The 72089-nt window shown below is 34.8% G+C and overlaps 4 protein-coding genes and 1 long non-coding RNA gene across 5 annotated transcripts; 4 read left to right on the plus strand and 1 right to left on the minus strand.

Annotated features, from left to right (window-relative positions):
* Positions 1–307: 307 nt before the first annotated feature.
* On the minus strand, positions 308–26806 carry Nup133 (nuclear pore complex protein Nup133). Its single transcript, XM_089706955.1, has 22 exons — positions 26611–26806; positions 26384–26502; positions 21014–21210; positions 20222–20435; positions 19870–19985; positions 19444–19624; positions 19070–19198; positions 18685–18849; positions 18072–18234; positions 17628–17715; positions 16575–16780; positions 16098–16255; positions 15334–15461; positions 15008–15202; positions 14602–14786; positions 6255–6412; positions 5467–5600; positions 4795–5031; positions 4140–4319; positions 3352–3462; positions 1810–1924; positions 308–1497 (listed from the first exon to the last, which is right to left on the minus strand). The coding sequence occupies exons 1-22, from the start codon at positions 26718–26720 to the stop codon at positions 1337–1339; spliced, it is 3450 nt and encodes a 1149-aa protein (XP_089563081.1). The 5' UTR covers positions 26721–26806; the 3' UTR covers positions 308–1336.
* LOC149480205 (uncharacterized) lies at positions 12374–13566 on the plus strand. The gene is made up of 2 exons (XR_016317087.1): positions 12374–12579; positions 13376–13566. It is a non-coding gene; the product is annotated as an uncharacterized LOC149480205 (long non-coding RNA).
* A 1467-nt stretch (positions 26807–28273) lies between the features above and the next one.
* Positions 28274–46388, plus strand: SMC2 (structural maintenance of chromosomes 2). The gene is made up of 22 exons (XM_089706954.1): positions 28274–28590; positions 28735–28884; positions 29077–29238; positions 29648–29758; positions 29902–30023; positions 31509–31665; positions 32396–32587; positions 33027–33162; positions 33662–33837; positions 36734–36917; positions 37852–37925; positions 38061–38207; positions 38584–38805; positions 40052–40194; positions 41048–41147; positions 41381–41493; positions 41706–41934; positions 42242–42436; positions 43059–43259; positions 43452–43667; positions 45331–45540; positions 45955–46388. The coding sequence occupies exons 1-22, from the start codon at positions 28423–28425 to the stop codon at positions 46066–46068; spliced, it is 3522 nt and encodes a 1173-aa protein (XP_089563080.1). The 5' UTR covers positions 28274–28422; the 3' UTR covers positions 46069–46388.
* Positions 46389–60136: 13748 nt separating this feature from the next.
* Positions 60137–62096, plus strand: LOC149480207 (uncharacterized). Its single transcript, XM_089706839.1, has 4 exons — positions 60137–60150; positions 60253–60435; positions 61342–61514; positions 61820–62096. Exons 1-4 carry the CDS (start codon positions 60137–60139, stop codon positions 62080–62082), a joined length of 633 nt encoding a protein of 210 aa, XP_089562965.1. The 3' UTR covers positions 62083–62096.
* A 3485-nt stretch (positions 62097–65581) lies between these two features.
* LOC149480208 (phytanoyl-CoA dioxygenase, peroxisomal-like) lies at positions 65582–71665 on the plus strand. The gene is made up of 5 exons (XM_089706593.1): positions 65582–65811; positions 67120–67172; positions 70469–70589; positions 70905–71075; positions 71386–71665. Exons 1-5 carry the CDS (start codon positions 65611–65613, stop codon positions 71635–71637), a joined length of 798 nt encoding a protein of 265 aa, XP_089562719.1. The 5' UTR covers positions 65582–65610; the 3' UTR covers positions 71638–71665.
* The last annotated feature ends 424 nt before the right edge of the window (positions 71666–72089 follow it).

The raw sequence follows: 72089 nt of genomic DNA on the forward strand, positions 1-72089 counted from the left end.
ATCTGCGATTAAAGACAGATTAATTAATCAAAGTGTTTTATTTATATCTTTTGGACATTATAAATTTTTAAAACTTAGTTAGAGCAAAAAAATGGCGCACAGATTTTGTTCGTGGTGTCTCCTCCATACGGTAGTATTATTATCTCAATCTCGAAATCAAAAGTTATTGATTTGATGTCTCTTTCATATCGTGATCCATACAAAATTAATTATTTTTTAATGAATTCAAAATTATTTAATGTTATTAGAAAATCGAAATAGGCAGTATAAAAAATGATAATGGAAATGGTATACTTAAATAAAACAATTTCTGGAAATCAATATTTTATTTTAACTTACAAATATTTCACAACATTACAACAATAAAATATCTCGATACAAAACTAAATTTTTCCTTTACCTTACACTTACATTAAATCAGTCTGACTGAAAATTATCGAATGGTGAGTTTTTTACCTTTCTAATACAAGTCTTATATTATTTTCTTAATAATAATTAGTGTATGTGTAGTAACAGTTCATCTTTCTTGATAAATTGGCAACAATTTTCTGAAGGTATACTGATTCAGTTTATCCATAATTGAAACAGTAAGGACTTTAATGTAGAGTGAGCAACTTATAAAGTATATATAAGTAAGTACTTAACAGAGTTTGACAGAGGACTGGTTTAAAACTGTATTTTATTTTAATAGGAGTTACTTGTAGGTAATTTTCTTATTCTCCATTTATTTACTTACGGCCTTACTAACAAAAAGTTAAGCAATGGATAAATTTCTACCATAGCTTTGTCCTGCTCTTGCTCACATGAAACGTCAATTAAAAACAAGACAGGTTATTGCAATTACTAATCCATTGCAAAGCGAATGGGTAACATTTTATTAGTTAGACCGTTAGTGACATAGCAAAACTTATTCATTCATATTTATAACATACAAATTATCACCTCATACACTGAATAGTGTGGATATAATGCGGTTTTCTGAAGCGTAAAAATTAGTTTAATTAAATTTTTGCCTGTTTTACTCATAATTTTTTCTGATATTTTTAAGTAATTTCGTTTAGGCGTGAAATATGAATTTAAAAAAAAATACATTCCGACGAACATAGAATCCCTTCATTTTGTTTTTGGAAATTGGTTAAACGTTAAAAGCTTTAAAGTTACGCACGAAAACTTAAAATTACACATTTAGATAATGAAACAACAAAATCACATTCACCATTCCACCCACTCAATCGTTCATTTAAAGTTAATAATTTCTTATTATTCTATGCTCTATGGTCTAACAGCTGGTGGCCAACAATTATCTGCATAGACCATGACACTTCACGTCCATGGTCTACATATCCTGGTCCTGGTCCTGGTCGTGCTGGTCGTCCGCGAGAGAGGCGTACGTGTATTTAAGCAGATAGTGCTTCCGGGGGTCGCGGGCGAAGTCCTGCAGCTCCGGGAGGGACAGCAGCTGCTCTAGCGGTGGGAGGAGGACTTCTATGTCCGAACCTGTTGACAAATTGTAGTTTTTTATTTGGATATCAGTTAAGTGTTAGTTTCGTCGAACTGTTCTGATGAAAATTAGTGCTTATCTGTAACGTATGTATAATTTAACAGTATTATATAAACTAAATATGTCAAAATTCTTCAAAATTGCATGATCTATATCTCTATCTATTTTGAATGACATGCATAATTCAATAAAGACTGGCTTTCATTTTAATGAACCATTTAGAAGTCCAGATGAAATTCTGTTTTTTGAACCAATAATAATAGTAAGAAGACGCATTTTGTGTTTTTTAATGACAAAATTATACGGACCCATAACGTTGAGCAGGTCGAGCAGGCGGTAGAACATCTTGCCCTGCACGCTGAGCTGCGGCTCCTCCCCGCCGCTGCCGCTCCACTCCTCGCACAGGATGGATGCGCTCCAGATCTACATATACATTTCAATTTATAACAAGAAATCAATATTTATCGCTCCAGATCTTTACATACATTACAAATGAAGAAATTTTTAGCGATAAATTTGATTGCGTAGTGGGATTTGCGTATTTACAATTAAAAAGATACGCATATATAAAATCACAAGTAATACTATACATCCATACTAATATTATAAATGCGAAAGTAACTCTGTCTGTCTGTCTGTTACTCAATCACGCCTAAACTACTGAACCAATTTGCATGAAATTTGGTATGGAGATATTTTGATACCCGAGAAAGGACATAGGCTACCTTTACCTACTGAGCCATGCGCACGCGCGGCCTGTGGATAGAGAGCAAGCAAAGGAGCAGGTGGGCCACCTGATGTTAAGTGGTCACCACCGCCCATAAACACTGTGCTTTGCCGGCCTTTTATGGACAAATAAGCTCTTTTCTTGAAGGCCCCAATGTCGTAGTTGTTCGGGAACACAGCAGGTGGCAGATCGTTCCACAGTTTCACCGTACGCGGAAAGAAGTTGCGGGTTTACTTTAATCAGTCGTAAAAATTTCCAATTTTAGGAAGATTAGAAAAATGATTTCAACAATATTGACAGAAAAATTACGATGTCAGGAAAAATTTCTATAAGTCAGGAAAATTTCCATGTCGGGAAAATTTATATATGCTGGAAAATTTCCATAAGGAGAATTTCTATATGCCAGGAAATTTTCTATAAACGGAAAATTTATATACGTCAGGCAAATTTCTATGTCAGGAAAATTTCTATACGTCGGGAAAATTTATATAGATAAGGAAAATTTGTATAAGTCAGAAAAATGTTTATAAGCCAGGAAAATTTCCATACGAAAGGAAAATTTAAACAGGAAATTTACGAAAGGAAAATTTAAACAGGAAATTTTCCTTAAGTCCAGAAAATTTCTATACGCCAGAAAAATGTTTATAAGCCAGAAAAAATTCTAATCGCCAGAAAAATTTCCATGTAAAAGGAAAATTTAAGACAGGAAATTTTCCATAAGTCCGGAAATTTCTATACGCCAGGAAAATTTCTATACGTGAGGAAAATTTGTATAGATTATGTAGCCGCAAAATTATATAGATAAGTAAAATTTCCAAAAGTCCGGAAAATTTGTATAAGCCAGAAAAATGTTTATAAGCCAGAAAAAAATCTAAACGTAAGGAAAATTTCCATGAGAAAGGAAAATTTAAGACAGGAAATATTCCATAAGTCCGTAAAATTTCTATACGCCAGAAAAATGTTTATAAGCCTGAAAAAATTCTATACGTCAGGAAAAATTCTATAAGCCAGGAAAATTTCTATACGTCAGGAAAATTTCTATACGCCAGGAAAATTTCTATAAACAAGGAAACCGATTAAAATCAAATAATATATTTCAATTATTTTTTTACAAAACTCGTACCTTGAGCCGCAAATGGTCTCTCACTTCCGGATCCTCCACAAAGTCGGTGAGATCGAGCGCCTTCTTATAGTCGTACTCTGTTAACGCCTTGATATCGCTGTCCAGGTACATCTGTGAATAGAGACGCGTATAAATACTAGTTTATCAAGTCCTCTTTACAAAATATGTATTTACTTTTTAGATTTTTTTTATGCTCCATTGAAAAGACTACGTTATGAAATCGTTCCTTAATAACATTAAATTGATTTGATCAAATTTAAGCGAACATAGTGTATGGATAGTACAAACAATACAGTTCGTAGCGTTCAACCTATTGTGCTTGCTGCAGTTTCGATCATCCTACTAATATTATAAATGCGAAAGTTTGTGAAGATAGGTGAATATTTGTTACTCTTTCACGCGAGTACTACAGCACCGATTAAAATATAATTTTCATGCACCTCAGAAGGCTCAGAATATGAAATAGGTTACTTTTATTCCGGAAATCTACAGGAACGGGAACTATGCGCATTATTGAAGTGAAAACTTCTTTAGCGGCGTTGAGCACTTTTTCTGTAATGGGTATAAAATCTTAAACTCGCGTCAGGACACGTGACCTGATCGAAAAAGCGTAAGACGGATACCATTCCAAAATATCAAACATGCTCAACGTTAATAATCAAGTTTTCACTTCTGCCGGCACTCCCGGAGTGCAACCCGTCTTTTTTCTTTAAAAACGCGTGCGAAGCCGCTTGTGTAAATATAATCATCTATACATGAGATAGTGTTCTTAGTGTAACGTGTGTCACCTGCACGAGGTCCTGCGGCGCATGCCTCCTGTCCCCCGCGTGCTGCAGCTGTGCGGGCAGCGCGCGGTGGTGTGCCGCTAGTGACAGCAGCTCTTCAGCGCGCTGCCAGGCGGGCTTGCTCTCCGCGGGCTCCACACAGTCGTCCGCGTAGAGGCATAGCTTGCTGAGTGACGCCATCGTCTGCACACAAAGTGTTGGCAATAAGTAATAACCATACACACAAAGTGTAAATCGAAAAATAATGTATAACTTAAAGTTAGATTTAATGTATGGATAATAGAATCTGCGTATTCTTTCAACAACAGCGAATATATTAACTAAATGGAAATTGCGTTTTATCATTTTTAAATTTTAGATAATTTAAAACAAGACCAACTAAAACATTGCAAGCGATTAATATGAATTAAATTATTTTATTACTAGCTGCACTCCGCGGTTTCAACTGCGTTGCTCCGCTTCTGTTGGTTTTAGCGTGATGATATATATAGCCTATAGCCTTCCTCGATGAATGGGCTATCCGACACCGAAATAATTTTTCAAATCAGACCAGTTCTTGAGATTAGCGCGTTCAAACAAACTCTTCAGCTTTATAATATCATTAGTATTGCTTTTTTTTGCGAAATACTATGCAATAATACATGAATGCCGCACTAACCGCCATCCTGTCGACGGACTCCACCTCGTCGTCCGCCATGTCACACAGCACGGCCGCTGCAACCCCGTGCGATGCGCGAGCCAGCGCGTGCAGCGCGTGCAGCTCTTGGCGCGCGGGCGCGGCTTGCAGCCAGCGGCCCAGCGAGCTGCCCCGCCGCGCGCCCAGCGAGCGCAGCAGCAGCGCCCGCCACTCGCCCGGCCCTGAGGCGAGCAGACCGAACGCGGTCTCTGATATACCCTGCGATAGTAAGCATAGATTGAGCTGAGATAACCTTTAATGTTAATAATTAGATAATTAGATAGAGTACTTATTTCACTCTTTGGTGCACAAAATAGTTTAGGAATGGAATATCAAAGAATAAACATTTTTAACGCTATGTTCTCCGTATTTTATTTCATGTACGATACAAAAATATTTTAAGAAAGATTTACTCTTTATTCATATTTTTGTTCACGTACAATCGAATCTTTATTTTGGAAGGCTCAAGGACATCGACATTACGATATCTCACGAATTGAATATACAATTCTTACACGATTGCTATAAATCGAATTAAAATTAATATCTAACGCAACACTATGTGACGACTCGAAGGACCAAAAATTATTATTTACACATTTATCAACTGCAACTAAGACTTTTCAACAAATAAACTAGATAAAGCACCCATACCTGCTGCTCGTATTTGTCGAGATAAGCGTGCAACTGATCGAGACGACGCGAGCGCACGCACATGTCCACCAGCAGCTCTAATTCTAGAAACTTCTCTGCTAGGGCTGCCGCGCGTTCTAACTGGCCTTCAGTTACTGAGGATAATAATATTTATATTTTTCATCTAGATCCACCCTCTTTACATGGAAAAACAATTGAATAATTGTATATTCTGCAAAATTTCAATTTACTAGGTAAAAAATTAATAAAATTAAATAAGAATCGAAAAAAACTGACCGTAAACCGAGATTTGAGTCAGTGTTTATGAATTAAGAAAAAAAAACAATAGATGCAGTAAACAAGTATTTATGACTATCGAATTATATTTATTAATTGGTGTCACAAATATGCATATACATATTATTTTTACGGACTAGCCGTACATCCTGAGTCAGCGATTTACACGATTCAATTACATTACCGTAAAAACAACATCTTTACGAATCAGTCTGCGCTCGCGGCTCGTGTAAAGCGCTCGGGGTGTATGCGCTATATGAACTATCAATTAATATCATCAACTATCAATATCATTTATATCATCATTAGTTTAAAGTATACAATATAATAAAGTGATCAAAAGCTACATCATCTATCAAACTATCAATCTATCAACTTATCAATAAAAGGAGTGTATGGGATATCATATCATATCATTCAGCAGCCCATACATTATTAACAGTAAAACATTGTTTTCATTCGTAAGTATAAAATTGCACACATCACAAAAATACATTTTTATAAATACACACTATAAGGCTGTATGAGATCGCGGCGCAGCGTCTGATATAAGCGCGGCGCGTGCGCAGCGAGCGGTTCTGCGGCCGCTAGCAGCAGGTCTGCGAATGACGCCGCACCTTCCAGCACTTGCGCGCGTAATGTTGCGTCGCCGCAGTTGTGCGCCACTTGCCTGTAAGAATAGATTTACTAAATTTTTTTTTATAAAAAATACTGAACTAAGTTAAAACAATTTTGTACGCGCTTATATAAATTTTCCCAACGCATAGAAATTTTCCTGACGTATAGAAATTTTCCTGGCTTATAGAATTTTTCCTGACGTATAGAAATTTTCCTGGCTTATAAAAAATTTCCTGACGTATAGAAATTTTCCTGGCTTATAGAATTTTTCCTCACGTATAGAAATTTTCCTGGCTTATATAATTTTTCCTGACGTGTAGAAATTTTCCTGGCTTATAAAAATTTTCCTGACGTATAGAAATTTTCCGGACTTATGGAAAATGTCCTGTCTTAAATTTTCCTTTCTCATGGAAATTTTCCTGGCGTATAGAATTTTTTCTGGCTTATAAACATTTTTCTGGCGTATAGAAATTTTCCAGACTTATGGAAAACTAGATTTCCGCCCGCGGCTTCGCCCGCGCTTTCAAAGGAAAACCCGCATAGTTCCCGTTCCCGTGGGATTTCCGGGATAAAACCTACCCTATGTGTTACGTGTGGCGCAGTGGTAAAGTAACTGCCTACTGAGCCGACGGTCCCGGGTTCGATCCCCGGTCAGGGCAAATATTTGTGTGATGGACTCAATTATTTGTTCTTGGGTCTGGGTGTTATTATCTATATATGTATTTATTAAATATTATATTTATCGTCGCCTAGTACCCACAACACAAGCCTTAATTGAGCTTACTGTGGGACTAGGTCGATTTGTGTAATAATGTCCTATAATATTTATTTATTTCCTGGCGTATAGAAATTTTCCTGACGTATAGAAATTTCCCTGCCTTATAGAAATTTTGCCAGCTTATAGAAATTTTCCCAACGCATAGAAATTTTCCTGACGTATAGAAATTTCCCTGGCTTACAGAATTTTTCCTGACGTATAGAAATTTTCCTGGCTTATAAAAAATTTCCTGACGTATAGAAATTTTCCGGACTTATGGAAAATTTCTTGGCGTATAGAATTTTTTCTGGCTTTTAAACATTTTTCTGGCTTATACAAATTTTCCATATAATTTTGAGGCAGAGAAATTTTCCTCGTTTATAGAAATTTTCCTGGTGTATAGAAATTTTCCTGGCTTATAGAATTTTTCCTGACGTATAGAAATTTTCCTGGCTTATAGAATTTTTCCTGACGTATAGAAATTTTTCTGGCTTATAAAAATTTTCCTGACGTATAGAAATTTTCCGGACTTATGGTAAATGCCCTGTCTTAAATTTTCCTTTGTCATGGAAATTTTTTTTTTTTTAGAATTTTTTCTGGCGTATAAACATTTTTCTGGCTTATACTAATTTTCCGGACTTATGGAAATTTTACTTATCCATATTTTGCGGCAGAGAAATTTTCCTCACGTATAGAAATTTTCCTGGCTTATAGGCATTTTTTTATTTATTTTATTTATTTATTTATTTATTTGATTTGCCAACAGATGTACATCTTATATTTATAATATATTTTGAGTATGTGACATAAATTAGCATGCATAGCAAGATGTAGATCCAATTACAGGCAAATACAACATGCATTTTTGAGTTGTATCAAATTATAGCTTCTAATCGTAGTATAAATTCTAATCAGAAAACATTATTCTCATCAGTATAATTTTTATGTAAAACGCTTTTATATGCAAACAAACTAAGAAAGTTGATGTCAACTTTTGTGCTATTAAATAATCTATTATGTTCCCGACAAACTCTAGCAATGACGCTGTTGAAGCCTAAATTGGTTCTATATCTTTTGACAAAAAATACATTGGTTTTCCTAGAGTATCTATCTCCTTGGAACAGCTATATTAATTTTTGATAGAAGATTAGGACAAATATACGAATTTGTAACAATTTTATATAACAACATTTGATCTGCCATCCATCTCCGATGTTTAAGACTTTCCATTTTAAAAAAGTTTAATCTGAGGTCGTATGATTTTAAAGATTTAAGTTTTTGCTGATGAAAAGTAAGTAGATAAAGAAATTTTTTCTGTACAGACTCAAGTCTTTTTATGTGACATCGATAAGATGGATTCCAGACTGGTGAGCAATATTCCAAGAGAGATCTTACTAATGAACAATATACAATTTTTATAGGTAGCACACTTTTGAACATTTTGCAATTTCTCCATACAAACCCAAGAAGTTTTAGAGATTTCGTTACTATATTATTAATATGATGAATAAAACCTAATTTTTTATCAAATGTTACTCCTAAGTCTCGCACTTGGGTTATCTCCTCAAGGATGATATTATTTATGGAATACGAAGATGGTTGAGGTCGTAACTTTTTGGAAAATTTTATAAATTTGCATTTATTTATATTTAACGGTAGCTTATTAGATACTGTCCATTCTGAGATTCGATTTAGATCGTCTTGAAGAAGTTTAGCATCCTCTGTATTATGTATATTTTTGAATATTTTAAGGTCATCCGCGAATAGTATAAATTTTGAGTGATTAATTTCATAGGACAAATCATTAATAAACATTAAAAACAGAATAGGCCCCAAGTGCGAGCCCTGGGGAACACCCGAAGTAGCTACAAATGGCTGCGATTCATAACCATTAACCGTAACTTTTGACGTTCTATTGCCTAAGTAAGTTGCAAACCACTTTAACATTAGACCATGAATACCAACCCTTGACAACTTTTTAAGCAGCAGTGAATGATCCACCTTATCGAATGCCTTACTAAAATCCATATATTATATTGCATCTATTTCTTGACCTCTATCAATAACATCACACAAATCATCAGTGTAAGTGACCACTGACCAGATTAGTTAAGGTAGACATCCCAATACGAAAACCATGTTGTTCAGGTATTAATTCGGCCTTTAAGTGGTATGTTAAATATGGGTATATCAGCGATTCAAAGCATTTTGCAAACACAGATAACAGTGAAATGGGTCTGTAGTTTTGAATATCTCTAGCTTCGCCGCTTTTAGGAATAGGAACTATATTAGATGTCCTCCACTGTGAGGGAAAATAACCGCTATTTAAAGATTTATTATATATTATGTTTAATGGCACTGAAAGGCAATCCAGCGCTCTTATTGATATTCAATTTTCTAAAGGATTTTATCACTGAGGCGTTATCCAATACAATTCTATCCAAAATATTATTTCGAGGAGAAGTTTCATCTATAAGCTGTACTAAATTAATCCAATTACTTTTGGTATAAACGGAAGAAAAGTGTTCAACAAAGGCACTACATATATCTGCAGGAGAGGAATAAACAACATTATTAAGAAGCATTTCCTCCGGTATTATACCTTTAGAATTTCTTTTGGCGGAAATATACGACCAAAAAGCTTTTATATTATTATTACTTAAAGAAACTTCGACGTTTTTAAGATATTTTTGGTAGCTTAGCTTAATCTCGTTATGACATCGAGTTCTCGCTAAGTTAAACTCCAGTTTATCTAAAGGATTTTTATATTTCATAAATTTTTTTCTTATTTTTTCTTTTTCTTTTAAAAGTTTTATTAAATTTTTACCATACCAAACAGGATACAAATAATTTTTGTGCATATGTTTTTTGGGAACATTGTCCTCAATAATATGATTAATAATGGAGTAAAACTTTTCTACCATATCGTCTACCTCATTTATGGTGGCTAATTCCGCATTCCAGTCAATTTCATAAAGTTTGCTTTTGATAACTTCATAATCAGCTTTCATGAAATTAAGTTTCACCACTCTATTCCTTTTTAAAAATTTGTGCACGGGAAAGTCTACTAAAATATTAATAGCCGGATGATAGCAATCGACCCTAGTCAGTGCTGATAAAGCTAGTTCTGTCTTAACATAATCAATATTACTGAGGACTAAATCCAAAATTTTATCATCAGAGTTTAAAACTGTATTGTACTGCCGCAAATTATGTAATGCCAAAAAATCGTTCAAGCAACTAGACATCAAATTAGAATCCACCATAAGTGAGGTCGTTGAGTGACGTTCAGGTTGGGTGGAGGGTATGTCCCATAGAAGTTTACTCGTATTAAAATCACCGACGATTAAGACATTACTGTCCCCTATGTTCGTGAAAGCTTTACTCATTGAAAACAATTCGGATTCCAGTTGAGGGAGTGTCAATGGTGGTGGTAAATAAACGGCGCATATAAAAAGAGTTTTAAAAAAACTATTGTGATTAGTAGATATCTTTATCCACAAATCTTCGCTCTCACTTTCAAAGGAACAGATGCGTGAAGCTTTAATTTGTTTAGAAACAGCAATAAGCACTCCACCACCGTCATTTTTGCGACTACTAGTAGTGGATCGGTCCCGTCTGAAGATTTGGTACCTATCATTAAGAATTTCAGCATCGAAAACACTATTGTTGAGCCATGTTTCCGTAAGTATTATCAAATCATATGTACAGGCGGAACTCGACAGTTTTAACTCGAGCAGTTTACCACGAATACTTCTAGAGTTCTGGTAATAAATATTCAACGAATTCATTGTGATTATTATAAGAGACATTTAAAAAAGGGATATACAATATACATAATATTTTAACCAAGCACTTTGAACTTACTTAAAACGTCCGCATTTTTAACCCACACAGCAGGCGAGGAATCGTTCCTTCTAACCATAACACGGCCATTGCGAACCCAGACGTATTTACACACTCCTTCTTTCTTGAGGATACGAGCTTGAGCGTGAAGTTCTCGGACGCAAGAAGACAGGTGCTCCATCACATAAACTGACTGCTTTTCTCCTCCAATTCCAAGATGTGCGCTATTCAGTTTGTCGCTTGAATTTGTCTTGTTGAATGTAAAATATGAAGCCAGAATAGAATCACGTAGACGTGTCGAGGAGAGCTTAACAATAACAGACTTCGGCCTGTTCGATTTGGGGTTTACTTTTTGCACGCGTGTACAGGAGATTATGTCCTTTTCTATTAAAGGACACGAAGTAATCTTCGCCAGCTGCATTACAGTATTAACCAAGTTTTCATTGGCGTGTTCTGGTAAGCACTGAATTTCGATATTGTTCTCCCGTGCTCGGAGTTCCACTTGATCAACTTTATAAGTTAAATGCTTCATGTTTTCACGAAGCTGAACAATCTCATGACGAAGTTCCGATAATTCAGATTTGGCTTCTTGTAGTTCTTTATAAACTTCGTCATATTTTGATGAAAAGAACTCGACCGATTTTGCTAGTTCTGGAATTAACTTGACATCATTGCGAATTGATTCAAATTCAGTCTTTAACCTTGTTTCAAAAGATTCTGTAAGCAATGACTCCATTCTAGTCAAAATTGTAGACTCGAACAATAAAATACGCTCATTAAAGGTATCCATAGAAATTACATCATCTTTATTCCCGAAATTTGTAATCGTATCACCCGAATCTTTGACCGGGGTGTCGCTGATATCTCCTTTCCTCTTAGTCACCTTGCACTCCGGACATTTCCAAGTCGCTTTATTTTTGCTAGACATTTTCGTAAAGTTTTCTTTCGTGAAATTCACACAAGCGAAATGGTAACATTGTGAGCAAAGTGAACATGATAATCTCTCGGTAATACTAATAACACGGTGACAAGCATTACAGGAACTCATTTTAAGCAAGAAGTATGAACTATCTTAATCTTGAGCGGTTTATAATAAATTATCGAAATAAATATATTTGTAAACAGCACAGCAGTAAATGCTCCTCTTTAATCTATGGTTTGTCAGTACATCAAAAATTTGCACATCAATAAATGCTCTCTTGGCAGTAGTGACAACTTGCAAGAAAAATATTCTTAAAATTTTCTAGGGTAGGTCGAAAAATAATGTTGACATCCAAATGTATGTTTTTTCGTCCAAGTGGTTATTATTTTAACCTCTTGATCACCGTAAGGCCCGATCGGGCCGCGATATGACGTAATACGCCATTCTGTTCAACACCGTTAGGCCCTATCGGGCCACGCTTCCTCATCGACTTTAACCCGAAATATAATATATTTAGAGTCTACTTTTGTTTGAACAAGTTTAGTCATAGACAAACATTGATAAATATGCCATCGAGTCAAACGAAAAAATACAGTGCACTATGGACGCTTCTATATTTTTTATCTACGTTTAGAGGCCTCTTTGTTTGAAGTGTCATTGTGCAACTCGTGCGTGTTTATTGGATTTTTGTAAGGTAAGTACTATAAAATATCGGATAACTGTTACTAAACTGTGTTATTGTGCATATATTGAAGCTCTGTAGATAATTGGTTGTAAAAAATACATTGTAATATGAGTGATTTTCAAGTTCAAAAGTGACTACCTATAGTCGCATATTTCCGGAGATTTCATTGCGATTTAGGTTCGTGAATACTATAAAATTACTAAAACACTCAATTGAAACTAGTTTCCATTCAGATTTGACCTTTTTTCTAATCATTTTTATTAGAAATTTTGTAATAAAAATACGAGAATTTCTGTATTCGATGTATCAAAATAACGGTTTTCTTGATAAATTCTCAGCACGCCATTTTGATCCCTATTTGTATGAATGTACGGAGGTGAATGGCTTGCAAGGCGTATTTTAATAGTTACGGAGGATTGTCGATAGCTTTATCGATAGGTCGACAGATGATTATGGTTGGATGTATAATATAATGATATGTATTTGTAAATATGAAAGTTTGTGTATTCGCCAGAATAAAGTAAATAAAATTTATTACATCTTGATTTTTAACTACTTCAAAAAAGGGAGTTTGTTGATTTATATTTATTTTTATATTTATATTTATTTGATTTGATTGGTATGTATGAGAAATTGTGAGAATTGCAGTTTTCGTGTATGTTTGTCTGTATCAGTTTGTAAATATGAGTGTATAGTTTCATAATTGTATGTATATTTGTAAAATTGTTTGTATGTTTGTCATACATACAAACTTTTCCTCTTTATAATATTTGTATAGATAAAAATGTTTATTTTTTTTTCACAGGATGGAGATAATAGCCTTCGGTATAATAACAAGAATTTTATGGGAATGCCGCCGATTAGGAAATACACATATCCAGCAATATATTTATTTCAAATTGAGTTGAACGCAATGATGATGATGATGATGATGATGATGATAAACATTATAACCACTGTTTATATTTTTCGTGCAAATAAAGCAATTGTAACATGTTGTATTTTTTTATTACCCTATACTTGTATTCCTTACACAAAACGTGACTATCGATAAACTAGAAAAAGAATAGGTACATCCCTAGTGATGTTATTGTTTCGTCGGGTCGTGTTTCAAGTGCCGTTTTTATAAACATCTCAATGTTATTTGTCAAATTGTTTACATAAGTGGATAGCATAGGTCCTTGTTATTTGTATTATAACTGAGAATGCATTTATTTTCTGCAATCTAGTCCATAGAACACGTTTGCAAACTTTGGACATGTAAAACAGCTATACTTTCTTGGTACCTAATAATCATATCAATTTTTATAAGATAGGAAATATATCAATGAGTAAATTGTCGTTTTCAGAATGATAAAATATGGCTTGAATGCGGAATAATTAATTTTTTTGTGAAAGGCAATTTCTGGTCGCCATTTTGGAAATTGCGCATGCGATGTCATCCAAATTTTGATAGTTTGATACCGGGATCGAGGGGTTAAGTGAACTTACTTGATATTTGTGGAAATATTGTTTTGTATTGCAAACGTAAGCTTCAACTAATCACTTGGTGCAGTTTCCAATTCTATTGACAAGTGCTTCTGAATAATAAGAAATTTTATTTACGGAGTGATCAAATACGTTAACATCGACGATGACCGAATGATTAATGATTAATATTTTCCTGACGTATAGACATTTTCCTGTCTTAAATTTTCCTTTCGTATGGAAATTTTCCTGGCTTATAAACATTTTCCTGACTTATAGAAATTTTCCTGACGTATAGAAATTTTCCTTGTTTATAGAAAATTTCCTGGCGTATAGAAATTTTCCTTATGGAAATTTTCCAGTTTCAAAATATCTCCATACCAAATTTCATGCAAATGGGTAGTTTAGGCGTGATTGAGTAACAGACAGACAGACAGAGTTACTTTCGCATTTATAATATTAGTATGGATTGAATGAAAGTTCACTCTATCATATAAAAGTGATTTTTTCGTATAGAAAATAAGGTTATATTTCTATTTTTTTAATATCCTCTACAGTACTCACGTGACGACGTGCGTGTGGTACTTGGCGAGCGCGGGCAGGTCTGAGCGCGCGCTGAGCAGCAGGCACGGCTCGCCCGACCCCGCACCCCCCGCCCCTTTGCCCGCGCCCCCCGCGCCCTCCGCCACCTCCGCCTCGCTCCACGACAGCCACTGTGACACGCTCTTCTGCATATCGCTGAGGATCGTCTGCGGAGTGTACGTTGTGTTAATTTGGTAATTATTTTTTTATTTTCAAAGTTTTAACTATACAGTTATATTTTTTCGTCAAAATCGACTTCATGACTTATTGAAGAGATATTCCATATTTTATAATATTGAGTTTTGTCTATCATGTTCAATAAAAATATCCGCTCTGTTTATGTGTAGCGCAGCACCAAGTGCGTGTGTGTGTGTGTGTGTGCACGTACGGTGAGCGCGTGCAGCGCGTGGTGCGCGTGGTGCGCGGCGGCGCGCGCGTCGTGCGGCGCGGGCAGCGCGGGCAGCGCGCGGCACACGCGCAGCACGCGCGTCACGCGGCGCAGCACCACATCGGCGGCGCTCAGCGAGCCCGCAGCTAGCGCCTCCGACACCTCCGGCTCCTCCTCCTCCGAACGTGTCACCACCTGCGCATACGCATTCTTGTCAATGTATTAAAAACATTATTTATCATAATTCAAATTTTAATTCATAAATTTTTGCACAAATATACTATTATTAGACAAAACCGTAGAATCACAAACGATTTCAAACTCACATGTTGCATGGCAGCGTCCACGAGCGGCGCGCCGGCCTGGTGCAGGCGCTGCAGCGCGCGCGCCGCCGCCAGCCGCGCCGCCAGCGAGCCCAGAGCTTGAGCGGTGCTCATACACCCCGACCCGCTCTCTACACACACATAAATATTTATTTTACATACTACTTACTATAAATAAATTCAAATTCATTTATTTGCCAAAAAACACGGTATACAATTTCTATACGTCAGGAAATTTTTTATAAGCCAGGAAAATTTCTATACGTCAGGAAAAAATCTATAAGCCAGGAAAATTTCTATACGTCAGGAACATTTCTATGCGTCGGGAAAATTTCTATAAGGCAGGGAAATTTCTATACTTACGTCAGGAAATTTTTTATAAGCCAGGAAAATTTCTATAAGTCAGGAAAAAATCTATAAGCCAGGAAAATTTCTATACGTCAGGAACATTTCTATGCGTCGGGAAAATTTCTATAAGGCAGGGAAATTTCTATACGTCAGGAAAATTTCTATACGCCAGGAAAATTTCGATAAGCCAGGAAAATTTCTATACGTCAAGAAAAATACTACTGCGGTTCAGTAGTATTTTTCTTTTATTACAATGAAATTTAGCACACATATAGAAGGTAACATGGATTAACACATAGGGTAGGTTTTATCCCGGAAATCTCACGGGAACGGGAACTATGCGGGTTTTCCTTTGAAAACGCGGGCGAAGCCGCGGGCGGAAATCTAGTCTTATCTATATAATCTGTCCACACACGCACCCTTGCTGACTTGTGCGAGGCGCCGGAACAGGCCGGCGGCGCGCAGGAAGTGCACGTAGAGCGTGAAGGCGCGCTGCTTGTCGCGCAGCTGCCCCGCCGCGTGCAGCGCGCCCGAGCTGCCCAGCGCCACGCGGCTGCTGCCCGACCGGATGCGCCATCTGCACGGACACACGCACAATTACATTATACAATTTATAAAATACATTATTACTCGAACAATTTTTCATCATTTTTATTTATTATTCATTTATGCAGGAAAAAACTTTTACACAATAAAAATGACGTTAACATAACAGAAAATGACATTAACATAAAAAAATAAGAATTTTTGAAGTGAAACTTCTATAGGTGTGTTGAGATTAAAATTCAAAGGTCATGTCATGGAGTAATGCGACGATTTTTGTATCTTTGAAACTTGTCAAAGAAGTTTCACTTCTGGCACACACACTTTATATTTAGGTACGTATAATGGCGCACCTGGGATCCCCCGCGGGCACGTCGTCCAGCATCTCGCCGGCCAGCGCCAGCACGGTGCGGTCGAGCGGCGCGTCCACGTCCCCGGCGGCTCGGGGCGGGAACAGCTCGGCCAGCACGCGCGCCGCACCGCCCGGGCCCTCGCGCCGCACGTGCAGGAGGAACGCCAGCTTCAGCTTGCCCACCGCGTCTGTTGTTATGTCGCTTAGCTGGAATAATACATACTAATATTATAAATGCGAAAGTAACTCTGTCTGTCTGTCTGTTACTCAATCACGCCTTAACTACTGAACCAATTTGCATGAAATTTGGTATAGAGATATTTTGATACCCGAGAAAGGACATAGGCTACTATTTACCCCGGGAAATAAAATAAAATAAATAAATAAAAAATAAAATAGCCTTTATTGCTGTTACCCCCCCCCCCCCCCGGGGAGGCCTTTGTCGACCCCGGGAAATAGGATAGGTTTTATCCCGAAAATCCTACGGGAAGGGGAACTATGCGGGTTTTTCTTTGACTGCGCGGGCGAAACTGCGAGTGGAAAGCTAGTAGTATATAGTATATTGTACTCTGTGCAAATATATTTCTCTGTGTTGGCCTTACTCTGTACACTCCTTCAGCTGCAGTTTCTATAATAAGCGGGTAAACTTTGATATAATAATGCATTTTTATTCCGCTTAAAAGACGGATACACCCTGTACAAGTTAACTTGATCTTTCTGACAAATTCAATTTTTATTCATCGACATAGCTTTGAAACGACATTTTTTTTTAAATTGTAACAATAAAAAAAAATATTGATATAACACAAAAGTCTCTAAAAATTCAAGCGCGGGTTGATAACTGGGTTGAAATTCTTTTAGAATACGACCTTTTCGAATGGTATACGTCTACAAATACACCTCTTTTCGATAATCATTTTAAAAATCGTTTATTATAAAAAAAATTGTACTAAAGTCACCGTCACTCGTTACGACAAAGTAAAATCAAAAGATTTTAGAGACAAACCTATATATTTATTCTTATTAAAAATTCAAAATAAATATAAACACCTACCTCGTTTGGATCGATCTCGTAGAAAGTGAGATTCCCTTCGTACATGTCCGAGGGACATGGTGACCCCATCGGACTGCCGCTGAATGATCTGTTGGAATATAATTAACATTTATTACTACATAATGTTTGATGAAATTTAGTATTTTACATAACTAAAGTGTATTAGTTTTTAAAATAGTATCATAAATAATCTGACAGGTGCGATCTTGAGTACGGGCGGACAACAACACAACCTCAATTTTTTTTTTAACAATCCCCTTTATATGGTCCTACTCATGATATAAATGCATGATATAAATGATAATGTTTGTCATAATTTTTAAACCGATTTTTTTTTACAATTGCAAGAATTGTTATTTCTCAACAGGATTTTTTTTATATTCTTTAAAAATCCGTATCTAGTGTGTAGATGTACATGTGTTGAAATAGTAAAATGTCCCTCACTGCGGCGGGTGGGTGTGGTGCGGCGCGCGCAGACGCAGCAGGCCGTGCTTGCGGGTGAACAGCGCGGCGCCGCTCGCGCCCAGCGCGGCCCCGCACGCGCCCAGCACGCGGTCGCCCTCCGCGCCCACCTCCACGTGCTCCACCGCCTCCGCAGACAGGGACGCTAACCAAATTATTGGTAATCAGAACACAATTTAAAATTATTTGTGAAACAGGACAAACATAAATAAACTTTAATTTGGTTTCAAAAAATAGGGATGAATGTAATTTTGATTCATAACTTGACAATTTAGAATTTTCACTTTACATATATCTAAATATATTATGTTTCCACATTTTTTATTGACTGACCAGTTGGCTTGGTTGGTAGTGGTCCTGCCTTCCGAGCCATAGGTCGTAGGTTCGATTCACACCCGAGGCAAATATTTGTATGATGAACATTTGCTCTGTCTGAGTGTTAATTATCTATAAAAGTGTTTATATAACATTATATATGTATGTTCATCAGGCATCTGGTTTCCATAACACAAGCGAAAGCTTAATCTGGATCAGATCGTGCCATGTGTGAAAATTGTCCTGAAATATATATTTTATTTCAGCAGGCCCCACTCACGGTCGGCGGGCACGATGGCGAGCGCGCTGGGCCAGTACAGCAGCGCGCGGGCGGGCGGCAGCGGCGCCAGCGGCACGCAGCGCGGCGGCTCGTCCGGCCCGCGCACCGCCACGCCGCACAGCGCCACCACGCGGGGGCTCTCCGGCTGCTCCACGCTGACGTGCGCTGCGGGGGATGGACTTTATTGTGTAAGACATAAGGTTGCATATTGCGTGATAATCATTAAAACAAAGTCTCATTTAAAATTGTAATGAATTTTTGACAAGTTATTAATATAAGTGAATGTATGAGGGGCAAATTTTTAACAAGTAAAATTTTGAAAATTGAAGAAGTTGAAAAAAATTACACTTCTTAAAATATTTAATACAAAATTAAAATATCACACCTAATGCATATCGCATGTCACTGGGTCGACTCTGGTTGAAGGCGGCGACCAGCACCACCAACAGCAGCAACATCCGATCACCGATCGGATGCACATCCAACGCCATTATCTCCATTGTACTTGGCTCTCCTAGAATTGACAAATACAATGTTAACTAATATTATGAAAATTAAAGAAATGGACAATATACAACTTATTTTTTTTTCAAGGTAGTTATTAGGTGACACTTTTCAAAATTTATTTATTTACCTGTTGAACATATTAAGATTAAATATTTTTTCACACAGATAGCACAACACAAAACTTCATCTAAAGCAACGGTTACCATGGTTACCTCGGTCGCCATGATTGCCGCGGTTGCCATGGCTACCCACCGTGCGGCGCGAGGTGCGCGCGCGCGAACGCGTCCACGAGCGGCCTGCGCAGGTGGTGCTCGTGCAGGCCGGCGCCGCCCCACAGCTGCAGCAGCGGCCCGCCGGCCACCATGCACACCAGCTCCGAGTTGTCCTCCGAGCTGCTGCCGAGCGGCGGCAGGATCACCACGCCTACTAGCTTCTGTCAAGTATATCACAGATTCACATCTAGTAATCTAGATAACCATTAAAAGTTCTTATGCAAGAAACATTAATGAGCATAATATTGACAAAGTATTTTTTTAATTTATTTATTTGTAATAATCATATGCACACAAGTTATTTGTCCAATGCAACAGTGACTTAAAATTATTTACTAAAATTAAAAGTAAAATGAACGTTTCAACAAATTTTACGTCAGTCAATAAACAACTTTTGCAAACTTACAGTATCAGCATGAGCAGGCATGGATCCAAAAAAAAGCAGTGATACTCGTCGGCCGATACCACCGAGCCAGCCACTTGGTGGTCGTAACATTTGGCACGTCACTGTGGGTCTGCCTTCTGTTTAAATTATAATATCATTTAATGCACATGACAATCGAAAATAAGCAACATTTATCAATGGCAATAATACACTGCTTAGTTTATTGTGATGTAGAAAGAAAATCAATAAGTACCTTAATATGAATAAACATTAATATTCTTTTATTATTATAGTTTGCATTATTTGATCAAAAGTACTTATTTTTGTTCAACATTCTCAAATAAGACAAAAAAACGAATAAAAACAAACATACCTCGGCTCGTATGAATCCTCACAAGCGTACATGTAGTTGTTGCCAACAACAGTGACCCCACAGTAGCCCCACTCTCATCTGTCCTCGCGACCAGTCGATCACACTCCTGGCCCGCTAACTCACAGGTGATCTCACTGTACGCACCCTCCTGGCCCACAGAGGCCCAGTATCGTACCACACCCTCTGGTGATACTCCCACACATGATGGCATTGCCTGGAAGAAATTATTTTTTAAAGACATTGAATTTTTTTAATATTTTGAAGTGAAACTTCTTTATCGGGGTTGTAAAAAAATTTAGTGCAAGATTTTTTCGTGACGCGTGACATTTTTCCCTTACGCGCCATCTTTTTCTAATCCCTACCACGCGTGATTCGACGTATTTCTGTAAAGTTGCATATTATAGTAAATTATTTTTTGAAAAATAAGGTCATAAGGAAGTTTCACTTCTTACGTCTGTAATTTACTAGTACGCACACATTTTTTTTTGTATAATGTCATAAGATGGTGCATTGTAATCAATAAAAATCTAAGTGTATGATGTTCATCAAACTATTATTCATGTATATTCAAGATCAGAAAAAAATTAACACAGTTCAGTTCTTTTATTACTGTTACATACTGTTAAGAAAATATAAAACACACAGCAAAGCGCAAATAAAAAAAATAGTTCAAATATAATACAAACATGCACTCAGTTTTATCATAAAACAATAATTTTAATTGAATAAATATACAGATATTTGAGCCACTAAGTAATTATAAATAAGATCTAAAATAACTAAATGTTATACCTGTTCATTATCTTCATAAAATATCATAACAAGATCAGCTTTGTGCGCCAGGTCAGTCTGTGGTAAGGTTAATTCCCTTGCTGCAGTGGGGCCTGATGATGATCCAGTAGCTTCTTGAGGCCAGGCAAGCACTCTCCGTCCCGTCACCACCCAGCACCAGCCACATGGAGACATACGAACACTCACATCACCACTCGCTAAAAAGAAATGTAAAAATTAGTTAATATTTAGAAGTTTACATTGTATATCTACCGCAAATAGTATGAAATAATGAAATAATGAAATAATTTATTTGCAGGAATTGTGGTTAATACAAGGTTTTACAATAATATATTACAATAAAGTCCGCACAACTCGCCAGCAAACTGGCATGCAAATACTTATGTGTATTTAACTCACTAAAATACAATATATTTTTAGATTAATTTTAACATTTTACATTACAGTTATTATTATCATCTATCTTTAGTGTTTACAAGCAAAGAACTCATTTATATTATAAAAGCAATGAGATTGCAGCCGCTTTTTTAATTTAAGTTTAAACAATTGCATGGGCAATTCCTTAAATGCCATTGGGATTCCGTTATATATCTTCGCACTCATAACATGGCTGTTTTTGCTACATAAAGCAGTGCGACAAATTGGAAGTTGCAATCTGTGAGGATCCCTGGTTGGGTACTGACTATTTTGACAACTTTTAATGTACATATAGGGATGCTGTTTTACAAATATACCAACCTCCAAGATGTATAAAGAAGTAAGTGTTAAAAGTCCGAGTCGCTTAAATAAGTCTCGACAACTTTCTAAGGGCCCTACTCCACATATTGCTCTGACACACCTTTTCTGAGCTATAAAGACTTTGTTTACGTTTGTAGAGTTGCCCCATAAAATAAGACCATACCGAAGCAACGATGAAACATAACCATGATATGCAATGATTGCCGCTCTCTCATCAATAATCTGTTTAATTCTTCTGAGGGCAAATACAAACTTATTTACACGGGTACAAACAGAATCCGTGTGAGCTTTCCAATTTAAGTGGTTGTCTAATGTGATACCTAAAAATACCGTTTCAGTAACTTCGTCAATACGTTGTCCATTATAAATTATGTCAAGGTTATGTCTAATGTTATGATAATTACAGAATTGCATTAGTTTTGTCTTTGTAATGTTAGGAGTTAAATTATTATATTTTAGCCATTCTGTTACATTTTTGATAGTCAAATAGATGTCTTCTTTGTAGGTAGTCAATTTGTTACGAGGTATGGTGATGGATACATCATCCGCGAACAGAGTACATTTATGTTCTGTAACGTTAGGAAGATCATTTATGTACAATAAGAACAGGAGAGGCCCGAGGATACTGCCTTGTGGCACTCCGTATTTATTATGTACGTATTGTGATCTTACCGACTTTTTTAACGAATTGTTGTCTATATACGATATCTCTACACATTGCATACGGTTAGTCAAGTATGAGGTCAGCCACTTGTGCGCTGGACCTCTTATTCCGTAGAGAAAACATTTTCTGAGTAGAGATTCATGGTCTACACAGTCAAATGCACAGCTCATATCAAAGAAGACTACAGATACCTCATTACGCCTATCAATGTTGTCAATTATATTTTTAGTCAATGTGTGAGTTGCGAGTGTGGTCGATTTACCTTGTTGAAATCCATTCTGCTCTTGTTTAATGATATTAAATTTACTTATAAATCGATTTAACCTGCTATACATAATTTTTTCATAAATCTTTGCTATTATTGGTATAAGGGTAATTGGTCTATAATTGACTAATTCCTGTCGTTTGCCTTTTTTATGTATAGGTCTAATGATTGAATATTTGAGTCTATCAGGGAATATACCTTGTGTAAGAGATAGATTAAGCAGATGGACTAATACAGGACATATTACTTTTATACACATTTTAATAGTACATGTTGGTATATTGTCATATCCTACTGCTGCAGTATTATTCAAGGATTGTACAGCTTTATAAACATCGGATTCTATGCACGGAGATAAGAAAATAGAGGATTCGTTAGACACAATACTATACTTAGCAGAACCAGAACCATTAGCGGAGTTATGTCTATTGAAAAACGTATTGAATGCTTCTGCAATTTTAGCAGGTTCATTTATTACAATATCGTTTTGTGATATATATTCGATATTTTCAGACATGTTATTATTATTAATTTTATTTGATATTATATTCCATGTCGCTTTTGATTTATTTTTTGATTTATTTATATAATTGCGGTTGATACATTTTTGAGAAGATACAATACACTTTCTTAAAACTCTTTCGTATTTTTTATAATTATTTCTGTTATTTTCAGATTTACTTTTGTAGTATGTATGACGAAGCTTACGTTTATTCCGACTTGAGATTTTTATACCTTTTGAAATCCATTTGGGTGATGCTACACTGTTCTTTAATTTTATTTTGTTTATAGGAAAGCATAGATCAAAAAATAATTTAATTATGTCATGAAATTCATTGAAAGCTTCATTACTTGAGGTTTGTTGTAGAACTTCGGTCCAGGATAAGCTGTTTAGAGCATTTACAAATTTCTTCGTATTTTCTTTACTGTAACAACGTTTTTTTATAAAGATGTGATTTTTTTTCTTCACTGTGGCAATGGGAAATTGTAACGTTTGGCCAGTTTCATGGTCTGACAGATCAAGAAAATGAACTTTGCCAATTGACTCTCTAATGTTACTTATGATAACATCCAAGCAGGAGTTTCGCCGCGTGGGTTGGTTAATGTGCAAATAAAGGTTGTAGGCCATTAAGATTTCTTTAAAACTATTGGAAATGGGAGTATTTTTTAAAATATCAATGTTCATGTCGCCAGCAATTATGATTTTTTTATTTGATTTAAAAGTCATTTTATGTAAAAGAATTTCAAAAATGTTTAGAAAGTTGGTACTATTAGAATCTGGTGTCCTATAGATACAAATAATAATCATTTTCATATTTGGTATTTCGACTCCGCAACATTCAAATACTTTTTCCACCGAAATTTCATTACAGTACGGTATATTAATTGATTGTATAGTTTTGTCAGTTAAGATACATACTCCTCCTCGCTTTTCATTGCGTCTAGAGAAGGAACTTGCAAGTTTAAAGTTTTTTAATTGTATGCATGTTTCGTGTCCTGCTTTTATAAAAGTTTCCGAAAAACAAATAAAGTTAATTTTATTACCAAATTCCGAAAGCTCGTTAATTGTAACTTCAATAAGTTGCGTTTTGTTAAGTAGGCCCGCAATATTTTGATGTAATAGACTAGCTACGTTAGACTCTTGTTGTTTAGCTTTCGAAAAAATGTTACTGACGTGTCTGGAATCGAACTACGGTGTAACTCCGACGGCTTTGAACATTTTGTTTTTGAAACAATAGGAAAGTAGTATGGTATGGTACCTTTTTCAGGAGGCAACTCTTTTTTTACAGAAAACGTTTTTTGTCTTTTATAATGGCTTTTTTTGAAAGTTAAAAATGTTTTTGTATAGTAATACATGTCAATTTTATAGTTGAGAATTTTACAAAGTTCAAAATAATACATTTTAGTTGTCCTATAAAAGGGTTTTAGATTTACAAAGTCACAGTTTTTAAAATTATTACATACATAAAATAACATCTCATTTAGCTTTTTTTCGCTTAGGTACAGATTATTAATTACACTTAACAAGATTACTTTTGCATTTTTAACATTTCTTAGGATAACTATGAGTTCTGACATTATTTCGAAGGGATTTTTGTCATGCTCGCCAATACATAAAATTAGGACATTATTGGGAGAATCTGGAAAATTGGAAACATTTTTCGTTATTTCAGGGGTTGAGGCATACGGTTTTGTAAACGAACTTATCGCATATTTTAGGTACTTTGTCTTTTCCCTGCTTTGTATCAATGCGGTTGATAAACCGATACATTGCTGTCCACCTAGGATTAGTATTTTGTTCTCATTTGTCGACTCATTCAGAGGTAAATTAATAATGCGTTTATTATCTGTATTATTTTTTAATTCAGCGCCATCTAGCGAGAGTACTGATGTGGAAGAGTTTGCCTTCGCGCCATCTTGTGTTGGATAGGGTGCTTCATTATTTATGAATTTATCTATTGGACACTTTGAATTTGTCGATTTTTCTTGTTGGCCATCTAGTGACGAGGAGCATGCGTTTTTCTTAGATGTTTTATGATTCGATGTTGAGGGTAGCGATATTTTTTCAAGTGAGGCTATGTAATCTTTGTTTTGTTTATAGTTTAAATTCAAGTCTGTGCAGCTATTACTAAGTTGCTCATCAAGAGTAGATTCATTTAAGTATTTATGCCGTTTTCTAACACTTGAAGTTTTTAATATGGTGGGCGTTGTGCAGATAGATTTATATTGTGATATTGTGATTTGTTGTGATGAGGTAAGTTTTTTTAGGGAGTTTATTTCTAAGTTTAACTCGTCAATTTCATTATGTGCAGCTTGTAGTTGATAACTTAATTTTCGGATTTCTTCTTTAAGTTCTTCTCTGTCATTTATTACAGTTGATAAGTCAGGTAGGCTTTTTGGCGAAATAGTGGAATGCAAGGACCTGAATGAAGAGTTTAAGGATGTATTCAGTGTTTGCGATTTATATTTCCGCAGAGTTACGAATTCTTCATCCATATTTAGATTTAGATAGATTTCATGTAATGACTCGTGCTATAATCAGTATTTAGTAGTGATAACCCTTATAGATATATACCAGCTGTTTTAGTATCTAGATGTCTCTGATGTCATGTAGGTAGTAATAACGCTGAGACCGTTATTATCGAGACAAGACTTAATTTAGGTATATATTTTTTCCTCTAGAATTTATTTTCTATGTTGAAAATTTGCATTTTAGTCAATTCCACTAGTTATTTGTTATTCATTTATCCTTGAAAGTTGTAGTTTGAATTTGGAGTTGTTGCTTGATTTCGAGAGTTTTAACAGTTACGGTTAAAGTAAATTTTATTTGTCTTACTATATGGAATTTTTGCAGTATTTTAGGTAACTTACGGCACTTATTGTGAGCAGTGAAATAAAATCCATTTACACAATTGTTTTTTGTTGAATTCTTCTCAGTTCAAATCACTTTTCTTGAATTTGAGTGACTGACTTTTTGTTCGGTCATTTATTTTATTACTGGAATTTGTTTCACTTGGATAACACTTACACTTCTTTATTGTATCTAACTTAAGAATTTAGACTATATTTTACTTGAGTTTTATCAGTATTTTATTTTTAAATGTAAAAATACTACGGAGCGGATTTTGACGTAACGGTCAACGTCGAGCGAGCGTAAGTATATAATCATAATTATATTAAAAAATAAAAATATTTAATTTACCAAATGTGAGCGCCTCTGTGACCATCACGGGTAAAGGCATGCCATAAGTTTCAATGGTACTGTGACCAATCTTGTAAATGACATCACCCGATTCCTGCTGCGGAGACTGGGCATATTTGCTAAAATCAGACAGAAACATATTTTAAACAGGTAAACATTTTAAATCTTGCTAAGCAACAACAATTTTAAAATATAAATATGTAATAGAAGCGCAAAGGTTAAGGTACCTTTGATTCTTCTTTGATGATGATAGTCCTATAGGCCTTCTGCCAGAAATAGATTGTCTTACTCTGGGAGAGAAGGGACTTTTCATTCCGCCCGTGCTACTATAATCCATATTGTATTTTTAATAGAAACTATAAATACAAAATTTAATTAACCGCCACCCGCCTTTAAATCGATGATCACTTATTTCGACAGTTGACATTCCCGAGTGACATTCGGACTCTGACAGCAAAATTGACGTTTGTTTTTTTTTTCACTATAGCAGCCACAGATAGCAGCCGTGCAGCCACACGTGCAGCAGAGTCACTTCCGAACAAGATTAAAAAAAAATATATTTAAAAAATAAAAATAAAACAAGTTGAGTGAGATGGTGAGTTTGAGTTTAATTTTTAAAAAGTTTGAAGTATCAACTTTTAATGCTTAAAAAATATATTAATAATTTTAAAATAATATCCGTTTAATGTTTGATAATCGTATATATTATACCAACGTTGACAAGAGAGAATTTTAGTATAGTTGGTTCTTTGATGTTTGATATACTGTTTCTCTTCCTATTTCGGTTAGAGTCCGGGCTGTCTGGCTGGCCACAGTGGTTGCGTTTATTAGTGCGCATCTTATCATGTTGATGTAATTTCACTTATTTCGATGACATTTTAATTATTTTGAAATAAAAAATTGCGTATGGCACCTATTTAACAACGAAAAAACGTCTTGCAATAAAAAATTTATGTCTCATGGATCTATCTAAAGGCAAAATATTAAAAATTACGCGTTAATATGACTTTAAATTACGGATATTTTCCTGTGCGCACTAATAAACGCAACCACTACCGCGAGCCAGACAGCCCGGACTTTAACCGAAATAGCAAGAGAAACAGTATATCAAAAACCCAACTATACTAAAATGACTTTTTTTAAAACGTTTATAGCTCCCGTACCATAATGATTTCTTTCAATAATAAATTATTGCTATGCAGAAAAGGAGAAAAATTACTGCAGTAATATAAAATTATTTAAAGCTGAACTTTTATTCTCATAATTCAGATTTATCTAATCATTAGCGGTAAATAAAAACAACATTTAAATAAGTTTAAAATTTCTTTAATTTTATTTACAGTCAGTACAGGTAAATAAAAACAACATTTATATAAGTTTAAAACTTCTTTAATTTAGAGTCATTTACTCATACGAGAAGTACCTTTTTTATAAATATTTTCTAATATTTTAATATCATTGACACGGCGCGGCGCGGCGGTACTTTTTAGGGTTGAGAAAAACTGAAATAAAAAAATTTCAGTATTGTTAGCTATAACTGTGAAGTTATAAAAAAGGAAAGATAAATTCTTCTCAAATAAATTTTTAAATAAACACGCTTTAGCATTCCCTAGTGTAGATGTGTTCTATATCATTAAAATTTTATTAATTATTTATCTACATAAAAAATAAGAAAGTTTTAATATAGCCCATATTCTTATTATTTATAAACTTTACGAATCCTCTCCAGGAAGCTTTTGCTAACTTGTGGCTTTTTATTAATAAACTAATTTTGTTTTAAAATAATGTGCATAATATTACCTTTAGAATTTATATCTGTATTCAAGTAGCAAAAAATTTAATAAGTTGTCTGTACAATTTGTCAATGTCAAAACTGTGACAAACGCCAAACTTTGAAAACTAACGGATACAAATAAATATAATAGTGGGAAATTATTCGGAATAAAGTAGTATTTATTTAGGTACAAATTTTACACTTTGGATTTTGCGGAATTCAATGTTTCACTGTTATTATATTTGAGTTAAAGGAAAACAACAAAATGCACATCAAAACTATAGTTTTAGATGGTTTTAAGTCCTATGGAAATCGTGTGGAAGTTACCGGCTTTGATCCAGAATTTAATGCTATTACTGGATTAAATGGGACGGGAAAATCAAATATTCTAGATTCTATATGTTTCGTATTGGGAATTACAAATCTATCCAATGTAAGTTAGTCCAAACATTTGATTTCCATGTTTAGTATCTTATTCAAAGTATGCTAAGTTGATTACATGTTTTTTACATTTCTTACTACATTCCGAATAGTTTTTGGTTTATTGAGTTATCAAATTGTGTTGATTCCTTTGTAGGTGCGTGCAGGAAGCCTTCAAGAGCTGATTTATAAGCATGGGCAAGCTGGTATTACAAAAGCCACCGTGAGCATCACATTTGACAACAGGAATAAGAGGCAAAGTCCTATTGGGTATGAGAACCATGATGAGATCACTGTTACAAGACAGGTAAATGATATTATCCATTCTTCACTTGACTATTCTCTGCCATTTAAATAGCTTAGACAATAGTAAGGTCTCTTTTTTATGGATAAGTGAAGAAAAAAAATATTTTTAAGAAATACAATTAGCACTTCTCTGAGCTAATTTTAGTGTATCAAAATAATAGTAATAAGTTAATTTAAATGCTCTCTCTTTTAGGTTGTAATGGGTGGTAAGAACAAATATCTGATAAACGGCATCAATGTCCAAAACAAGCGAGTGACAGACTTGTTCTGTTCTGTTCAGCTGAATGTGAACAACCCACATTTCCTCATCATGCAGGGCAGGATCACTAAAGTGCTGAATATGAAACCACCTGAGGTATTCTTTATTATTATTTAAAAAATGTAAAAGCAGATGTTTATTTAAGTCAAAAATAATTCCGGTGTGCTTTTTATGTACCAAATTGTAATGGGAATTCCTACTAATGAAAGAAACAAGTATTGTAGTATAATTTAATTTTTTTATTGTTGATTCATTTTAAAGCAAGGTGTCATGTTTCTATTGAGAAGCAGATGCATTGCACATGTCAATCAATTTTCTATTCTTTTTTTGCCTATTTGCAAAATGTAATTAGATTTCAATGTCCTGCTCAATATAAACTGTTTTATTTGTATTGATTATTTTTGAAACTAAGATATCTTTGTAGTCATTCTCATGTGCCATACTATCCTAAGGTCACGATCACATAAATATAAATTTCTAGCCAAAAATGTTGCTTCATTTTTAGATATTGTCAATGGTGGAAGAAGCGGCAGGTACAAGGATGTATGAAGCTAAGAAGCAAGCTGCTCAGAAAACTATTGAGAAGAAAGATGCCAAGCTGAGGGAGCTCAATGATGTTTGTATTTTTTAATTTATTTCGTGTTTTGTTTAGTTTGTAGTTGTGTATGAGTTGTCTTATATTTTTCAATTTTTTTCATAGCAACTAACAAATTAAATTTGAAATAATAACTTTAAAACGAACATGTTATAATATTCTAGATAATAAGGGAGGACATAGCTCCAAAACTGCAGAAGCTACAGGATGAGCGAGCCCAGTTCCAAGAGTACCAGAAGGTGGTTAGGGAGTTGGAAAATCTTACAAGACTGCATGTGGCTTGGAAGTAAGAAGACCTGTTATCATTTATTATATATCCTTTTTTTATGTCTAAGATATCTCTCTAGATCTTAAGTTATACAGTGCAACCTCGATATAACAAATTGGAAGGGAATCAAGTAATTCGTTGAACTGAGGTTCGTTATGTTGAAGTTAGCTTGGTCTAAAATTCGTTATAAAGAGGTAAAAAAATAGTTTTAACAATAGTGATGAGCAGCAGTGTTTACATTACTTTCCATTAATCAAAAATGATCGTTTTACGAACAAAAGCATGTTGAAACCTGTCGCGACATGAATCACATACTATGAGATTAAGACCTCATTCACACGAGAGTTAAAAAAGCGTTGCGTTAAAACCCGGCGTTGGCGCTTTTTAAACGTTCTCTCTGTGGTTGTTCATACTAACGCTTTAAAATCACTCATGTCTCGTCTCTGGCTTCAGTAAGACGTGGAAATGGTTTCTGCTAAATTAATGGCACTAGCGATTTGTGTTATTAAAAGACGAAAAAGAAAACAAAAGGCATTCTGGGTACATCCTCTGAATGAACAGAGATACTTAAAAGTGCAGTTTGTGACACTGTACGAAGAGTTAAGGCAATACCCCGGAATTTTTTTAATTATTTTCAGATGTCTATAACGATTTTGAATACAGGAACGGAAGTGACTATAATTAATAGTTCGGGATCAACAATCCACGACATCGTATCGATTTTCTGATGATTATAAGCACAACAAACACGTGCTACCGCTGAGCGAGCGTGCGGCATACTGAACGCAGCGCCGGCGCTTTTTTAGCGCTCGTCTGAATAATAGTAAGAAGTTTCCTATGGTCTATTTTGTTTAACGCCCAACGCCGAGCGTTGAAAATACAACACTGCGCGATAAAAAAGCGTCGCGCTTTAAAAGCGCTGACGTGTGAACATATACTTGGGAATGCATTTGTTCTATTTGGACGCTTTTTTAACGGACGTTAAAAAAGCTCTCGTGTGAATTAGGTCTTAGGATCATTACATTGGTTGGAACTTTATATAAAGGTTTTGGGTTGACGAAATTGAGGTATTTATACTTTTTCTTGATAGTTAAAAATTCGTTATTCGGTTGTTCTCAAAAAATGTTCGTAATGTATCTTATGGACAATTCAAGACATTCATTAAAACAAAGAATTTGTTAAATCAAGGAAATCGTTATATTGAGGTTCGTTATATTAAGGTTGTACTGTATATGAAACAAAGCTTCTTATACATTGTTTCTAGTTCAAGTATAGCAATACAAACTCTGTTTCATTTGATTTCAAATAACCAAAATAAAAAAAATACCCGAAGTAAACTCATGAAGGTGATTCCTGATTGATAAATGTGCATGTGCAAAGTATGTATACTAACTATTTTTGTTGACATTTATAAGGCTGAGACACTATAGAATTATTCATATAAGCAATATTTTATACTGGAACAAAGTGTAACAGACCATCAATACTACACTAATGTTACAGATATGTGACAGCAGAAAAGAGCGTCGGTGAAGCGAACAGCAAAGTGACGGAAGTGACAAATGAGATCCAAGAGAAGAAAGACAAGATTGAGAGCAACATCCAGGAAGCACAGGAGCTTGATACACAGGCCACTGACTTGAATAGACGACTGGATGAGGTAAGATACTGATCACTATTCTTAATAAAATCTTTATTAAGAATAGTGATTTGAATATTAGTAGATTTTTTTTGAAGATTTGTCATCTATACTAATATTATAAAGCTGAAAAGTTTGTTTTATTTGTTGGAACGCGCTAATCTCAGGAACTACTGGTCCGATTTGAAAAATTCTTTCGGTTTTATATAGCCCATTTATCGAGGAAGGCTATATATATAGGCTATATATCATCACGCTAAGACCAAGAGGAGCTTGTAGGTTAAAGATTTTCATTGTCTTTCAAGAGGATTTTGTAAAGGAGTGTGCATTGTATAAATAAAAGCATTAAAAATATTGTTAAATATGTCTTTATTGCTATTTAATGTGCAAATTAAATAAATAAATAAAAATTTCAGAACAATTTTCAGACACGGCATAATTATACTAAGCTTTCGCTTGTGTTGTGGAAACCAGATGGCTGATAAACATACATATACAATTTTAAATAAATACTTATATAGATAACTATTTTACCGCCCGCGGCTTCGCCTGCTTTGTCTAAAACCTAATAAATTATATACTAAAACCTTCCTCTTGAATCACTCTATCTATTAAAAAAAACCGCATCAAAATACGTTGCGTAGTTTTAAAGATTTAAGCATACAAAGGGACATAGGGAAATAGGGACAGAGAAAGCGACTTTGTTTTATACTATGTAGTGATTAACAATATTGTGTTATAAAATGCACAGGAGAGCGGCAGCATACTAGCTACACTAGAAAGCGAAGCCGCGAACGCGGAGCGGCGCGAAGCGAGCGCGGGCGCGGCACAGCGGGCCGCTAAGGACGCGTTAAATGCGCACGAGGCCAAAGCGAGACTACTGCAGCGGGCGCTCAATGATGATAGGACTGCCTTGGCTGATAAGCAGGCTGTGCTGCAGCAGGTGGGTGATATTTCATAATAACTGATATATTTGCGGGATGTAAAACGGTAAAAATGTTGAAATTTTGCAATTTATGTTTTTTTCGTTACAATTCAATTTAGAGTTCCATTACTTTAAATAAGTAAATCTTCTATGTATATAAAACTCAAAGGTGACTGATATAGTGATCTATCAACGCACAGCCCAAACCACTGGACGTATCGGACTGAAATTTGGCATGCAGGTAGATGTTAGAACGTAGGCATCCGCTAAGAAAGGATTTCCCGAAATTCTTGCGGGAACGGGGAAAAACGGGGATGCACGTACAAAGTCGTGGGCTAGTGAGAATTAAAAAGCAAAAATTAATTCAATTTTTTGTTAAAATTTTGTTAAAGTTGAAAAAAAAAAAAAAACCATTAAAGCTTTAACACGTTTTATTCTCATAATTAAAACCCTCCAGGCGTCATCAACATTCGACACCCTCCGTACAGCGAGCGCAGACAGCGAGCAGCAGCTGGCGGCAGCGCAGGCCAAGTTCCTCGCAGTCAGCTCCGGCAGGGAAGACGCTGCTTCCTCGCTGCAGGATCAGCTTATGGGTAAGCCATTCACTCTGCTTAAATCTTTAGTTTTTAACGTGATAACGTTTTTAAAATCGTTTTAGTCAGGTGACATGTTCAGAAATTTGTGTCACACCAAAACCTCACGAGCGCGATCGCAGGTATAATGAGAGAGAGACGGACCGATCTCCCGTCTCATCTCGAGCGCTGCCACCAATAAGACGTTATCACGTAAACATCTCGATCGTAAACCTACTTTACAAACAACCAATTTTTTTTTCTCGTCTTTAAAATCAGTACTGTACACTGGGTACCATGACAGATATAAAATTGGTCTATAATATATGTTAGTTGAAGAAATATAAATTCAGTGTCATCATACAATATAATACTAATTCAAAATGCAAAAATGAGTTTATACAATTAGTCAGGTGGTAAGAAAGTGATGTAGTCTACTTTTTACTGGGATCTGAGAATTTCCTGTGAAAAACCATTGCTTTCTAAATATCTTACAATTTAATGTGATAAAAACTTCCAGAGGCGAAACAGCAAGCTTCCGAAGCGTCGACGCGGATATCTCAAAGCATCATGGAGAAGCGTCACGCAGAGGAGCGGCTCAAGGGCCTGGAACGGGAGTTTAACTCGAGCAGTGCACAGTACAAACAGGATCTGGATGTTATACAGAAGAACGAGGCCGAGGTGGAGCGGCTACAGGTGTGTATCCTACTACTATTATAAAGGCGAAAGTTTGTAAGTATGAATGTATGGATGTTTGTTACTCTTTCACGTAAAAACTACTGAATGGATGTGAATAAAACTTTACCACAATATAGCTTATACATCAGAATAACACATAGGATAGGTTTTATCCCGGAAATCCCACGGGAACGGGAACTATGCGGGCTTTTCTTTGAAAACGCGGGCGAAGCCGCGGGTGGAAAACTAGTTAGTGAATATGTGGTGATAAAAATGGATCTTTTTTCTCAACGTTGAACTGCGAAAAACAGATTCAGGAATAATATACATACATAAATGAAGTCGGAAGATCAAATTTTCGAAATTTAATTTATTTCCCGCACAGAACAGTAAAGTAGATAGAAGTGTGATGTGGGCGTGGCCCACGTGTCACTTGTAAGGTAAGATCACCTAACTTGCTCTCAGTTGCGCGCAGAAAAATATTCGAGTCGGTTTTCTTCAAAAGTCAAACCTTTTTTCCATATTTATTCATTAATTATGACGTGTTGTTCGGTATTAGAGTCCAAAAATGATAGCAGACGAAATAATATCAGCAATGAAGGCATTTCATACCATCGGTAAGTCTTATTTTTATTTATTTTACATATAATATTTTATGTTATAACTTCGCTTGTAATTTGTCAAAATTGTATACAAATATCTAGTCAAAATGAACCTTAATCCGTAATAAATTAGTACTATTATAGATTGAACAGCAAACAAGACTTTCTGGAATATTATTGCAATAAACAAACGAATGTCGCTTTAGTGATGCTTGTGGCGCATATCGACAGTATCGATACTTTAGAAAAGACAAACATTATAAATATTAAATTTTATTTTATTTTTCCTTAGCTTTCATTTGTCCAATTTATTTATAGATTTCCCAAAGAGGCTAATTTAAAAGATAAATGGATAAATGCAACGTGACGAGTTAACTGGATGCCGAACAGCACTAAGCGGTCTAACAAAGGCCACCGATACAGCAAACCTACGGCAGTTCCAAGATTTAAAATAATGCATATTTTCTGTTTGTATTGTGTAAATATAGATTAATACTATTCTATTCCGTTTTTTATTTAATAATAATAATATAAAAAGACGTACTTAGTAGTAATAAACATACTCCAAAATGTGACACATTATACTATACTCATATAATAGAAAGAAAAAAAAAATATACAAAAAAATATTTATTTGTGAATTATCGATAACAAGGCTGACATCCCTCAGGGCATAGCATCAGATAAATATCAAGTTAATGTCATTAATGTTGAGTGACACAAATTTCAACCTTATCTCTATGTGTGGAGTTTCAAAGTTATATCTATCGAAAATTAACGCCCTCTGTTGTGGAGTAGCTGAATGTTTTCGAATTTGGAATTTCTGTGCAATGAGAAACAAAGCAGCTAATGTACCTAGGGATGTTATACTAAAATAAACCGTAACATGGTGCGTTAGGGTACATATTGAAATGCTGAATTTATAACCTAAGTCAGTTTTTACTCAAATTAAGCTGTCCAATCAAAGGCATAGATTACTTGTAGTGTACTGTATAATTATCGGTTTAAATGTGTGGGTTTGGCGACACTGGTTTTCATAGTAATTATGACATTATAGCACTTCTATTTGTTTTTAATGTTCTGTGATTTCCCGCTAATACTTGTGTCAGTGACATGTGCATTAGTGTCCGGCGGGTCATTGATATGTGTGTCAGCGTCACTTGTGTTAGTATTCGGCGTGTCGGTGTCATCTCTGTCAGCGTACCTGTCCGTTTCCGGCTCGTTAGTGACACGTGTAAGTGAAACGTGTTTAATTGACACGTGCAAGTGACACGTTTGTGTCAGAATAATTTATTTTATTTATTTTTATTTTTATTTCTTTATTTGTATCAGGCAGCATTGCCCATATATTGTTAGTAGTACTTATTCTAGTGTTAGTAAAACTGCATATACTTATTTTTAGATTTAAGAGTTACAAGCCATTTTTTGTTGATAAAATTATGTACATTATTGAGAACTTTTAAAATACTATTATCATTTTTATTAATTCTATCCCTAATTGAAAAAATGTTTTTCCTTAATATAGCATAAAAATCATCTACTCTGTATAATACAAACATATGAGATGCACTACAAAAACGGGGCAATCCCATGAACATCCTGAATGCATTATTATATTGTACTCTAAATGTGTTCATTGTTTTTCGTGTATGCTTTACCCATAAGCTACTTGTATGTAGAATAATGCGTGTTTCAATGTTAGTTATGTTTCTCGTCTATGTATACCGGGTGTAATCGTTAAGTGTGCACAGGCGATTATTTCGTAATTATTACAGTATCAAAAAACTTTAAACTGATATCGAAAGTAAATTACCTAATCAGTAAAATGACAATAATAACTTTTTAAAAATAAAACGAGAAATATCCAAAAGGTTACATTAAACACTCCCATACATTGAATTTCCCATACATTTTGTGTTCAAAGCAAATGTTCGAAGTGACGTCCTCGTTTTGGAATACCATTGTATTCCACATCGAGCTCTATTAACAGTTTCTAAATGAATTTACATTAAAATTTGCGAAGTAATTTAAGCACAAAACCAAAAAAAGAACCAAAATTTTTTATATTACTTGTTTGGGATAGTCAATAGTCATATCTCATGCTAAATTGTATGGGAGTGTTTGATGTAAAATTTTGGATATTTCCCATTTTATTTTTAAAAAGTTATTATTGTCATTTTACTCATTAGGTAAAGGGCTTTCGATATCGGTTAAAGTTTTTTTGATATCTGCAATAGTTACGGAATAATCGCCTGTGCACACTTAACGATTACACCCTGTATATTGTATGCTCATGTGGCTGCGGGTGGCAGGCGCAACTGTCGAGCATGTCGTTCAGCCCGGCGCACAGCACGCAGCTGCAGCAGCAGCAGCGCACTGCAGCAGCGGACGTGCGGCGCGCTCGGGACCGCGCCGAGCAGCTCGCGGCGCGGCTGCAGCGCTGCGAGTTCCGCTACGAGCCGCCGGAGCCGCACTTTGATGCGAGGCGCGTTGCGGGTGAGTGTCGTGTGTCTGCTGCAGTTTGCTGCAGCAGCGGTGTGCGGTGGTAAACGTATCGTGGAAATAATAGAAAAGCATTAATAAGAACAAAAATGGACCTACAATAGATCCTTGGGGAACACCAATGTTAATACAAGTGCTGCAAGAAATTATTTCCATTGACAACTACGTATTGTATCTTATTTTGAAGGTATGGAGGTAAGGATTTCGTAGCCAAACCTTAAATTCCAGAATAATTCCGTTTCGGCAGTAGAGTGTGTGTTCTACAAAGTCAAATGCTTTGGTGAAGTTACAAAATATCGCTTAGTCTTTCTAGGGGTGGGATTTCCCTCTTATTTTTATTTTATGTGTGTCCAAAGTGTTAACCTCCGCATCCGTGTTCGAGGGCCCTTTTTACCCGACTACGGCAAAGCAAAAGGAGGGTTATGATTTTGACAGGCTATGTATGTATGTATGTATGTATGTATGTATGTATGTATGTATGTATGTATGTATGTATGTATGTTCATCTGTTCCCTCGTAACTTCTAAACTACTTATCAGAATTCGACAAATGACATATCATTAGAAGCGTCTTAATTGTCCGCTGGTTATAGGCTATATGGGGTTTCACAAAATCTAATGTGGCGCCCTCTAGCGGACAAAACATACAGAGTAAAAAAATAAAGTTAAGATAAATATGCCGTGTTTGGTATCATTTGAAAGCTTTTTACTTGCACATTTTGAATATATATATATTACTAGCATTTGCTTGTGACTTTACCTGTATTCATGGGCTGATTGCATATAATTCACATCTTTTCGTTCATAGCTTCTTTATTAGTTCATCAATTTAACTTTTGTTTTATACTTTTTCAGCGTCGTTTTTTGTCGTAGTTGGGTTTTAGTTGTTTTACTTTTTATCTTGTCTGAAATATTTTGTTCAATTTTAGGTACCGTATGCAGGCTGATAGATGTCGTCGATCCTAAATATTGTACGGCGCTGGAGACGGCAGCTGGAGGAAGAGTGAGTTATTTTTATTTTCTAGTTTAAGAGTAGTAGTGGTTTATTGAATAATTTTGTCTTTTTTGTTAATATTTAACTCGAAGGACCAAAAATGAAAAGAATATATTTTTATCAATTTTATTGTATTTATTACAGCTGTACAACGTGGTGGTAGACACGGACGTGACGAGCAAGCTGCTGCTGCAGCGCGGACGGCTGCAGACGCGCACGACCATCATCCCGCTCAACAGGATCGCGCCGCACGCGCTCGACCCGCGCACCGTGCGCACCGCGCAGGACATCGTGAGTGTGTAGCGACACCTCGCTCTGAATCGCGCAAGCGAAATGTTTTCACTATAGAGCATATATACAACTTTCCGACATCATCCATCGGGGACTTTACGGCCGGCCAGTCGAGTAGACTGGTCGAGGATCCTCCCTTTTTCGATGGAGGAATTCCACCTTCCTTCCTCCACAAGTGCACTGTGTGTGCAGCGTTCTGGCCGCTACACGATTATCATCCCGCTCGATAGGATCATTTTCACTTTAAGCTCATTTACGAACTTTACACAGGTCTTCTCCGTGGTGCTACTTTTATTTCGGTCTCCAAAACTTCAATAAATCATATTTTATGAATATTTACATCGATACCTAAAATGTTTGCAACATATGTTGACAGGGCGGTGGTCCGGACAAGGTGCAGCTAGCGCTGGACCTCATTACCTTCGAGCCGCGTGTCCGGGCTGCCATGAGCTGGGTGTTCGGCAACACGCTGGTGTGCTCGGACCTGGACACGGCCAAGCGCGTGACGTTCGACCCGCGCGTGCGCACGCGCTGCGTCACGCTCGACGGGGACGTGTTCGACCCGTCCGGGACGCTGTCCGGTGGGGCGCGGGCTAAGGTATGTGCAATCTTCGTTGATGATTAAGTGAAATAAACTGTTTGGCAATAAATATATTCTTCTTTCTTTCAAATGGTACTCGAAGGACCGAATTAGAATTGTTATTATTAAAATAAATACAGCCCGCGTATCATGATATCTTATAGCGTGTTTCCAGTGTGTAAGAATATACAGGTCACCTAGCGCCATCACTTTCCGACACTGGAAATAATACTGCTACAAGGTGGGCCAAAAGAAATCACCCTATTGGAAGATGCTCTCATTTTTGCAAATGGCCGCCAATGTCAAATCTGTTTTGATATTTGTGTACTGGACAGATGTAGAATACAAGTGAACAAGCCATGGAGCGATACAGTACCCAATAACGCGGAATAATCGTGTCAACTTTTTTGCGTAACAATGCGTCGCCGATTCCCCGGCCGTCCGACACTGACTGCGCAAACACTGCGCCGTTTGGCCACCAACCTTGAAGAGTATGGGACCACACGAGACGTTGCCAAGAGTGGCCGGCCCCGGAGCGCCCGTTCTGTCGAGAATATCGCCGCTGTTGCCGAGGAAGTCGAGCTGTCGCCGGAAACATGCTACGGGCACGGTGCACGCTATAGGGCCATGTTGACTGAGTTTTTTTCTGCCGCAATTGGACGAATTAGGACTGGAGAATATGTGGTTCCAACAGGACGGAGCAACGGCACACACTGCGCGAGCCACAACCGATATTCTGAGGGCGGCTTTCCCGGGTCGCCTCATCTCTCGTTTTAGCGATTTGCACTGGCCCGAAAGATCGCCCGATTTAACCGTTCCAGACTTTTTTGTGGGGTTTTTTTGAAGTCCCGTGTTTACATGAACAAGGCTGAGACCTTGGAAGCCCTCAAGGACAACATTAGACACGAGTGCGAGAATTTGTCGCCCGAAGTTCTCGCTGAAGTGATGAGAAATGCCATAAAACGAGCCCGTATGGCAATCAATTGTGACGGCGCCCATTTGGCCGATATCATCTTCTCGACTTAACCAATAAAATTTTAAAGGTTCAAATAAACATAATCAAAAAACAGAATCGAAGTTTTTCATTTAGAAAAAAAATGAGAGCCAAACAACATCGGATGACTTCTTTTGGTCCACCTTGTATTATACATCCGAAAGTAGAGTGAAGTTTTACACCTACACAAGTAAGTTTAGTTAACTCATGAGCAAAATAAGAATCCTATTTTTTACATTTTAAAGTAATGTTTCCATGATACTTATCCAGGGTGGTTCACTACTGGTACAACTGGCGGAGTTAAAAGAACTTGAGAAGCAACTGGAGCAGTTGGAGGCCCAATACGCGCAGTGCACGGCCGAACTCAACTCGATGCAGAGCGCTGGGGAAAAGTACGCGGCTATGAAGCAGAAGTGAGTTATTATTATTAGTTGTAGGTAGAAAAATAATTCAATACATTTCAGAGAACTAAGATCGTGCAATAGTTTGGTCAAAAAGAAAAATAGAACACAATATGACAAAAGACCGCATCTACGTTTACCACCGAGCGTGATCGCGATCAAATGCCTGCCCTGTTTTAAATATAAAAAAAGACTGTTGTTTTGGTTAGCTACTTGATCTCCTATGATGAAAATGCTACTTCGCTTCGATCGATAGTATAGGTAAAAAGCTGTGGACTCACCGCTGCTGCTGGAACTGACGTGGCAGTTCCCACTACACGAGTTACGATTAAACACACGCGAATGGGTCCTGCTTACGGTTAAGCTCGAAGGACCATAAAGATGTACGGTTCGTACACCTGGGGATGCTGCTGCTGATAATAAAACTAAGCTGCTAAGATTATATGCTTTAATGATGCTATGCTGTTACGCTAAGAGTTACACACGTACGCGGCTCGCGACGTTTTAACGTGAACTAACGCTATATGAAAATGAAAATGCTGTGACATACAAAAAATGATGATTTTGCACTCTGTACGGTTGCACCGTACAACTGTTGTTGACCTTAAGATTATCTATTCATTGTCTACCATTTTCTTCCAGAGACTAGATCAGTTAGGATAATCTGTCCTTCCCATACGTTGTAAAAAAATTGAATTGTCATACCATATCTGGTAATCTTGCCCGGAAATAACTTGTTGCCTTATTTATCCGGTACCTAGTGTTCTAAAAAGTGACACATAATAATATGTAAATGGTTATGTGATCTATTCGGTACCTAGTGTTCTATAATGTGGGATATAATATTATATCCATGGTTATGTAGGCTGGAGATGTCCGAGCACGCATTGGGCGTGTCCCGCGCGCGCGTGGCGGCCACTGCGCACGCACAGCTGCACCAAGAGATACAGACGCTTAGGGAACAGGTGCGTATATAACTGACTCCTCTCTTGTCTTCTGTTCCCGTTACTCAAATGTACATTTTATTTCTTCTTATTTATTTATTTCTACTTAACGTTTAATGATAAAAATTTGTTTAAGTAGAAAAAATTGGAAAGCTTAGACATTTTTTTGATAACTGGAAATTTAATTAAGGGTCAGTAATAAATCATCATTAGTACATGATGGATAATTTCATTTTATAATTACGTTAATACAGGTAACACAGCTAAGTAGTGCGTTGGAAGAAGACAAGAAAACGCAAACTGAAGCCGCGGCACGCGCTAAGGAATTAGAGGCTAAAGTGAAAGATATTAAGGGACATAGAGAGAGGTAAGCTATAATATAGAGTAGTTTAAAAATCGTGTTTTACAATATTTTAACAACCATTTTATCTTAAGTAATTTATTGTTTACGGGTTAATTTTATAAATGATTTCAATATATTTTGTATATTTGTATTTCTGGATCTCCAGATATTCATTTTGCAATTTGTACCTTACTGCTTATATTTTTACCGACAGTTTTATGTTTTCCAATCTCCAGAGAGTTCAAAAAAGCGGAGCTAGCGTTAAAGAAAGCGAAAGAGGAAGCAGAACACCACAGCAGCACCTGGAAGCAGCGGGAGCAGGAGTTCGAGACGCTCCGCCTGGAGGTGCAGGAGCTGCAGGCGGCTGTGACCGGCTCGGAGACGCAGCTGCGGGACACTGAGCAGGCGGCCGGGGGACTGGCGGCTGCTCTGGAGACGGCGCAGCAGGAGCATAAGGAAGCGCTCGTGAGTTGGGGAATTTATAGGGGGAAACTATTTTAGGAGTTGCAGAAGTAAGGACTTGATGAGATGAAGTACATACGTGAAAGTAAGGCCCATATCCATATTTTTTTATTTTATTCTTCCCCATTCTTATAAACCTGGCATTTCTCACTTTCATTGTTAAGAAGTGTTCAAAATAAATTGTTGTCTCTAGATTTAACAAATATTCTAAAATCCATTTAATTTCAAAACACAATTTTATAGAAAAACTTCATTTAATTTTGGCAAAATGCCATTTTTCGGACAACAATTCACTTTGTTCCCCTCCCAGGATGCAGTCAAAGAACTGCAAAGCCGCATAAAGAAGCAGAAAGCAGCAATCGCCAGCCGCAACACGGAGGTGGCCAAGCTGCTGCAGAAGAAGGACAAGCTGCTGAAGAGCAATAACGAGCTGGAGCTGAAGATAAAGGAGCTCGAGTATAAGATAAAGGAGTTACAGACTGAAGCTACGGACTGTGAGAAACGGGTAAGATAGATGGAAATAAAATGCTTACATTGAAAGATGACAAATTTGTGTGCCCATTTTAATTGGTTAAAAGTCATTAGATTACAAAAATGTATCTGGCTTTCCATCTTTTTCGTTTAAAGATGTAAAATTTGTCCATGCATCAATCCTTAATTATTATGAGGTCAATACAGCTGTTATCATTAAAATGTGTTACAATATAAGACATTTTTTATCAAACCAAACGATTCTTGTCATTAATATAAATCAAAAACAAAAGTGGCTCCAGTACACTTCCTTGAGGTACCCCGAATATGTTGACTATAATATAGTTAGGCTGTTGCGTTTGGTTTTCATGAAATCTGTTTTTGTGATGGTAACTCATAGCTTAGTTTTAAAGGTACCAATGTAATATGAATGACACGTACGCCAATATTTTATAATTTATATGCGAGAGATTCGTGAGTAACATTGTCAAATGCTTTAGATAAGGCAAAATTTTTTTTGGGTTTTTATTATTTGTTTTCTTTTCTACTGTTTTAAGGATTTTAAATAAGTGTGTTTTCGATGTTTTTAAATTATTTTAACTGGATTTTTAATTTGGCCGTTTGATTTTTAACCCGTTAAATGTTTCTGGTGCCAGATTAAGGCGTTAGAGAACGAGCACCCGTGGATAGCGTCGGAGCGGCAGTACTTCGGAGCAGCGGGCGGGCTGTACGACTGGGGCGCGCGGCCGCATGACGTCACCGCGCAGCGCGTGGCGCAGCTGCGCGAGCGCCGCGACCGCCTCGCGCGCGGCCTCAACGCGCGCGCGCACACGCTGCTCGGCAGTGAGGAGCAGCAGGTACTGTGCGACTGGGCGCCGGCCGCATGACGTCACCGCGCAGCTGTTGTGTACTATGTGCTAGAAAACTAAAAAATAGGGAATTTATAAGCAAAATAAATATTTAAAATTGAACTGAAAAACAATGCAACTGAAAAACAGTGTTGAGGTGTTTACAAATAGTTAAAACTAGTTTTGTTGTGGTGTGCTTAGTACCAGGACGTGCTGCGCAAGAAGCAGATCGTGGAGGCGGACCGCGCCAAGTTGGTGGCGGTGATGGGCGAGCTGGACGAGAAGAAGCGGCGCACGCTGGTGGCGGCGTGCGCGCAGGTCAACCGTGACTTCGCCTCCATCTTCAGCACGCTGCTGCCCGGCGCGCAGGCGCAGCTGCGGCCGCCGCCCGGCCTCTCCGTGCTCGACGGGCTTGAGGTGATGCGGTGCTCCTTCGAGCCGGATCTTATCAAATTATCTCAATTTTAACGCTTTTTCCGAATGTCAATCAAAATCTTTAGTTTGTTACTAGAATAATTTGTTACTAGTGTCCGACCGAAACTGGTTTCCAGGCCGAAACCGAAACCGAAACCGAATGTTCGGCCGTGGCTTCAGTTTCGGCCGAAACCGAAACCGAAACCGAAACTCACGTGGTCAAGTATGAAATTTCTAAAAATACTGAACTTTGGGGGATTTTACCTATTATTTTGCCTTAATTAGGGCATAAAATGAAAACACAGTATATTAAATTTGTTGTAATCATTTATTTAATATAAGATAAAAAAATAATATTTTTAAAATATTAATAACTAACGGTCCGCCCCGGCTTCGCCCGTGGTACATATTTCGCAATAAAAGGTAGCCTATGTTCTTTCTCAGGGTCTAAAGATTATCTGTGCCAAATTTAATCAAAATCGATCCAGTAGTTTATGAGCCTATTCATTACAATCAAACAAACAAACAAACAAAGTTTTCCTCTTTATAATATTAGTGTAGATAACAATTTTATAATAATTATAACGCATGTCATTAAAGAAACGAATCTTAAATGGCGGCGCTTATCATTCCCTCTTGCTTACACACGGCCGTACGGCATGCAAAAAAAATTGGGAAAAGTAAAATCACTAAAATGTATTTGATTTTCCCTATAATAGTTTTTATCATAAATTAACAATGACAATTATGTATTTGCGATAGTACTTAAATAATGTTTTTTTTTGGAATTTGACAAAATATTTTCTTTGGGAAAAGTTGCTCAGTTTTATGGGCTCATTACAAGTATTATGGGGATTTTGTTGCATTCTGTATACGTAAATATGATAATTCATATAAATACACAAATACCATAACAAAAAAGTTTGTCAATAAACAATTTGAAATAATTAATAAAATACCCTACCATATGTCAGTGTCAGCTTTGGCCGCCATTGAAGATTCGTTTCTTTAATGAAACGTATAATTTTTATTATTTTTTCAAATTAAGTTCTCAGTAAAATCAGTCATCTAAATCAAATCAGTAATTGTAACTGTTACTTTAAATACTAAGTATTGGTATTTTGAGATCTTTTTCTTTATTAATAGAGTCTTTAATACTTTGGATTGGTATTTGTACTTAGAAGAATAATCTCTTTTAGGTACCTCTTATATAAAAATAATAATTATTAATTACTATTACACCCAGTTCCAATCTCAACATAGATAATCAAAAATTGTTTCCACCAGCGTGGGTCAACCAACGCTTTGACAGCGTCCGTCAAAGCGTTGCCGAGGAAAACGAAGTTAGGCGAGCGTGAACGTGTGTGAACTACGTTCACTGAACTTACGAAATAAGTTTCGGTTTCGGCAAAAGTTTCGGCCGATTTTGGCCGAAACTTGATTTTTGGCCGAAACTCGGCCGAAACCGAAACCGAAAGTTCGGTCGGACACTATTTGTTACAAAATAAATGTACGCGCATCAAATTTACGCATGTGTTTGTCTTTTGGTTATAAATTTAATGCAATGGTCCTTCGAGCCGGATCTTTTCAGTCGATATTATTTTTAACGTTTTTGACGAACGTATGAAGCTTTGATTAATTTATTTAACTAAATATGTGTGTTCAGGTGCGCGTGGGGTTCAACGGCACGTGGAAGGAGTCGCTGAGCGAGCTGAGCGGCGGGCAGCGGTCGCTGGTGGCGCTGTCGCTGGTGCTGGCCATGCTGCTGTTCCACCCGGCGCCGCTCTACATCCTGGACGAGGTGGACGCGGCGCTCGACCTATCGCACACGCAGAACATCGGCACCATGCTCAAGGATCACTTCCGACACTCGCAGGTACACCGAACTACTTTGTTCAGCGCCATGCTGATATTCAGCAGTAACAGCGGCTTGGACCACACTGTGCTTCTTGCTGATCTCGACTTTTACTATTTTACAGCGCGGAGCATCTGGCAACGCATATCCTGAATAATATTCAACAATCAACACCACACACAACATATTTTAATCTTGTTCCAATAAACATTAATATCCGACTCGAAGGACCATTTCATACAATTGTTCTACACTTACATACACTTCATAGTCTACCCCCTAGAAAATATGAACGTGTACCTACTACTAATTCTATTTACATCAACAATAACATCTGTATATTTCCTACAAATCACATAATTCCACAAATCATATCTCTGGTCCTTCGAGCCGGATTCTCGAACTACCCGCACTCATTTTACAATTTCTTTTCAGTTCATCATAGTATCACTAAAGGACGGAATGTTCAACAACGCCAACGTGCTGTTCCGCACGCGCTTCGTCGACGGCATGTCGGCTGTACAACGTACTGTTAATACCAGAAGATAAATAATTACAAATTTTAAGGAATTTACAAAATGTCTAAAATATTTTGAAGTGTTAATGAACTTTAATGAGCAAAATGTGCTTGTAAATTAAGGTTACAAACGTGTAAATATAGTTGTTATGTTAAGGTATTATATAAGTATCGTTTTAAAGCTTATGTAAAGCTAATGGAAAAAATTTGCCTAAATAATTATTCTTTCAAACTGTAATAGATATTGTATTATTTCGTTAATTTCTAACTCTAATTGGAGCTTATGTTTTAGAATTATGAATTTAAGTTTTTGTCATAAAAATGATGTGATTTGTGTTGAATAAAAGTTTTTTAAATTGTTTTTGGTTTTATTTCTCATTTGACTCCTGCTTTAAGAATTCCTGGGCAATGATTTACTTGATCTATAACTTAAATATATTATTAAATCATCTAAGTTCGAACGTAATCAATATTTTCTTATAAAGAAAATAGATATATCTCTTCCCTACCAGTTTTTATAACAAATCTGAAAGTCAAATATATATATTTTCTGAATTGATTGAACAAGACGAAGTTTTCCAAGAAATGAAATTTTTTATTCAATTTAAAGATATTTCATATGCATTGCATTTATAAATCTCATGCATTCAATAAACTCGCGACATGAAAAGTGCATATTATATCGGTTGGCTCGTAGCATTCATCGCCGTTAAAAATTCTATTACGCCCGCAGTAAACAGGGCTGTAAGTCGCTCACCTTGCCTTGGGAAATAAAACTTTTATTGGAAACTTTAATATCTAGCTATGTTTTATTGGCACTAGTAAAACGGGGTTTCATAATCGTGCTTTTAAGTTCTCTGTGAATGGCTGCCAATATAGAACTTCATTGTCGCTTCGAGTTATGGTTACGAATTACGAGATATGGCTCTCTTGGTTATGACTTCATTACCGTGGAAAAGTTATACATAAAAGATGTATGTAAGGGGTTGTTATTTTTTGATGGAAGTTCATTTGACTGTCAGAAATTATAAAAATACACTCTTTTTAAACCATTTCCACTTGCTTACTTTTAGTTATTTTAACGATAAGCATACTTCATCGAAACTGCTAAGTCCGATTTCATAATTTATGATCGTAAGCTGAAAAAGTTCCAAACAAAATTTGGCATGTTGGAATGAAAAAAGTTGTTGTCGTATTGTAGCTTTTTATTATTTAATACTCGCAGTGAGAACTATATAAAATACGTCACAAAACGAGGCAACTATTACTCTATTTCACTATCCTAGCAAACGTTTCTAATTTAGGAACGCTCATTTTTATGCGAGCTAGAGGTTTATAGCATAATTTGTCTAGCAAGAGGCAACAAAAGCAAGGATGGCAAGGAAATGGAGGAATTATTCACACACCCGTAATACGTCCAGTGATGATATTATGCGGGATTTTTTAAGTTATGAGCGCATAAACTTGCGTGCTATGGACTTGAACGATGTATGTGTCTGGGATTCTTTGCCAAATATTATGGGCCTGGGTTTTACTGGCTGGTCACTATTTCGGACATTGGACAATTTGGAATAGCGTTCCTACAGCCCATTTTGAACGCCATTAACTGTAGCATTGTAGGTAAATATGGTTATTTATATCCGTAAAATCTTAACTCAAAAATTACGGGACCAATTAAAAAAATATTTCAGAAGTAGAAAGCTACATTGCCTATTATATTTATTGTAAGCCAGGATGAGTTTGCTAGATGTTTGTGAAATAATATTTTTTTTCTTTGAAGTCTCTATGCACTGTTTTACTGTTTAAAATCCATACATTATATATTATTATACTATCTTAATATCTTAATACTATTATAAAGGCGAAAGTTTGTAAGGATGTATTAATACTATTATAAAGGCGAAAGTTTGTAAGGATGTATGGATGTATGGATGTATGGATGTTTGTTACTCTTTCACGTAAAAACTACTGAACCGATTACAATGAAATTTAGCACACATGTAGAGGGTAACTTGGATTAACACATAGGATAGGTTTTATCCCGGAAATCCCACGGGAACGGGAACTATGCGGATTTTCCTTTGAAAACGCGGGCGAAGCCGCGGGCGGAAATCTAGTTAATATTATAAATGCGAAAGTAACTCTGTCTGTCTGTCTGTTACTAAATCACGCCTAAACTACTGAACCAATTTTCATGGGTATGGAGATATTTTGATACCCGAGAAAGGACATAGGCTACCTTTTATTGCGAAATATGTAGGTACCACGCCCAACGACCGTCGAGTTTATACGTTCGCTAGCTATGCAGATACTGAGCCATTCTGCGCACGCGCGGCCTGTGGATAGAGAGCATAGCGTACGGGATGTGGGTGGGAATACGGGATGTGGGTGGTACTGGTACTTTAATCAGTCGTAAAAATTTCCAATTTTAGGAAGATTAGAAAAATGATTTTAACAATAGTTAGGGAAATTTCGATTGACAGAAAAATTACGATTAGTCAGGAAAAATTACTATAAGTCAGGAAAATTTCCATAAGTCAGGAAAATTTCGATAAGCTGGAAAATTTCCATAAGAAAGGAAAATTTCTATACGTCAGGAAAATTTCTATAAGTCAGGAAAATTTCTATACGCCAGGAAAAATCCATAAGACGGGAAAATTGCTATAAGCTGGAAAATTTCTATAAGAAAGGAAAATTTCTATACGTCAGGGAAATTTCTATACAACAGTGAAATTTCTATACGACAGGAAAATACCATAAGTCGGGAAAATTACGAAAAGTCAGGAAAAATTTCTTTAAGTCAGGAAAATTTCCATACGTCGGGAAAGTTGTATAAGCTGGAAAATTTCTATAAGAAAGGAAAATTTCTATAAACAAGGAAAATTTCTTTACGTCAGGAAAAATTCTATAAGCCAGGAAAATTTTTATACGTGAGGAAAATTTATCTTTGCCGCAAAAATTTATATAAGTCAGCAAAAGTCCATAAGTTCCGTACACTTAGATTGGTTGCAATATAAGTATAAGTATAGTATTTAATTTGATACATAAATTAAAAAAAATAATCAGAGAGATTTACATTAAAAAGCAGTTTTAATCCTACTAATATTATAAATGCGAAAGTTTGTGAGGATGTGTGTGTCATGTGTGTGTGTGTTTGTTACTCTTTCACGCAAATGCTACTGAACCGATTACAATGAAATTTAGCACACATATAGAAGGTAACTTGGATTAACACATAGGGTAGGTTTTATCCCGGAAATCCCACGGGAACAGGAACTATGCGGGATTTCCTTTGAAAACGCGGGCGGAAATCTAGTCATTTATATTTATGACCGAATTGCATTTAAATATAATCTAAAAATAGGTATGAAATCCTACCTACTGTTAAGATACGAGATAGAGAAAATTACTTGAGGCTTGTTGAGGTGCACTTGAAGAAAATGCCAAGCCCAAATGCCATCATTTCTATAACTACGGTCGAATTCAATTTCATTGAGTTACGAATAAATTAGACTTGAAGCAAACTTGACTGAAACTCGATCCACTTGAGTTAAAAGGCCGAACTGCAGATAAAGCTAAATCAGAACAAATAGTGGAACTCCACGACTAAAGCGGACGCATACTGACAAGTTTAATACAATTTCGCAAGTTACAACTAACTAGCCAGCTGCCAGGTGATGGCGACACCTGATCTCCGACCCTTACAACTTGCGACTTCTCTATTTGCGCTAACGGATTACGGCTGAGGCAAACGCAATTGAGCTTTGCACTGTTGCAATAAAGTTGGTTTTGTGGTGAGGCCTGCGCGTGCAAGGTGAAATCGTTTTGTTCGCAGATCTGAGGGCTTAGAGCCTGAGTTGTGGATGTTCGATGTAATTGTGTATAACACCGATATGTGAACTGGCCGCGCTTTTGTTGGGTTATTGTAATTTGCTTTTGAATTGTAGGCTTTCAAATAATGCACTAGCTATGTTATTGAGCTTCTGTGTTTGCATTTGTTAATGAATCGTTGATTACTAGTGAACAGTAATTTAATTAGTATTATATGATTATTACTTGTTCAATGGATCGAGAGAATGATTTTGAGTTTATTTTTTTTTTCTTTTGATCCTATGTAACTAGTTACCTATTCCTTCCTTCTATTTATTATAGCTCAAAGTGATACGTACCTATAAAATAAATTTAATTATTAAATAATCTTCCAAGTACCTACCTACTATCACAAGAAAATAATAAATTTCTACTAAAAATGCATTTCAGAAGGGTTTTATGCACGTAGCCAGACGATGTGTAGTGTCAAGTGGTCACGCTATAAATAGCAAGGGGGGCGAGGCTAGACAAATGGCAGGCGAGGGCGGTCAGCGGTGATAAGCGCTAATGCCTCAACTCACTTATAAAGGTTATAATTACTGTCTTTGTTGTACTGTATAGTGTACACTTACTTACCTTTATATAAAGCGGAGAGTTTTCTTTGACAAATTGTCTGGTGTGTATGGAAATATTTTTAATGGAGTAGGTGGTCTATGATATTTTTAAGAATGTTGGAGGATTTTTAAGTATTGTCTTTAAATAAAAATTAAATGTAAAGCCATGGTAGAGCCTAATATTTTCGCTTTATCGGAAGAAACTGTCAGGCGTATATACTAATGAAAAAAAGACATATTATTAATGACCGACACGGTGAGGAACGTGTGTAAACCATTAAGGATAGCGAATTCGAAATTTACCTTAGAGTACCTACCTATACAGTTTTAAATTTTTATCAATAACAATATGAACGAGAATTCCTACACATGTTACATTTTCATAACAAATCATCAAACTAAGTGATGATATTTGAATTTTTCTCGAGAATCTAACAAACAGTTCACAATTTCGAAGGTAATGCACTTAAAAACTACATATTGACCTTTATCATTCGGGTGACATCTAACGTAATATTGTATTCATCCCTAATCACCTGTCTATATCCTTTCATTGTTCTTTCTTTAACAAAATGGCAATGAGAAATGTTCCCACAAGGTATATTCCGTACAGGAAAGTGACGTCAGTGGCCGTCACGCTGACGTCCACACGTTTGTTCTGTTGCACTGTGATATATGTTCAGACTGACCGAGGACCTTAGCCATTTTTAGCTTAAAATTTTCTACGCTGTTTCCAGACGTAGTTGAAATGGATTATTTGTAAGGACTATAAACTGCGACATATATTCTTTACTAATACTAGAGTGACAAGCAAAGGTTTTCCTGATGGTTAATAAAATGTAATTAATTATAAATTGTGTAGAAACTGTACAGTTATACATATTTAATATAAAAAAAAATATTAAAATTAGTAGATAATATCGTAGATATTCACTTATCAAAATGCTTGTCACCCTATAGGTACGATTAATAAAAATATAATATAATATTATGTAGTATGATTAATTATAAGTATATGCAGCATGTTCACATGCCGGGTACCTACTAGTATCTACTTTCAAAATGTTATGCATCAAGGCGTTTCCTACCAATAAACGAAGGGTCCAAAGGCTTCAAATCTTCGATTGGATTTTTGCGAGAAATAGGATCCTTTTTCTTATCTTCCCAAAGCTCGAAATAACTATATAAAGTGTAGCTAAAAATACGGATATAGAATTTGTTTTTTTTTGTTTCGTTTACAAATTGATGAAATAGACATAATATATACTATTGACTAAGAAACATCTGCCATGTAGGTAATCCATAAATGATTGAGCAGATCATGCAAAGTTCATAATATACCTTTATGCATGATGTCAAATATAATATCTGCTTATAAATTGTAAGGCTTCTATAAAAATAATTACATATTACTTGTAAACGTGGAGTTAACGCTGTTATTTTATCCGTAATGTTAATCCGATTCTGTAAGTGGCAATACTGCAGTTTGCTACGAGGCGCGTACACGGCTTGCACAATTGCACATGCTACGCTGTATAAATTATACATTTTATATTATTTTATATTACAATTAAATTATTTGTATCTACTAATTATTTTACATGAAATAGTTCGGTATTTTGTAGGCATTTTCGAAAGAAACAATAAAGTTTATTGCCGGCTTTTATCGGTTTATTCTGTTTTCTTTGTAAAATATTTTACAAAGTAAAGCCTAATTATCATAATTATTCATATAAATCTTAAAAATTGCAAGAGAATAAATAAATACAGTTTCCACGAAATTAAAATTCCCTATTATCTTTACGTATACACATTATAATGTGGACTCAAAATTAAGGTCAATTTATCATCAATAAATTATTCTAATAATCAAGAGATTGCAAACTCATTGCGGCCACAATGGGCTGAAATGCCGTCGATATCCCTCCCTCCCCCCAGTGGGCCGCCAGCTAATTATCGGCTCTCTGACACTTGACTACCTACATTATAATAATAATTTATCACTTTGATTCTTTAGCCACTTTATTTACTATAAATTTCAAAGCCAATAAAGATGTGCCCTGGAGATGCCCTGGTAAGTGAAATGTATGTCTTTTATGGTATGGCAGTCAACGATAAAAAGCTTCATTATAATATACTTATAATATATAATACGTGATGAAGATGCTATTTTGGCATTCAGTTTTCAGGTATTCCATGAATTATTACGTCATGTTTTGAATGATGATCAAAATCATCACAACCATCATTCTATAGGCACCGTCTTAGGTGATATGATATCATTACAATATTTGATATTTTTTCATTAATTTGTTTTTCTCATTTTTATAATTTTTTATGTCTACATAATAAACCATGTATTATTAAGGCGTTTGTGCTATTTGCTAATTTGTAAAAATGTATTGTTGGTATTTTTTCAGTAATTTATAAAACATGTAAAACTCAGGCACTTGAATTTATGCGAATTTTATTTTACATGAAATAGCTAACTATTTTATTTAGAAAGTCAACCTTCACGTGTTTTTATATTATTTGAAGAACATGTAGAGTTAGGTATATTTAACATTTTATTTAATAACAAAATATGGACTAGTTAATAAATTGAACATATTTTATGAATCACTTTTAGTATGAAGCGATGTTATTTGTCTGTCAAACTTTCTTTTCTGCCAGTTAATATCTGAAAAGACTGGATCGATTTTGACGAAATTTCTTTCACGTACCAATTATAATTTTCATATAATATGAAAGTTAATATTAACATTGAATGATTCGTTTGTTTTTGTTTTTGTGATGTACACGTGCATTGTGCAGCTACGAGGTACTACTTTATTTTCTGCAAACGTTGGTTTATCACAATGCAATGATTTATTCATGGCGCATCCTTCGGGGACAATAGCAAACTTAAATTACCTATAATCGCGTATAATAATATACTTCAAGGATTGGATATTATTTTTGTTAACAAAGTTATGTTTTAAATGTTATTAAAAAAAATCATAAATGTGACAGTCATAAATTCTTCAGTCTGTCTGTCACGCTCTCGCGGCTAAATCATAGAACTAAATTGGATGAAATTATGGCTTAAAAGATAATATGGCCGTTCCCGTCGTCTTATCTGTGCAAAACTGCTAGACACAGCTAGAAACTTCAAAAAAAATCAAGTGGCCACACAGGCACTAGGCATTTTCTACAACACTTAATCCAAATATGAAACTTTTAAATTGGTTTTATAAATTTCTATTTACATTTATATAATAATATGTGAAAGTAAATAAGTAAAGCCATGACGTTTGAGTGTAGAAACGCTTTCAAAGCGGGCAAATATTGAAATACCAGTGCATTAGAGTTAGGTTAATGGAATAACGTTTTAGAAAAAATATTTTATAGGTCGCCTATAACATAAAGACTTCGAGTCTTTATGTTATATAAGGTCTTTAATGAAATGGGCACACGTACTTCTTACTTTGATTTTTTTTAATTATTCATATAAAATTTAAAAGTTAAAATGAATCCACCTTGACCTGTTTCATTGTATACATTATTCAGAATAAGGGCATGCAATTATAATTTCTTTATAAAAATATGAATTCTAAAATTACATAAGGGTTACATCTATATAATACAATAAAAATGAAACCCGTTTTCCTTGGTCACGGCATCACGCGTGAATGGGTAAATTATTAACTTATTAAACGATTTCGATAATTCTTTTTTTAACATATTCCTTGAGGTACAGGATGATTCTTATATAGAGAAAACGTAAATATTTAATACAGACGCAGCCGGGGCGGACCGATAGTAAGTTATAAAAAGACATAACTGAATTAGGAATGTTGGATTGAAAAATGTAACATTTAATTTAATTGCATAGCTATTAAGTTTCACGAGATGGTTTTATAACTGAAGAAAGAGCTCGAAGAGTAGCCTTTTGCTTTCAAACTGAGATTATTAAATTTTAATACGTTTCATAGTTTTAACTTTCTCGTCTCAATATACAATTTGCAACTCAAGACTTGCAATTGAAAGTAGTAGGATAAATTTGAAGAAGTCGTTAAGGTTCTAGTATAATGGCAAAATTTCATTATAGACTTTGGTTATGGTTATGCAATTTCCATTGAGTTTTTATGATTCTTGCGTAGTTTTTAGAATATTATCACAATATGTACACGGAGAATTTACATAATTTGTAGAGAATATTTTATAAATAACTAAATGATAATGGAGTGTATCTCTAAATATGATCAATATACTTAATGATACAAATTTAAAAACCATGTTATGGATGGTTTTAGTGATTACAATTTATTTGATAAGTAAGTTATATAAAAAGTTATCTTAATGGCGCTTACTAAAAGTAATAACAATGTGTTTATAGTCTGTAGTATAATAAAATCACTATGTAGGTATTTATTTTTGGAAGGAAACTTAGGGGAAAAGTAGGTATGTATCCCCCTAAAAGAATTAATAAATAAAAAATTATGAATTACTAATTCCGATATTAAAACCCATTCTAAATTATCTGTCTGATTATTATTCATAACTTCAAATAACTTTTAAAAAGTTTCAATTACAGTTACTAGAAATAAAAATATCAAAAACAACGTTTAACAAAACATTATTCTTTAAAACAACATCAAAAGTTGAATGGATGGTAATGAATTTCCGATAACTTGAAATTTACATTCATATACTGGCACTTGAGCGAGCAATAAATAATATTTGTCTGATTTAAAATATATCTTTGGAGCGTATGATCGCAGCAACAAAGTGGAAATTAAAAATTTAAATTCATCCGCAGTGCAGTGCTCGCTGGGTTCGGGAAGATTTGTGAAAGCTTGCGTTTTTGATGCGACCAGGTTTAGATGGTACCCCTTAGCTGTGTATAGACGGAATCATGAGTGAGTGAGAGTTAATTTAGTTATTCACACAACACACACATACACACACACTCGGAATCAGATACAGAATCCCTTCTATTGCACCTTCATACACACAAAAAGCTCTATTATTATTGTTAATTGCATAGTGTTTGATACTTAATATGTCAGACTTCAACATTTCAGAATATTATGAATCCAAATTATAATTCAAAGGAAAATAAAAGTTCAAAATGTTACACGTACGGGTTGAAGCATTAATGTTTACATACTTAGATAATAAAAACTATTCATCATATTTTGTTAATGAATTCAATAAGATATTCATGTGTGGTTTGTGGTCAGGAATGAGGTAGAGCAGAAGATATGGTAATTATCGTATTATAATTAGACTCCGATAGATGTGCTCACTTCGATAGTTCGCAAAGCAAATCCGACGAGCGTAAAGGATTGTAATTTGTGTGATCATATTAGATCAGATATTACAGAAATATTAGAAATAGGTCTAGTGAACAATCCTTTAAAAGATTTGCCTGCAGATCAGTACGGATTTAGTAGTAATATTTAGTACCAATATAGATAATATATTTATAGTATATGGTTGTAAGATTAACGAAAGATAGAGTTGATTGGGATAGGTACCTCAAAAAGTTACACATTTCAATTCTTTCAACGAAAAACTTTTTATACATGTAATACACTTAATAAAGTTGTAACATAATAATCTTGACAGTTCAAGTAAGTAGACTACATATACAACACAAACGATTACACAAATGTTGAACTTTTATCTTCTATTATAAAATTGTTTCAGTTTAACCTTCCTCCAAGAGAAAAGCAAAGAGAAGTACAACCCCAACTATGGGTACGAGCCGTACTGGGCGGACGGCGACTGGGTGCTCACGCAGACGCCCTCGGGCTCCACGGAGCCGGGGCTTGCGTGTGGGGAGGAGTGCCATGATATGTTCTACAAGTTAGTCACTAGAATAAGTTTATGATGGGATGAGAGTGTGGCGAATCTATACTAGCTTCGTTCGATGGATCGAAACCGTATCAAAGCTTATATTCTGGTATTATCAGGTTTGGGCAAATATGCGGTAGAGGGAAGAACTACACGCACAAAACTTTTGAAAACTACTGCGAGTTGCTGAATCAAGATTGTACGGGGCGTGAGAGTAAGTATTTTGAAAACGTTTTTTGGGACATTGGATTTTATTACAAGATAATAATAATTTTAAGCACAGTTTCGAAGAATGGCTAGAAATCATAACTTCAAAAAAAAAAAAAGGTACTTTATGCAAAGGAAAAATAAAACATCTGATTGCAAAACCTAGATTTAGAGGGATTTTACAGAATCACGAATCCTACGAAGCGAATATTTAATTAAATTTCAGGGACATCATTACTTGAACCTACTGTATATTTGACGGGACTTTTTTGGATGCTATAATTTTCAGTAAATTTCATCTGTAAATATTATTTACCCGTGTTATTATTCTGGGGTATTTGTTATGAACGCAGACACACCAGTTAATAAAATCAATCAATACTTACGACCTAAAATATCTGCAATCATACTTTCTTTCAGAGTGGATGATAGCCTACCGAGGACCCTGTCAGGAGGAACTGAAGACCAGACCCACGAGACAAAAGGATCTTATTCCAAGAGCAGAGAAATATATAAAAGACTTTGAAATAAATAATCCTTCCACTGTGAAATTAAAATTTAAAACGCACCATAGCAAAACCGAACCCGTAGGATTTCCGGGATAAAACTTATCCTATGTCCTTTCTCGGGTATCAAAATATCTCTATACCAAATTTCATGCAAATTGGTTCAGTAGTTAAGGCGTGATTGAGTAACAGACAGACAGACAGAGTTACTTTCGCATTTATAATATTAGTATGGATTATAATCTGGTATTGAAAAGGACAGGATTATAAAAATACAAATATCCGCTTTCGACCATGTATAAATTGAATAACTTTATTTATTAATTTTTATTATAAAATCGCGTAATTATGAAAGTTTGCATTTAATGTTACATGTTTATGAGAGCGTTTCCTGATGCGAAAAATTCGCTCGTTAATTGTTAGGTAATTACAGCGCCGCTTATAATGATTAAACGATTATTTGTAAAACTGTATTTTACTGAAAAAAATAAGTACCCTGATAATATTTTCAAATACGCTTCTTAATAAAATAACAACAACTTTTGAAAATGTCTCAAGATTTACATTTATTGCCGTTGTCATGCTCGAATTAGGTACTATCAATTAAAATTTAATTAAAATTTGTCTAGAGAACACGAATAATATAAAAATGTATTCCAAACAATTCCCTTAAAAGTATTACAAACACAGTCTATAGCTGTTTGCAGTTGCACAGCGGAATGCGAATAACAATTAAATTTATGAAACAATATTTAATTACTTCTTATAATAAGAATATTGGTTAGTTGCAAACGGAAAGTTATAGCGCATACTTGCAGCTAGTTACCAGATAATTTTAATTAGTTTTCCAATAATGTCTTGGGACTTCATCTTTATGGCTATTCAAAGTTAGTCATATTTTGTTTTCACGTACACTCGTAGAGAAAGGCGGCTTTTTGGCAAGTCAATCGTAGTATTTCTGTGATTTCTAACGACCATAAGTTGCAGAAACTATCACTTATGCCCTTATCGCATAGGTTAGTCCTATCTAGTTAAAGTGATTAGTGAGGAATATTGCGCTAGGGAGAATTATTTCCACTTCCACTATAGCATAATATTACTTGAAGAACTTAATGGTTTTCTAGTATAAAATTACTAATAAGAATTTTTGGATATGATAATATCTACATCGTGTTTGACCTACCTATTTATTAAAATGTTTCACAAGTCTGAAAGTATATCAATTACCAATTATTATTAGCAGATGTTTATTGCAAGGTACTTCACTTACTTATGCATGTTTGTAAACATTTTAATTTTGTTTCTAAACATCGATTCAGATGTTTTTAAAGTCTTATTAGTATTTTAATAAATACTTCGGAATTCAATACAGTAATTTGTTTTATTTTAGTATGGAATATTTTGTACGTCCCGGTGGCGAATCAACGGATACCTGGTCCCAGGTCAGTAGATTTGTTTTAACTAAATTACTAAGACGATTTTGGTGAGATTTTCAGGGAAATTTTAAAGATTGTTTGATTGTTGATTAACTTTGTTTTTGTTGTAATTTGTATTAATTGATAGTTTTATTTGTTGAATTATAGTTTTATTTATATTAATTATAAATTTTAGTATTAATTATAAATATTAATATTTATAATTAATATAAAAATAATTAAATTAAAAATTAAATTACAATACCTACCCAATGATAAACAGTATTTGAAATGAATGTGCCAATAAATCACAAAGAAGGGACATTTTAATTCAAACTCAATTAGGAGAACTTTAATTTCTTAGTTGTGAGAGCAACAACTTATTCGACCTTCGTATAACGACTCCTAGCCAAAGGTGTTGTTTTTGACAGTTGCGTAGTTGGAATCGATACAGTGACGGTCTAAGTGGTATTTAATCTTATATTAATTTTATATACTGCAGCGTAAAGTTATTGAGATTATCACAAACGTTTCAAATAAAGTAGTAAGCGAGATTAAGAATATATTGCGAAAAGTGAGCAGGAAGGTAAAATAAAAGATTACTTAAAACAAATATTCATGACGAGAAAAAAGCGCGTGAAAAATCCAAGCTGTATGACATGGTAGAGTGTGCACTCTACCACGGAAGATGCCATAAATTGTCCTAAAGATAGTATTAAGGTCTCTTTTGAATACACTAATGTACATGCACACACTAATTTAAGGTAGTCTTTCAAATAAATATCGCAAATATATAAAGACTCATATAGAATCTAAAATAATGAAATATTTTGTTACTAACAATAATCTTAAACTGAAAGAAGAAATGAAACAGCTCAATAATATTGAGAAATATATTACGACTATCAATATTGCCGATCTGGGAATTCATTCGATGTTAACGCTATTTTCGTATAAAAATGAAAGGAAAAAATATACAATATATTGATAGAATATCAAGAATGTTGCTCATTAACAGCATGTTGCAGTGTTTACAAGAAAATAAACCAAGATACGATTCTTAGAATACAGATCCAGTATTATAGTTATGTTCGGGGGAAAATCTTATTTAACTTCCAACTGGTTTCTATTTATTAGCGTCTTTTGTACCATTTAATAATATATTGGAATGAAGTAGAAAATTATTGGACAGTTCTTAATAAATATTTAACTTAATTAATGTTAAACTCGACATTTATAATTGTAACTTTTCAATATTCATTAAATGTTAATTTATGGTTTTATAACGAAGACTCATTAATAGTTAACTTATCATAATTACTAATAAGAGTAAACACATCTAGAATATACATATATCGAGAAAATTTTACGTTTTATTGGCATATTGATATAAATTCTTTGTCTTTTTCTAACCCCCATACCAGAGAGCACGTCAGACACACAGAAAGTCCGCTATCTATTGACCGATCACTACCCTCGTCTATTGTGTGAACGCCTGTCTAGAATATTCTTAATCGCACAATATTTGATATTATGCATCTCGTATTTAAAGCTTTATAAGATTAAGCTTTAAGTGTTTTTTTAATACGATATTATTACTGCTGCGATATTTGCCGATATTCTGCTGCTACAATTCAAAGAGTAGGTATATATTATCAAGCCTTTGTATAATTAAGCAGATTGATTTGCACAATAAATGCATAATAGATGTTCAAGTTGCAGTCTGTAGCAAATACCTTACAAATTTCGCTTGCAAAATTAGATGATACGTTGTTAATATCAGTATTTATTCATCTATTGATTATTTTACTGTTTCGTTGTAGTATTTTGGAATACATAAAGGAACAGTTACCAGATTTGAACAAGAATTACAACCCGAATCACGGCTACGAGCCTTACTGGCCCGGGGGTGACTGGGTGTTCAAGGACCCCGAGTTGGGGCCCAATGAGACCACCACGAAGGTGCCCCTCGTTTGTGGAGAAGAGTGCAACTATCTTTATACGAGGTGGGGTGCAATATGATCTTAGTAATACTTTATATTATGGAGTCCTATTAAAATTGGTCCAGTCCTTTCGATTATAGATTAATTCAAATAGTCAGAAACGATTGGATTTGTCGTGGAATATAATGTGAATGAAGCTACACCAGCATCTAGGGTCATTACTCTTTTGCAAATGGATATGTATTATAAAATATATTACAATTTGTATCGGGATATTTCTTCGAAGAAGCTATATTTAATTATCTGTATTTTACTATTTCATATCTACATTTCTTCTTCAATAAATGAAACAATATGATATGAATTTTAATATCCTCTTTGTGGGAGAGATATCATGTACAATATCTGCAGAAATTGATATTATTAATATTTGCGGCCTTGACCCGACTGCCTGTTTCGATGTTGTCTACAGAAAATATCTATGATAAGTGATAAATAATGAATGTAGTATCGCAAAGCTTGGGAATAAGTAATGTGTTTCCCAAAAGCTTGTTCGACGGCACTTAATTAAAAATTGATTTTGTCATCGAAGTTTTAGACGAAATAAGATAAAATTAAACAAACTTTTCAGATTCTTAAAAATATTATAGAACGTATAAATTCTCCTTTTCGACGGTTTTACAAATAGTAACAGGTATTTTCATTTCATGTTTTATAGTATTGAAATAAGTAAGGCATGAATCGCGATCATATGGTAAATGTTTTAAAATATGTAATGACGATTCGAAATTGCTTCTAAAAGAAGTCTTATTGAATAAATAAATGTTTGAGTTTGAGTTTGAAAATGTTTTGAGGATCGGTTGAGCGAGGAGGCGTCGTCACGGTGCGGTGTAATGAAAATACACGGGTTCGATTCCCTCCTAATTATTATTTAATATCTTTTAAAATATTTTTTTGATTTTTTTACAGGATAGGTGCAGTGTGCGCTCGGCAAGCTAACAACGTGCACTACGAGCAATGCAGTGGCATATGGATCGGGTTCTGCCTGGGCTATCGGTACGACGAATTCCACCGCGGATTCTACACATTCGACACCTACTGCAAGTTCCTGGATGCGCAGTGCCGGACTGGCTTTAAGGATCGTGGGTTATTTCTCATTTTATGGATTTAACCTATTTAACTACTGTATCAACGTATCAACTGCGAGTTATATACCTACATATTATATATTTATATATTAAATATATACATATCTAAATTTTGTATCTATATATAGATTCTTAATCTATGTATAATTACTTAGTATTATATTATAATACATTATTAATAAAAATACAGGAACTGCTTTAAAATATTTTATAAAACAGTTGTTTAGTGTCCTATATATGTATATCCTATATTAATTTGGTGTAAAAAATGTTGAAAACGGTCTAATATTTACTTACAGGCTGGCTTCTAGTTCACGAGGGGAATTGTTCGCACAACTTAGACAAATACTTCAAGCCGGTGTATACCCCAGGAGTCCTGTTCACAAGATTGTCTACTTACTTCCCCACGCTGATCCAAGCCTTCGAAGGTGCGTCCCTTCCACCCCCACTGCGGAAGGGTACTGAAGATATCGTCCCTGATTCGAACATACCGAAACCAGTTAGACTGCATATAAATAACGTGCTGCAAAATGCTTTGAGTGGGAGACTTAGTGATGAATAAATGTGTTTTTTTTAGTTTCTCTTTTTTCTTTACTCCCTCCTTGCCATGGACTTACCAAATTCTTGTAGAGAATTCACGCGATGTGTTTTCTTTATCATTTATACGAGTATGTTTGAGTTTGCTAATTTAAAAATGTAGCATACAGTGTGCGATCCTTTTTCAAAATGGAAAGTTACATGAAAACAGGAAAGGGTTTAACAGAAGGTACAATAAAATGAAATATAAAGTTCACTATATATTATAAAGAAGTGTAATGAAGCCGATTCTTTTTTGGTCAAATTAACAATGCAATTACGTTTTTCCCTTGACTGTACTAACCCTCTTTGCCGACTGTACCAGATCTGTCATTAACTGAGCGGCCAAATGTGAGATATTTTCCACATATGCCCATACAATGACCCACATTACCGCTTCAATGCATCATAATACACGCAAAACGATGCCCTAATGTGCTCGCTTAAAATAATTCCTCCTTCTTTGTGAAGCCAGTAATGGCCGACATTTTGCGTTCTTATCGCAGTAGGACTTATGTGGAACGATTTATTATTAGAAGAAGTATGATTGGAAATAATTATGAAGGTCTATGATTGTTTTAGATGTTATTGTTCTGAATGGCACGGTTAAATTGACCTCACATTGGAACAATTAATTTTATGAACATACTGTTCCTTACTCAGTGTAATTTTCATTTATTATGCTGCTTATTTAAAAAGTATATTTAATCTCTCTTTATCTGTCTCGTTATTTTGCCATGAAACTTTATCCCGTAAAATCCAGGCAAAGCTGTATAAGATACGTTTACATTATACTTTTTTTAAGAATGTTAATGGAAAATTTTGTGCGCGAAAACAAAACTAATCAGTTGTAAAGTAATAAATAAATGACTTTAGTTCTATGTTTTTATAACTTCACAGTTCACACCTATTAAATTAAATCACACGCAAAAATGTAAACAAGCAATTATATTACAATAAGTTTAATGAAGATAGAAGATATTGTTTACATTAACAAATGTAAACAATATCTTACGCATGAATGCGGACAGTTTTTTAGGGAGCCGAAAATATATTTTTATTTTTATATCATGTATTTTTATATGCTTTTCTTTCATACTCTTCCTTATTGGGAAGTAATATTTGTGATATTTTGTTATGATTGCATGATGGAAATTTTGGAAAGCTGTTATTACATATTGTAGATATTTCACAGTTCTATAAAAAGAAAGTGCCTGAGGGAAATGTCGAAGCATTTTTGTATCATATTTTGTTTTATACCATTTCCAGTTATTCTATAAATATAACAGTATCATTTTAGGCAATGCTTCTCATAATGGGAGTCTTTAATGTAAAATTTTAGGATATATCCCGTTATATTTTTAAAAAGTCATAAGTGTCATTTTACTCATTCGGTTGCTTTCGATATCAGTTTTTTATAATATAAAAATATATGCAATAATTACAAAATAATTGTCTGTGCACACTTAACGATTACACCCGGTATAACCATAGAATCATAATTTCACAAATTGACTTGTTTAATGTTTATTATTTAGCACAGATAAGATGATTGTTGAGAGACATATAAACTTAAGTAATACGCATAGAGCAACAGTAAAATACAATTAAAAAAAGAATCTGTTTATTTAGCTTTACATCAGAAAAGTGTAGAAAATCTCGGAAAATTCTACGACATTCATTTGTATCTCTTGATTTTTTTTTCATTTTTTCTTGAGTGAGACAAATTTCATTATCAAATTGCAAATTACAACGGTTTTAACTTGAAAATAGTTATTAATTGGGTCTGAGAAGCGTTTCTAAATTGAGGCGAAGAAATCTCAAAAATAAAGTAAAATTTCAATATACTTTTTTAAACACTTAAATTGATTAAATTTTCGTATTCAACAATAAGTCAAATTTCAATTAAATTTTAATTTTATTTGTCGCATAATAAAGGTTGCTAAATTATTTCTATTCGTATATTATCATTGAAATAAAATTCAATTCTAAATCTTTTTACGTATTATTTGTTAAAGTGAAAGTGTCACGTCCATACGAATGGACAGATTTTCTTTAAATAAGTGATAGAGCCACGTTGTTCTTTTATTAAAATATTTCCATAATATTTTACGAACGTTGATAAAATAAAATACACATTTGTGGCATGTCTAACGCACTTAGACGTACTACTATCACTCCTCACAAACTACATCTTATGGCCTCTGAAAGGGGAAGCTTAACACATAGCTCAGAACAACCTATATCCAACATAGTATATCACTGTAATTTCTATTCTATTAGAATGATATAGGGTTCTGTTTACAATGTCACAATTGTGGATATATGGTAATATTTGTGGATCGAATATACCGACCATGAAATGCATCGCCGACACAAAGTAAGGACTGAGGTCTCAAATGCTTAGGTTTCAAGCAATATTTCTAAACCAATGCATTCCTCGATATTTTATTTACTATTTTAGTACTTCAATCTTCATTATTACATTCTTTCGCTTTACTTATATTGTTTTGTATTGTAATGCTGATTCATCCATACTAATATTATAAATGCGAAAGTAACTCTGTCTGTCTGTCTGTTACTCAATCACGCCTAAACTACTGAACCAATTTGCATGAAATTTGGTATGGAGATATTTTGATACCCGAGAAAAGACAAAGGCTACTTTAGGCGAAATATGTACCTCGGGCGAAGCCGGGGCGGACCTCTAGTACTGTATAAAATAAATAAAATAACAATTTTAAGGCTATTAACAGATCGGGGGTAACTTCGTTTCAATTAATTGTTTAAAATGAACATTAAATAATATTAGAAATGTATAGCTTGATAATTTTTTTGTCATTTAAACTTAATTATTCTTTATTTATAGTACAATATCAATTAGTTTTTACATATTTGATTAGTGTAGTTAAATATACGCACATGATGAACCAGTAAACAATGGTATATATCCAGTTTTTACCATAAATAATTGTCGATAAATTCCGACCTTTCACCTTGAACCTTATACCTTTACATGATGTGTATAAATAATTATCTCACGTGTTTTAGATTGTGAAACAAATTAATAATGCTTTATTAATAATTGTGTCGATGAATCAAACTTATAAGCCAACGCAATCAAAAGATACAGCCGTTTATGCTGCAAATTATTGCAAATTTCGACATTCGCAAGGGAATCAAAACCTACAACGTACTTCCCGTGAACAAAGAGTCTTGAAATTTGGCTACAAGCAATATCTTATAGCACAGATAAAGGGAAATTTGCTAAAAACGTAAATTTGAAAGTTACAACATAATAAAAAATAGGTTTGTTCGGAGCCCTCGGTGCGCGAGTCCGACTTTATTTAGGGAATAACAAGTTATCTCATGCTTTGTATTTTCATATTATGTAATATTCTTCACGGGTTTGATCACCATTATCAGTGCTGACCTCAGTGACGTCACACAATTACTATATATATATACCTGTTCCTACACACAATATAGTTTTACATTGATACAAGCTGTGAAGATGGGAAGGCTTACAAAGGAACAAAAACAGTTTTATGAGGACAATGGGTATATAGTGTTGAAGAAGCTGATTAAAGGAAAGGAATTGGAACGGTTATCAGAGGAATACGATAAATTATTTAAGAGGAAAAATGATGGAAAATTGGAAAGTTCCTGGGTTGGGAGTGAGGAGAACCACAGAGCCAGCGATAGTCCATACACTGTAAGTAGTATTTTTAATTGGCCATGTAACATTTCGATTTTCATTGCTTCATACTAGATGAATCCCCCACTTGGTGATTATTATCTAATAGCATGTTAAAAAATAGACATAGACTTTAATACTTTATTTAATTGATCGATCGGTTAAATAGAACCCAAAGGTTATATCAGGCCATAAATATAGTACGCACTCAAGTGGATCGCTCCCTTGGTATAGTGGTTGACGTATGAGCAGAGAAACTAGTCCTAGGTTAGATTTCCGGTGAGAAAAATATATCGATCTGTTGGGACATAAAATAACCTGTTTGCCGTAAAGAAAAAGGTGAAACAGATGTATAATGCATTTGCCACATAGCTCCCAAGTGGATACAGGACTTAGAACGAACTAAATTGGAATGAAACCTGATTAAACCGCTCTTAACCTTATATTTCAATAAATGTTTATTTGCCGGTATAACAAAACTTACGTAAAATAACAACACTGTTATGAGAAAATGGTCCTCATCGAGGCAATGTTTACAAATTATAATAATCAGGCAGATAACATTTTATGGATCGTTAATTTTTATCTATTACCAGGGCGTAGTAATTATATCGTATAAAAAATTCCGCAAGATACTTAAATGATGAGCTGATAGAAAACAGGAAAATCTATACTAATATAATAAAGCTGAAGAGTTTGTTTGTTTGTTTGAATGCGCTGATCTCAGGAACTACTGGTCCGATTTGAAAAATTCTTTAGGTATTAGATAGCCCATTTATCGAGGAAGGCTATAAGCTAAGGTGAAACCGCGGGGCACAGCTAGTTAATAATATCTTTCAGTTTCATGTGCAATAATGATGTAAATGGAGAATTATTTATCATCATTTGTAAATTCCGGACATCAGAATATCCTAGACAAGTTATCAAAGATAATAAAAGTATATCCAACACAATACATATTGTTACAAATTATTAATTAAATTAAAATATAACAAAACTATTGATACGGGGAAGTTATTTTCATTAGCAGTTAATATTGCATTATCCCATATGAGCTTTGTTTCATTTGTCCGATTCGTGGAATTCTTCAGTTTTGCACAAAACAATAGTTCGAATTATACAATAATTATCATCTCTATAACATTGCTATCAATATTATTAATGTTGGTGACCTAGATGAATCATTACGTAAATATTTATTTTAAACGACATAAAACAGTTCTATACTTACTAGACGTAATCATCTGGTTTTTTATTGGCATTCCAAGCTATCTCTACAGTTTTTTGTCAAATAACATCTAAGAGGTCAATTATAAATGATTTCAGGTAAAAGGTATCCACAATCTGCAAATGCACCACGCTGTGTTCGGCAAGTATCTATATGGTACGGGAGCTATTAACGTTGAAAAAGAAGTCATTTTAGTATAGCTGGTTTTTTGATATATTGTTCCTCTAGCTATTTCGGTTAGAGTCCGCGCAGTCTGGCTGGCCGGAGTGGTTGCGTTCAGTAGTGCGCATCTTATCTGCACAGGAAATTATCCTTAATTTAAAGTCATTTTTTAACGCGTAATTTTTAAACTTTTGCCTTTAGATAGATCCATCAATCATAATTTTTTTATTGCAAGACGTTTTTTTCGTTGTTAAATAGGTGCCAGACGCAATTTTTAATTTCGTTTTTATAAAAAATTCAAATTATTTTAGAATGTCTGTAAATTTCATATTATGTTCTTCAAACATAATATAATCTAAAATTAATTAGCCAGACGCTAATTCGATTGTTAAGTATTAAAAAATGAGTATAAATAAAAAAAAGTAATGAAGCATGCAGCTCATCAGCTAGTGTATTTTAATTATGCGACAGGAAATAATTGCAAGAATACAATATTATTTACACTTGTTCTTATAAATTAAAAAGTTAAAATGAAAAAAAAAACATAAAAGTGAAAAATAAATTAAAGTTACCATACATTAAAAAGAATGGAATAAAAACTATATCAATGAAGGTTAAACAATTACATTGTTAAATTTAAAAAGCCATCTTCATAATCATCATCATCATCATCTTTCCTCTCACTGTCAGAATTATTTATGTTATCGTCTAAGCCGTCTAAGGAATTGTTATTGTTTTCCAATAGGTATTCCATTATCTGTAACAAAAAAAATAATAATTCATTTATTCAAAGAAAAAAGATTTGTTCGTTATAATATAATAATTTAGTTTTTCTTGATTAATGTTCTATTCAATACTTACTTTGAATAATAACATCTACAACTGTGGAAGGTGATTGCTCTCCCTCAAACCAAACAAAATCGTATTTATCTTTGTTGATGGTCCAACCAGAAGCAACTGGAGATAAAGCTGTCGGTTGTTTTTGGTGTGCATTTCTCCATAGCTTAGTCACATAGCTTACGAAGTAACTATTCTCTAATCTGTGACATAGCGAACCCTTAATAAATGTTGAAACAATTCAGCTTTACAGGGTGGTAAACTGGAAGAGTCGAAGTTTCGAAATTTTTTTGCAAAGTTTTCTTCAGATTTTTTACACTTGAAAGTACTTGAAAACAGATGAAATCGAACATCATTAATATTACAACAATTTTGGACACCGTACATTTGACAAATAAATTTCTCAAAGGTACTTTTCACTATTTCTTCATCATCGGTAATTATATTTTGAAAAGCTAGTTGATATTCGTTCGATTTTTCCAATATTTTAAAAGGTCTGACTTTGCCTTTTCTAAAAAATGCTGGTGTGTAATCACACCCGGTGATCGCGTGGAAACATGGCAAAGATTTACATATAGCTAGTATACTAGCGGTCCGCCCCGGCTTCACCCGTGGTACCTACATGTTTAAACTATCCTATCTCTCAAGTTGGATCGAACTGCACATGGTGTGCGAATTTTATTATAATCGGTTAAATGGTTTAGGAGTCCATTGAGGACAAACATTGTGACACGAGATTTATATATATATATTTTAGTATCAGCATCCCGAAAAAAGAAACCAATTCTAGCATCTTACGTCATTAATGGTCAGAATATAGAAACTGGTAATGAGATCCGCGACTTAGGAATCCTAGTTGATAGTAAACTAAATTTTTGCTCACACATTGATGCTATCGTTAAAAAGGCCAGTAGATTGTTAGGTTTTCTTAAAAGAAACACAAAATGCTTTAAATCAAAGACCAAAATTTTACTCTTTAATTCATTAGTTAGAAGCCATTTAGAATACGCAAGTGTAGTTTGGAATCCGTTCTATGCTGTTCACTCTCAAAGAATTGAAAACATTCAGCGTATATTTACCAGACATATAGCTTTCCTTTCACCAGGAATTTCACACAGATCGCCTTATGAATATCGATTATCATTCTTCAAAATGATTTCACTTCGTAATCGTAGATTGTTGCGCGATACTATGTTCCTGTTTAAAATCCTCAGAAATATAAATCATAGCCCGCAAATCTTAAGTCTAGTTAGGTTTGCTGTTCCAAATAAATTACCACGTTATCCTGTTTTTAAAGTTTTTGACCTTCCAAATTATCGTAATAATGTTGGTAGAAACTCTCCAGTAACTCGTATATGTAGTACTTTTAATGACCTATGTAAGTCGTTGGGTGGTATAATAGACATAAATTTTGATTCACTTGTAGTTTTTCGCAAAAAAATTACTAAATTCTTGTTTGGTACAAAAATTCAGTAAAAAAAATGTTTAACGATTTACATATTTATTTTTATTTTTGTAATTAAATTTATTTAAGCACTTAAAATAACAGTAACGTAATTATATGTATAAGTTTTCTTGTGCATACCTGTAATTGGTGTATACATCACATTAATATTCGTTAGTTGTTAAGATCTAATTGTTATCATTTTTATGTGTACTCTGTTGGTATGTCTAAATAAATAAAATAAATAAAATAAAATAAAATCAGCATCGCATCTGTGCGAACCCAGGGCGGGTCGCTAGTTGAGTAATAAAAAAAATTGTTTTGTATAGAAGATTGTTGATGTAACTACCCTAATAGTTTATTTTTAACCCAAGGAATAAAATGTACCAATGGAAGGTACTTATTCCCACAACACAGGGAATCCTAGAGTAGGAACAATTCAATTTCTATGCATCTTATATTTTCGAAAAAAAAAAGTTAATTTAATTTTCGCGGCCGACCCTTTCTATCTGTCTTGCACTTTAAACTATCTCTCCATATACACGATCATCAAATTGTTATACTTACCTACTTTCACTACGTTTTTATTTGTACATATTTAATACTTAACAATCGAATTAGCGTCTGGCTAATTAATTTTAGATTATATTATGTTTGAAGAACATAATATGAAATTTACAGACATTCTAAAATAATTTGAATTTTTTATAAAAACGAAATTAAAAATTGCGTCTGGCACCTATTTAACAACGAAAAAAACGTCTTGCAATAAAAAAATTATGATTGATGGATCTATCTAAAGGCAAAAGTTTAAAAATTACGCGTTAAAAAATGACTTTAAATTAAGGATAATTTCCTGTGCAGATAAGATGCGCACTACTGAACGCAACCACTCCGGCCAGCCAGACTGCGCGGACTCTAACCGAAATAGCTAGAGGAACAATATATCAAAAAACCAACTATACTAAAATTCTCACTTGTCAACGTTGGTAGCTCCTATACGAATACAACGACGATCTTCTGGATGCTATTGAGGACATAATCGGTACCGAGAATATCGCCCTGCACCACACCAAGGCGCACTACAAGCCGCCAGAGAAGGGAGCCGCGTATCCAATGCATCAGGTAGATAGTTATAAGTACTTTTAAATCATTATTTTGCTTTGTAGTGGGTTAAGTTGGTAAACAGGTTTGAGTTTACAGTGTTCTGTTTGAATATGAATGTTATTTTTTTTTAATAATTTAACTTTTCAACTATTGGTGGAAAAATAAAGAATAACAACGGAAAATTATAGGCTTAAATTTTAAGAGATTAGAAAATTCTCAATTTTCATCATTCATTTTCTCTTATTTTCTCCATGTAGTGTACTTATATTTAATCGATCATGAACTGTTACCATTCTGAATTAAAATTTTACTCCACTTTTATGATTTCTGCAGGATTATCCCTACTTCCCGTATGCGAAGGACTCCATGACAGCAGCTCTATTATTCCTTGATGATGCTGATGTGGAAAACGGGACGCTGTTCGTGTATCCCGGTTCTCACAAACTGGGACCTCTGGAAGATATGGGACCTAAGGAAGGCAGTAACTTCCATTATGTTGATCAGGTAATTCGCTTTAATGAAGTCTAGCAGATAACTCAGTGATTGAAATCTGAAAAGTAGTATTGTGTTATAATTGTATTTGACGTTATGCATAATTTTAGCTATATGATTCTGATGTTGATTAATATAAATTAAAGAATAAGTATTAAACTTCGTCAGCTGTAATTTGTTTTTTATAAGAATACCGCTTTGGTTCATAATTTGTTTATATCAATTTGGTAAGATGATTCATGACTACTGACTAATAATGACGAGCAAACAAATACATTTTTATCTTCAATTTCCAACTATTTAAGTTACACATTATTTATAGAAAAAGTTCCCCCTCGAGAAGGCACTACCCGTGATCGTAGAAGCAGGTGATGTGGTCATCTTTAGCTACCTGATGGTCCATGGCAGCTCCCCCAACCTGTCTCAGCGTCCCCGCCGCATGCTGCTAGCACAAGTATATGATGCCCACGACAAGCCGGTAGGAGGAGAGCCCGGGCAACCTGGCAAGGGCTGGTTACTCCGGGGGGTGAACCTGGATAGAGACGCCACTGTTACTAATAGAGCCAAGGATTGATATATTAAATAATATAAGCTGTACATAATGATACTGTTTTATTTCATTGGAGTGTTAGAGAAATAAGATAATTTGTCTCATTTCTTCGAATTACAATATGTTGTATGTACATTAAAAATGTATATCTCTCAATGCAAATGGTTTTAAAAATGCATTTATAAATACTAACGGATATTCCAAGTTTGAAATATATTCCAAATAAGATGTAAATCACAAAACCACTCTTCAATTTACATTTCTTTCAAGATTTTTACTGAAAAATAAAATACAAAGATAGATTATTAACTGACAATATACAATAAAAGACAAAAAATATCCTCCTATCAATTAATTATTATTAAACCAAAAATCGGAATCCCTTAAAGTAAGACATGTTTAACACTAATTATATTTACAGGATCATATTATGAAAGTCTACATTATTGTAACGTAAATTCGCTGGCTCAAGCGGT

Source organism: Colias philodice, chromosome 18 (genome assembly GCF_061535455.1).
Source record: "Colias philodice isolate Cphi_HAF_F1 chromosome 18, ilColPhil1 Martin Lab GWU primary, whole genome shotgun sequence".
NCBI lineage: Eukaryota > Metazoa > Arthropoda > Insecta > Lepidoptera > Pieridae > Colias > Colias philodice.

What these genes read in the sequence shown, in the direction of transcription:
- LOC149480208 (XM_089706593.1), top strand. Translation starts at nt 65,611, where the DNA reads ATGGGAAGGCTTACAAAGGAACAAAAACAGTTTTATGAGGACAATGGG. An exon ending in GCTGTGTTCGGCAAGTATCT is followed by an intron (nt 67,173 to 70,468) that starts ATATGGTACGGG and finishes GCTCCTATACGA; the next exon opens with ATACAACGACGATCTTCTGG. An exon ending in ACTTCCATTATGTTGATCAG is followed by an intron (nt 71,076 to 71,385) that starts GTAATTCGCTTT and finishes CATTATTTATAG; the next exon opens with AAAAAGTTCCCCCTCGAGAA.
- SMC2 (XM_089706954.1), top strand. Translation starts at nt 28,423, where the DNA reads ATGCACATCAAAACTATAGTTTTAGATGGTTTTAAGTCCTATGGAAAT. An exon ending in AGATCACTGTTACAAGACAG is followed by an intron (nt 28,885 to 29,076) that starts GTAAATGATATT and finishes TCTCTCTTTTAG; the next exon opens with GTTGTAATGGGTGGTAAGAA. An exon ending in TACAGACGCTTAGGGAACAG is followed by an intron (nt 41,148 to 41,380) that starts GTGCGTATATAA and finishes ACGTTAATACAG; the next exon opens with GTAACACAGCTAAGTAGTGC.
- LOC149480207 (XM_089706839.1), top strand. An exon ending in TGCAACTATCTTTATACGAG is followed by an intron (nt 60,436 to 61,341) that starts GTGGGGTGCAAT and finishes ATTTTTTTACAG; the next exon opens with GATAGGTGCAGTGTGCGCTC. An exon ending in CCGGACTGGCTTTAAGGATC is followed by an intron (nt 61,515 to 61,819) that starts GTGGGTTATTTC and finishes ATTTACTTACAG; the next exon opens with GCTGGCTTCTAGTTCACGAG.
- Nup133 (XM_089706955.1), bottom strand. Translation starts at nt 26,720, where the DNA reads ATGGATTATAGTAGCACGGGCGGAATGAAAAGTCCCTTCTCTCCCAGA. An exon ending in CACAGAGGCGCTCACATTTG is followed by an intron (nt 21,211 to 26,383) that starts GTAAATTAAATA and finishes ATTTCTTTTTAG; the next exon opens with CGAGTGGTGATGTGAGTGTT. An exon ending in CGCGCACCTCGCGCCGCACG is followed by an intron (nt 19,199 to 19,443) that starts GTGGGTAGCCAT and finishes TGTCAATTCTAG; the next exon opens with GAGAGCCAAGTACAATGGAG.